Source organism: Capricornis sumatraensis, chromosome 7 (assembly GCF_032405125.1).
Source record: "Capricornis sumatraensis isolate serow.1 chromosome 7, serow.2, whole genome shotgun sequence".
Taxonomy (NCBI): domain Eukaryota; kingdom Metazoa; phylum Chordata; class Mammalia; order Artiodactyla; family Bovidae; genus Capricornis; species Capricornis sumatraensis.
In genome coordinates this window covers 115,414,601-115,486,152 of record NC_091075.1, presented here as the reverse complement: position 1 = coordinate 115,486,152, position 71,552 = coordinate 115,414,601, and the positions used below count along the sequence as shown (strand labels likewise).

The 71,552-nt window shown below is 50.4% G+C and overlaps 1 protein-coding gene across 1 annotated transcript; it reads right to left on the bottom strand.

The window, feature by feature from the left end:
- Positions 1–12,358: 12,358 nt before the first annotated feature.
- Positions 12,359–62,477, bottom strand: KIAA0232 (KIAA0232 ortholog). The gene is made up of 8 exons (XM_068975081.1): positions 62,228–62,477; positions 46,977–47,114; positions 34,932–34,998; positions 33,636–33,717; positions 28,258–31,573; positions 21,724–21,832; positions 17,298–17,395; positions 12,359–14,872 (listed from the first exon to the last, which is right to left on the bottom strand). Exons 1-8 carry the CDS (start codon positions 62,456–62,458, stop codon positions 14,693–14,695), a joined length of 4,221 nt encoding a protein of 1,406 aa, XP_068831182.1. The 5' UTR covers positions 62,459–62,477; the 3' UTR covers positions 12,359–14,692.
- Positions 62,478–71,552: the final 9,075 nt, after the last annotated feature.

The following is a 71,552-nucleotide window of genomic DNA, read 5'->3' as shown; positions in this document are numbered from 1 at the left end:
TTGCACCCAGGCCCTCTGGCTCCGGGTAATGTCAGCCGGGGTGCTTGTTTGGGGGTGACTGATGGGACCCCTGTGCTGAGGTCCTGCCCCCTCCATGCCCTCCCCACCCTTCCTTCCCCACTGTTCCTCCACCTGAGACCCCACTTTTTCCAGCCCCTGAGAAGAAGGCGATGATAGGAGAGGACGTGAGCCTTCAGATCAGGCAGGTCTAGGCTGGAGTTGCAGCTCTTCATGTTTTTACTGTGTGACTTTGGGCAAGTTTCTTAACCTCTCTGAGCCTCAGTTTCCTCTTTCAGAGGAAGGGGTACCTCACATACCTCAGGTCGGGGAGTGGTTTGGATGTCAAGCAGGGGAGGTGTTTGATACGTGTTGTCTCTCTTCCTGATGCATCCCACCCGCCCTGACCTACTGACTTCAACCTCATCCCTCCCTCCACCATCCTGAGACAACCCGAGGTCTCATGTACCTTAGAGGAACCTTCTTTGATGCGCCCCACGTTCCTCTTCTCCTCAGACCTCAGCCCCTATTTCCTCCTAATCCATCCACTCACCAATAAACAGCTACACACAAACACACACATATACAGACACACACATGTGCACATGCACACACAAACACACACACACACATGCACACAGTTGGCCCCAGCCTCATCCTATCTATAGAAATCGGCTTCCTAAATGTCCCAGCACGGAGTCCAGCTTCCATCCTTCCTCTGTCCTACACCTGGAGTGGCAGGTGTTCCTAGATCTCACGAAAACACTCCTGGAGGCTCCTTGTCTTTCCCTCTCCAGAGCAGCCCATCCACTTCTTTAGGGAGGGAGCTGGTCTATTAAAAACCTAGAAAGCGCATTAAAAAGCAGAGACATCACTTTTCTCACAAAGGTCCATCTAGTCAAAGCTATGGTTTTTCCAGTAGTCATGTATGGATGTGAGAGTTGGACCATAAAGAAGGCTGAGCGCCAAAGAATTGATGCTTTTGAACTGTGGTGTTGGAGAAGACTCTTGAGAGTCCCTTGGACTGCAAGGAGATCCAACCAGTCCATTCTAAAGGAGATCAGTCCTGGATATTCTTTGGAAGGACTGATGCTGAAGCTGAAACTCCAATACTTTGGTCACTTAATGTGAAGAGTTGACTCATTGGAAAAGACGCTAATGCTGGGAAAGATTGAAGGCAGGAGGAGAAGGGGACGACAGAGGATGAGATGGTTGGATGGCATCACTGACACAACGGACATGAACCTAAGCAAACTCCGGGAGATGGTGAAGGACTGGGGAGACTGGCGTGCTGCAGTCCTTGGGGTTGCAAAGAGTTGGACAGGATAGGACAGAACAACAAGACCTCAGCGTCCCCACCCTGGGTCTCTGCCCTGAGGGGCCCCAAGCCTGCTGACCCCCCTCCCTGGCAGGCATCACCCATCAGGAGACCTGTCCCTCCCACTGCCAGTCCACCCTCAAGCCCCAGACCTTATAGGCACCCTCTCTACACCAGGCCTTGTGCGAAGCTCCAATGTCCAACTGACACCCAGGTGAATGCATAAACCAAGTCCATCTTATGGACTCAAAAGTCTCCAAGAAAGACCTTGAGACTCTGCTAATCACGGTGATCCTCTGAGCACTGGCCACCCACTCCCTGTGGAGGGAGAGCTCGTGGCTGGGAGAGTTGGCTGCTAGGTTTTTGTTCTTGCTTGAATCTGGGCAAGGGGGCTTCCCAGGGACGGGCCTGGAAAGGTGAGGGTGAGAGCGGGTGGGCTCGAGAGGAGCAAGGTGGAGCCTGGCTCAGTGTCCCAGGAGGCCAGCCGGGGCGACCCAGTAGACATACGGGCAGACGCACCTCCAGAGGGCGGCTGCTTCGAGTCCAGCCTCCAGCACCCACCAGAGTGTCCCCCTTGGCCACCAGCCTGACTTTCCAGCCCCTCCCTTCCCAACCTGGCTCCAGCCTGATCTCTCAGCCCCCCGCTTCCCCTCTCCCAACCAGACTGGCATTTTCCAGACAGGTCACAATCCTGGCTGCACAAACCCCACCTTTGCTTGTCCTGTTCCTTCTGCCTGGATCCCCTGCCTGCCTTCATCAGCTGTCATGACCCAGGTGCCCCTCGGCCATGTGCCAACCCCACCCCAAATTGCCCATGCCTGGCGGAGCTGGTCTCTCCCTCCTGAGAGGCTGGGGAGCCCCTTGCTCATGCCCTGTGGCCCACCACAGTGGAGACATGGCAGGTGAACCAGATTCTCCGAAGGAGCGTGGCCCCCGAATTAAGGGCCTCCCGACCCCAAGCAGCTAGTCCTGGGAAGTGCTGGACAGTAAACACCTGCCAACCAGTCCAGCCCTCCTCCCATCTCTGGGGGTAGGGAGTGGGTTTGGGGTGGAGAGGACCACTCCTAAAATCTAAAATGGGCCAAGAGATTTGCCAAGAACCACAGGTGGTGAAGGGTGCTGTCTGGAGCCGCCAGGGTACCAGGTTGAGCGCCCCGTAGACCTCTCAGAACCGGTCAGTGGTCTCTAGACCTGTCTGTCCATCTGCCTCCCCGTTAGGCTGTGAGTCCAACCCCGGCACACAGGCAGAACTCAGGATGGTTGGAGGGCGGCTCTTCCAGAGGCTGGGGGCCCACCTCCAGGCTTCCCAATCCCAGGGGCCCCAGTCCTCCAGGGAGATCCAGGCTTCACCCACCAAGCACAGCCACCGCCCCTGCCTCAGGGAGCTGAGCTGAGCTGGGTCTGGGCTTCAGGGGCAGGAAAGGGCAATATGGTCACCTGGCCTCCCCAGGGTCCGCCAGGCCCCTTCCCTGCGGGCCCCCTTGCCCCCCAGGTCCACCCCTCCCCCCAGCCCGCGTGTGGCTCAGCGGCTCCCGCCCCAGGAGACAAACCTCTTCCGAGGCTCATTTCCAGCTGCACCAAACCAGCCCGACCGAGCTTCCAGCAAGAGCAGTCCACACGCTACCGTCCACGCTGCCTCCCACCCTCTCGTGGCCCGTGACAGTCAGGACTGCGCTTCCTCACCGCTGCGCCCCCAGCATGCGGCAGGGCTTGGAGACACCTGTCCGGCACTGGTTTGTCTGGACTTTGCCCCTCTGTGAGCCTCAGTTTCCTCATCTGTAAAATGGGGGTGACCATTGGCACTCCCCCTGGCTCTTGGGAGCCCTTGCATAGCTGTGTCTCTAGGGAGAGGCCGGGGCTGAGTGGAGAAAGGGCAGGTGCAGCCCCACCCAGAGGAGGTGAGTGGGTAGGTTTCGGGGGGCCCTGACCTGGGCCCCATCAAGGCTCCCAGCAGACGTCTACATTGAAATTATAGGAAGGGCCCAAGAAGCCTCCCTGAGCCTCTCCAGAGTCTTATTCGGCAAGACAATGTAGGGCTAGAAAGAGGCCCATCCCGGGTGTGGTGCTCATTGTTCCCCGTGACGATGGTGTTGGTGTGTCTAACATGCCCGAACTTAGTCTCCTCATCTGAGAAATGGGCACATCAAGAGGTGTGGGGCTAGGACTTCCCTGGTGGTCCGTAGCTAAGAATCACTTCGCCATGCAGGGGTTGTGGATTTGATTCTTGGTCAGGGAACCAAGATTCCACGTGTCACCCAGCAACTAAGCTGGCATGCTATAATGAAAACCTAGCACAATCCAAAAAAAAAAAAAAAGCACGATTTACCCGCGGTGCAGAGCATGCGGCCCAAAGCGCTAACACAGGCGCGTGGATGAGACGGGCTAGATGCTCACAAGGATGCTTCTAGAGGCACGGCGATAAGCGCTTGCATTGTTATGCATTTGAGATAGGAAATGGAAATAAGTGGAAAAGGCTGGACTTCCGTTTGCAGAAGCTATTAATATAAAGCGTCTTCATGGAGACCCTGAGTGGCCCTCGATGGGTCCAGGGCCTAGGTAGTCTGGGCCTCTGCTTACGGCTTAGGGCTGGTGGTGTGATTTTTGCCTACCTTCTATGGGTTAAGAAAGTTGGTCTCAGTCAGTAAAGAACCTGCCTGAAGTGCAGGAGACCCGGGTTTGATCCCTGGGTTGGGAAGATCCCCTGGAGAAGGAATTCGCAGCCCACTCCAGTATTGTTGCCTGGAAAATCTCATGGACAGAGGAGCCTGGTGGGCTGCAGTCCATGGGGTCGCAGAGTTGGGCACGACTGAGTGACTAACACTTACTTAAAGTTTATCTCCCGTATGCCAGGTCATGTGCTCAAAGTTAAGGACCCAGGAATGATTCAGGAACAATCCTTTCTCAGTTTACAGAGGAGACAAGTGTGTAAAAGGAAACTGCATTTTTTCAAGCTGTTACTCTGCCTCTGTGTGAGAGTACCCATTGTGGAAAGTCTGCCAAGTGCAGACATGTCCACGGAAGAGAACACAGGGGCCTGCAGTCCTGCCTTCCCGGGCAGAACCGCTGGAAAGCGCATTGCTCAAACCTCCTTGTGTCCTCCTGTGGGGTGGGGTGGGGTGCTCTGGGAGCCGGGGGCCGGAGCTGCAGAGGGGCCTACAAATTCACCAGGGTTCCTGAACAGAACCAGCAGAGCTCCCTTCTCTGAGGGAGGCAGAGATGGAGGGCCAGAGGTCATGGCTCCTCCTCCTTCGGGTCCAGGCAGACTCCAGAATTAGGCTCCCCCACTGCCCCAAAGAGCTTCCCCGGTGGCTCAGATGGTAAAGAATCTGCCTGCAATGCAGAAGCCACAGGAGACGCAGGTTTGATCCCTGGGTCTGGAAGATCCCAGGAGGAGGAAATGGCAACTCACTCCAGTGTTCTTGCCTGGAGAATCCCATGGACAGAGGAGCCTGGCAGGTCCATGGGGTCGCAGAGTCGGACACGACTGAAGCGACTTAGCACGTGTGCTGACTGAAAACCTCTCTTTGCACTTCTAAGTTATTATTGTTTACCTCTTGAGAGTGTTTTCACTGTGAAAGTTTCACACACACACAGAGTAGAGTGAACGGTGCAGAGGTCCCTGCGAGCCCATCTCAACACAGGTCCGTACGCTGTTCCTCCTGTTCCCTCCCCCCACTCTTGTTATTTTTATTTTTCCTGGATTCATTTAGTGTGTCTCTCAGATATATCAGAGCCCATGAAAATACTTCAGCCTGTTCTACGCACATCTGTAGTGGTAAGTGGGTTTGTTTTTTGGGTTTTTTTTTTTTTTTTTGAGGCATAATCACAATACCATCAGATACCTAATAAAATTAACAATTCCTCAATGTTTTATAATCCCCCAATCATCTCTAAAAATGTCTTTTTATAGTTTGTCCAAATCGAGTTCCAAAGGTGACACACTGCTCTTGGCAAACAAGCCCCTATACATGCACATTCATTTGTGTTTATTTATTACTTGGCTGTCCGAGTTTTAGTCGAAGCATGCAGGATCCAGTTCCCCGACCAGGGGTGGAACCTGGGCCCCCTGCGTTGGCAGCGAGTAGCCGCTGGACCGCCAGGGAAGTCTTTGGTAGAAGAGTCCTTTGTCTCTTTTACTCTGAAGGGCTCTCCCTTGGTTTTTCCTGAGCCATGTATTTGTTGATGACCTTGCATTATCTGTCTTGCAGAATTTTCTGAAGTATGGATTAGTGGATTATGTACATGTGGCGGTGTTCAACAAGCTCCTCCTCTAGCCCCAGGATTCCCTTTCAACTTGGTTTTCATCTCAAGCAGCGGTTCTCAATTTTGCCCCCAGGGGAACATTTTGCAGTGTCCTCCAAAGAGGGTCCCTTAGGAGGCACTGAGCTGGAGACGGGAGCAGGCCCAGGGGAGGGGTCACTTCTAGGGGTCACTCCCAGCATCCCCGAGTGGGCACTGGATACACGTCCATCAGGAGTGGATGGCTCATCCCCTGTCTTGGTGATGACGTCACCTGGGACCAGTCAGTCCCGGTGCTGAGCACGTGAGCTGATGAATCTGCAGCCATTGGTCATCGTGGTCTTGATCAGCCATGAGGGTTGCAGAACAGTGAGGCCTGTTGCTTTGTGTGTGTGTGTGTGTGTAAGGTAAAAGGAGAAGGGATGAGATGGTTGGATGGCATCGCTGACTCAATGGACACGAATTTAAGCAAACTCAGGGAGATGGTAAAGGACAGAGAAGCCTTGCGTGCTGCTGTCCCTGGGGTTGCAAAGAGTCGGACATAACTGAGTGACTCAACAACAACCATTATGACTTTAACACTTTCTCATGTACAGTTTTCAAAGGGCTTTCCCATCCAGGATGGAAAAACCAGGCTCTGCTGGAGGGAGGTCTGATAATCCTCTAATAGCTTTCTGCAGACAAGGAGACAGCTCAGAGGAAGGAAGCGACACAGGACCCTACGGCTTAGTAAGAGCACCAGGCTAAGCCTGAGCGGGACCACCCAGAGGGCCACCCAGAGGGCCACCCAGAGGGCCACTCTCAGACATGTACTCAGCTCACCCAGCAGCAGGGTATGGAGGAAGCGGTCTGTGATCTTTTTTTCTATTTTTTTGCCAAGCCTCATGGCATACAGGATCTCCTGTGTGATTTTCTTTTTTTTTTTTAAAAAAAGCTACAAAAGTTCTAAGAGATTCTCTAAAATCCCTCTCCAACCTCAGAGACCACCGCTCACCCAGGACACAACGGTGCCCGAATCACCCCCCTTCGGGCTCCCTGCCGCCTCCAGGCTGAGTCCAGACCCTCTCAAGGGACGCTCAAGGCCCTCTCCCCACTGTCTCTCACCTCACTGCCCCCACCCCAGCCAAACCCACTGGGACAGGGAACTTGGGTTCTTGTTCTGACCCTGTGGGCCCTAAGGAGGGGATTAGCCCCTGTTCAGCACCCACAGGTGCAGGCATGTTATTCTTTTTAATTCTGGGATGTGGATTTCACCTTTCCACTTTTTTCAGATGAGAAAACTGAGGCTTAGAGAGAGTGTCTCTTCAAAGGCCACACGGTGGAGGCCGGGGCTCCGGGGGAGATGGGCGGGCTGGCCCCACCCTGGGCTCCCCCGACGGCCCCAGAAGGCTGTCCTGCCCAGGGCTGGGAGGGAGGCAGAGGCTCCCCCGCAACATACTCATATCGGACCTCCCAGGGAGGCGCCTCTGTTTCCTGTGATCCGCAGAGGCCCTGGAGGGCAGATCACCACCAAGCAGGAAACCCCGTTGTTAACGGCCAGTCTGCAGAGTCCCGGGGTGGAAACGGAGCCCCGAATGTTTCTTCCAGATCAAATGGGACTGTGGGAAGGCCCTTTGAGGGTGTCAAGCTGAGGACTACCTCCTTCCTCCCCAGCCTGCCCTGCTCAGGGACACCATGTGGCCTTGCTAAGGCCATCGGACCATTCAGGGCAGAACTGGGTCCTGATGCTTCACCCAACACCCCCGACCCGCCAACTTCCAAGGCCGCTGAGTGGGGTGGAGTTTGGGGGCTGCCAGGCAGGGAAATTGAGGGGCAAGATGAAGAAGAACCAGGCTTCTAATGGCATGGCTGCCTGGGCTTGGCGTCTTCCCCACTTTCTTTCAAACTGCTGAAAAATTCTAGATGTTTAGAGCTCAGGCAGGCTGGAAAGACCCTCAGAAGTTTATCTTGGAGAGATGGAAGAGGAAACTCTGGTCTCCTTATCATTTCACAGGTAGGGCCGAGGGAGGCTGACTGGCTTAGGAAAATGAAATTTATTTCCAGCATCAGGTTCAGGGTCTGGCACATCGTATGCTCTAAACTGGAGAAGGAAACAGCAACCCACTCTAGTATTCTTGCCTGGAGAATCCCTTGGACATAGGAGCCTGGAGGGCTACAGTCCACTGGGGTCTCAAGAGTCGGACACGACTTAGCAACTAAACCACCACCACCACCACGCTCTAAACATGTTTGTCAAATGAATGAATGCAAGTTTCCAAACCAAGACCCAGAGATGTTCCTTTCTTCCTAATTGGTAGCTTAATGCCTACATGAAAAGACAGTGGCCCTCAGAAGGCCCCAGATTGTCCCTCCTTCCATGTGATGACTCAGCAAGGTCCAGGTGTGGACTCCAGGGTCCTTTGCTCACCAGGCTCATCCAGTTAACAAAAGGCCCTCCGAGCATGATGCCACCAGGCCTGGGAAAAGCGTTTTCGAGTGAGGACCAGAGTTCAGCATAAGGACAAGACTCAGAGGCTCAGATCTCCCCACTTCCTCCCCAGTTCGGGAAGGGGAGGTCTACGTGAGGGATGAGCCTGGAGAAGTGAGGTGCCCAGAAGGATCCTTGAGATGCTACAAATACCTGCATCCTGGGAGAGAGGCCAGACTCACCCAGCACCCTGGTAGGGCCTTACTGGGGCAGGGGAAGGTAGCCAGCTGGAGGGAGTGCCCGGCGATCTTAGGCTCCCAAGGCTGGGCATGGAGATAGGAACAGATGTGTGTGTGTGTGTGTAGGGGGGGTGACTGGTGCAGTGCAGAGAACCACAGTCTGCCACAATGAGGGCGTCTCTCCAGGGTCCCCAATCCCTGAGCCAGCCACCCTGGGGCCTGGACGGCCGCTGGGGGGAAGCCAAGGGCCCAGGTGAGCGTTGGCTGAGCAGGGCTGCCTGCGATCGCTGGGGAGCAGCTTTCGGGGTGTGGGAGCACGCCTCGGTCACATCTGACGTGTGTGACAGGCAGGAGCTGGGTCCTGAGCGGGGCCGTGGGAGGGGCCCCAGGCCTGGGAGGAGAAGAGCTGGGAGGCAGGCCCGGAGGAGCGGATGTACTTCACCCTCAGTTAGCCTGGGGGGCTCAGCACACAGCCAAGCATCCTCTTGGGCAGAGGGAGGGCCTGCCCTGCAGTTGGGCACCTGGCTTGGACCTGTGCTGCCGGCCCGGTCTCACAGCCTGCGGCCCCCAGGCCTCCCTGAGCGCACGGCTCTGCAGTCAGTTCAGCTCCCCCTCTGGGGGGATGGGGTGGGAGGGGGGCGGTGCAAAGGATGCTCAGGGTAGGGAGGGGACCCCACCCGGGGGTCACCTCACAGGTCTGCTCACTCGGGCGAGTGGGTGATGCTCCATCCCTGGACTTCCTGGGCCTTCCCAAGGCTGGAGGGGGCGGCTCAGAACAGGAGCCCCACCCCCAGGAAGAGAGGAGCGGAGGGGAGGAGCTCAGGTGGGCTTGGGGCCTGTCCCCCCGACCCCGCCCCAACATCGGGGGGTGGTGGGAAGGACGCAGGGTTACCTGCCCATCAGCGGGGTGGCCCAGCCTGGCCCTGGGAGCCTGGGGAGGGGGGTGTCCTCAATCCGTGCTCACGGAGAGGGTACCCAGCCCAGGGTCACAGGCTAGCCAGGCACCTTCTTGGGTGGGCAAGCAGAAGGGAGGTCCACAGGCCCTCATGTAGTCCTCTCTGGGACGAGGCTGGGGGTGGTCCAGGGCAGCCAGGACCTGTTAAGGTGGCAGCCCAGAGGGTAGGGCCTCCTTGGTTCCCCCTGAAACAGACCTCTCCCGCTTGGGGGGGTCCCCACATGACCCCTGGGCTGTGGCAGGAAGTGGCCAGCTCCGGGTCTGAGCGGAAGAGGGCTGGGTGCCTGGAACCCTCCTGCCCGCCTGGTGGCCCTGAACCAAAGGGCACACTCGGTCCTGCTGCTACCCACGGATCCCCTACCACCAGGAGGAACACGGGGATCTCGTGACAGGTGAGAGGAGGGCTAAGGCACTGCCTAAAGGCCGCATGACCACGCTGAGCACCCAGCCCCCCCCTCGCCCCCATGCCCCGTGCTCTGCAGGGCCTGACCCTGAGGCAGGGCTGGGCAGCCAGTAGGTGGAGGGAGGGGAGGAGGGGTACCCGGCCGTCCCAGGCTGGGCATGCCAGCTTCCACTGACAGCCAGGGCGGTGAGGCATGGACGCTCACCCAGGAGTGCGCAGGCAGCAAGGGCGGGAGGGGTGGGGGGCTGGGCTGGGACTTGGCCCCCGACGGCCTCACTGCACAGCTCACGAGGACCAGCAAGAGACTGCTTGCTGGAAGCGGCTGGCCCCACACGCTTTGTACAGCGGGGTTTTGGCGAGACACAGGCTTTCTTTGGGATGGGTTCTGTGGTCAGCGTCCACTTGGAATGCTGGCTCCACCATCTGCCAGGTGTGAAGAGAGGGAAAAGAAAATGTTAAGCCGCTCGGTTGCATCAGACTCTTTGTGACACCATGGGCTGTGGCCCACCAGGCTCCTCCATCCGTAGAATTCTCCAGGCCAAGAATGCTGGAAGCCATTCCCTCCTCTGGCGAGCTTCCCGACCCAGGGATTGAATCCGGAGTCTCCTGCAATGCAGGCAGATTCTTTAATCATCTGAGCCGTGTCACAAGCTGTGAGACCTTAGCAAGTGATCGCTGTCTGTTTTCTCATCTGTAAAATGGGGCCACTGTACCTACCTCACAGGGTTAAACCCTGCTTAGCCAAGTGCCTGGCACGTGGCATGCCCCCAGCACTGGCTGGTAGTGTTCCTGGCATGGACAGGGTGATCCCTGAGCCCCACCACATGGCCAGGTGCTGCCGCTAGTTCAGTAAACCAAGGCAACAGCCCCTGAAAAAGCTGTTAACTCCCCACAGGCGATGAAGGCCAGCTGCAGTCTCTAAAAGCAGCACCTCACGTCCTGGTCTCTGTGTTTCTTACAGCTCAGCCAGGGAAGCCGGGCCCCGCCTGCTGGCCCCCTAGCCCACTGTGCAGATGAGCTGGCCTCCAGGCCCCAGCCTCAGCCACTCAGCCCACGTGCCCAGGCTGCTGGGTGGCACCTGCAGTGGTACCGACTGAACCCCAGCTCTGCAGGCACACACCCACACAGGGGCCGCCACACCTTTGCCGTCCACTTGGCTGTGACGCCTCAATTCCTGGGAACAGAAAGTCTCCAGGTGACTAGTTACTGTGCCCGGGGCGCCTCCTCCCCAACCCTGCTTCGGCAGGTGGGTACCCTTGTGAGGCTCACGGTACTTTGTGAAAAGGTGGAGCTGATGGCTGGTGTGGCCGTAAGGCACACACCTGTGCCGGGAGATGACCGATGAGAGAAGCCCTGGACACAGCAGAGGGCGCGCTCCCGGGATACCGCCCGTCTCCCATGATACACGGCCCCTGCCGCACTGACCATCCAGCTGGTGCTGGGGCCACACGGAAGAAGAGGTATGGTCCAGCCGGCGAAGGTGATGAGGGCACTCAGGTTTCTAACCTGAGTCATTTGTGTCTCCTGCTTTGGCAGGCAGATCCTTGACCACTGCACTACTTGGGAAGCGTGTGAAAACATGCCTGCACATCCCAGAAGCCAGGACAGGCCGAACACAACTCGAACCCTCTGTGCCGACAGAAGGCGAGTGCTCAGTGTCTGGGTGGTGAGAGAAAAGGACGTCTGGGCTCACACGTGTCCACAGGACTGCGCGTCTGTGTGGATGTCCGTCCAGCGGCAGGCGTCCTAAGGGCTGGAACTGGCCTTCCAGAGCCACTGCCCAAGAAGGCCCATGGTTAAAGGTCATCAACAGAGAAATGCGACTTAGGGTACTGAACAAACATGAGAGGAACTTTCTCCATGTTGGCAGAACTTATTAAATCCATGTACTAGAATGATAAGCTGTAAAAGTGATGCAGGTCGTTACTGACAATGAGAAGATCTCTTGAAGAAAAACCTATTTCTGAAGCTACAGAAGAGCAAGCGTAGTGCCACCCTGTACTGTAAACGTCTCTCTATACATACATCCACATACACACTCAGCTGTCTAGGAAGGTGCTTCACACCAAGCTTAGAAGCCACCCTCTCAGGGTGATGGAGGTATGGATGCGTTTTCTTTTATACTTTTAAAATAATATATTGCTTTCTTGAAATGTACAGTCATTATGTTAATATAAATACACATTCCCCGCCCCCCCCCCCCCCAACCCACAAAGAAAAAGACTAAGCTTTTTCTACCACCACAGGACAAAAAGGTGTTTTTCTTTGCAAGATTCAGGCAGTAGTTCCTACGGGTGGGAATGGGGAGGCGGGGGTAGGCTCTTTTCTCAGCAGGATTCAGGCAGTAGTTCCCAGGGGTGGGAATGGGGGGTGGAGGGCGGGGTAGGTTCTTTTCTCAGCAAGGCCCCAGCCACTTTCTTCTCCAGCAAAGCAGACGCCAGCACTTTCAACAGTGCCCATCTTCAGTTCAGTTGCTCAGTCGTGTCCGACTCTTTGCGACCCCATGAATCGCAGCACGCCAGGCCTCCCTGTCCATCACCAACTCCAGGAAGAGCTAAATAACCTTCATCTGGAATTTAACACATTATTGACTCAGGGTGATCTCTGCGGAAATTAACACCTGTGGGCGTTACGTAAGGGGATTTGTTACATAAGGGAATATGGACTTGGTTTCTGGTCAGTAAGTTGCTAAGAGGAGGCTGGTGTTCTTTTATAAAAGAATCTTTGCTGCGATAAACAAAGACAACCCATGGCTTTTTAACTTTTTTATTTGGTGTTAACTCCACAAGAAAACAAAACAAAACAAAAAATCGGTTACTCTGGTGTACGTGAAATCAGAACGATACAACCACGGGAAAAGAATCTCAGCCCAGGAATGGGAAACTGGTGCTTCAGTGCTAAGATGTGCAACGCGCTTCATACCACAGTGCGTTTCAGCGTTTTGCCAACTTTTTAAAGAGATGCTTTTTCTTTGTGATCACTCACTTACAAAACTGAAAACCACAACTTTCAACTCTGTCGCTGAGAGCCTCCGGGCTTCAGCCACTTAGCTACGAAAACAAATAAATACGTAATCTGTTCACTCCCTCGCCCACTTGTAATCCCTTCCCGTTCCCGTGGGAGGTGCGTCGCCTTCCCACCAGCGTGAGGAAGTCTGCACGTGACCACCTGGAGCCTTTTCATGATAAAAAAAAAAAAAAGCAGCTGTCCGAAATCACCGAGCTAAAGGTTGTGTCTGAAATCTATTTATTTGGTCTCGGCTACATGAGCAACGATTTCTAGAATGATCGTCACTGTAGTGATTTTTTTTTAGGAATTTTACAACTTCCAATTCTTTTTTTGCCTTTGCTGTTAAAAATTATATTTCAGTGCAGATGCTAATCAATTTTTAGGAAGCTCTGGAAGAAAGAAAAATACATAAACCCTTATAAAGTCTATAAATAAATAACAGCAACATAAAAACCTTACACACGCACACACACACACACAAACCCACTTTAAAGTGTCAAAGATGTGCTGTATAAAAACAAACCCTGACGTGTGGTGAGACCAAACCCCACGGCCCATCAGGTTTCCCACAGTGAGGACAGAGAGTGCCGGGGGAGGGGGTGACTCCACGGCCCTGGAGGGAGTTTCCTGTGTCATCATGAAGGCAAGGCAATGAAACCCAATGCTTGAAGCGAACCACGTATTCTCGGCCAGCTCAGCTCCCAGCTAGTACATGTTACGGGTCTAGTGCCCGCCAGAATCAGTGGTGGAGCTGTCTCATCCAGTTAAGACTTCCCGACGTTACAGACACGCTCAACTGATCTCACACGTCGGTTTAAAAAAGAAAAGTAATTTTATACATTTAGGTTTTGCAAATATTGCTCCTTCTAACTTCAGCCTGTTTGTTGCCCAGCGGCGTGAAAAGCTTGAGGAAGTGACCGTTGTGAAACGGATCGGCCTGGACGAGACGGACCGAGCCCTGGCTTCTGGATGCCACTGGCGAGTGGGCCCCGTGGAGCCGTCACAGCGGTACGGGAGAAACCAGGACTCTGCCCCCGGCCCGCCACACACACAACTTGCCTAGAACATTCTCTCAAACACAAAAGGAGATCTAAGCTACGCTAAGTCAGAGCCAGGAGCGCAGCCAGCTGCTGCAGCCAAGGTCTCTTTGGGGTCGTGAGGTGGCCTACGTTTCAGGTCAGATGTTTACAATCTCAAGTTCTGGGGCGGGGGTGGGAACGGGGGGTGGGGGGCGGCTTGGATTCCATGTCGGTCACTGCAAGAATCTCACCCGCAACTCAGGTCCTCACCGAGTATTGCCAAGACTCACCGCAAACAACCCTGACTGGTGTCTGCGGGGGTCAAAGAGGCTGCGCCGAGAACGGGCTGGGGTGTCCCGGCCCGCCCTCCACCGCACCTGGCCTCACATGCCACCCCACACCTCCAAGTGCTTGGCTGCCTCAGCTAGCGAGGAGGCCCGACCATGGCACTGTCCATGGTACATACTCTAGGGGAAGATCCTAAGATAGGAAACACAGTATTTTTGTTAAGTCTCTAAAAGCACACCCTTGCAGTTCCTACGTTAAATGTACATGAGATTTTTTTTACTGAATGGCGACCGGGGATGAGTCACCCGGGCTGCCCTCTGGCCTCCGGAGACAGGCACTGACTCGCTGCGGGGGTATGCGTTCACACCCCAGTTCGGAGAGGACAGAGCCTGCGTGTCCCCGAAGCTAGAGTCTCTGAGGAGTGAACGTGGGCGCTGACGCTGCGGTGCTAGCAAGGGCGGGGGCGGTGACGGACTGCGGCTGGAAGTGGGGAGGGCTGCGGCAGCGAGAGGACGCGGAAGGCAGTGATGCATCAAGACGAGCACATGCACACCGGTTCTAGTCTAGTTCAGAGAGCCAAGAATTTTAACAGCTTGGAAGAAGAAGAAGAAAAAGAAAGAAAGAAAGAAAGAAAATCTTCAACAGGACAGCTGTCCTCAACTCTAAAATAAGCAAGAGAGAATTACTGATCTGAACCAGTTAATTGAAGAAGAAACCTAAGTTGTTGTTTTAGATTAACAGGCCTCACAAAAGGGTACTTTCCCCCTCACATAGCAATTAAAAAAAAATAACTGGTACTGCTCTGCGGGGGGGCGGGGTTAGAGATGAGTTCGGGAGAAGAGCGCCTCCTCGCCGGGGTCCGCCCACTCGCCTCCACCTTCCAAGCCCGAGTCCTCCGCGGCGGAGCCGGCGCTGGAGCACGGCGTGCGGTGGAAGCCGTTGGGCTGGGCTCCGGCGTCCGGCTCTGCTGTGCACCTCGCTTCATAAACAGAAGACACCTGAGGGGAGAGGGACAAGGAACGAGTTTTCGAAAGGTCACAGAAGGGCCGGGGGAGGCGCTTTTTCTCACATACAGAGGTTACGGAACACACTACTGGTGGATATTTCCCGGTGGAGAGTTACCAGACTCTGAAGTTTTCCTGTTGGAAAGCAAAACGAACAAGCTCTCCCTTCCCGACCTATAAAGGACCCTGATTCTCCACGTTCCCGCCTTCTGGAGTCTCTGAGCGCCGCCTTGCCCTCCTGGGGCTTCCGTTCCAGGGGCGGACAGCAAGCAGACCGATCCGCCCACACCTCTGCCAGCTTCCTGCTGCGCTGACCAGCTGGGGTGGGCAGGGGAGCGCTGACGGGGGTCCAGACAGGAGTGGCGGGGACAGCGGTTCTTTTGAGGAGATGCTGAGAAGAGAGCTGGGCCACAGAGAAAGCAGAGCTGGCAGGGACCCTGGGGGCAGTGCTTCTGAACCGGGGGCCCACTGGCATGAGGGGCGTTTTAGAGAAACTCCTGGTTGTGTGGGACTGCCCCCCACCCAGCAGACAGGCAGCTTCCTGGCCCTCGGGACACTAGCTGCAAGTGGTGGTCCCTCCCCAGTCACAGTACCCAGCAATGCTTCCCTGTACCCGTCATGGTTAATTAGCCACGCCACCCTCCCCTGACAGTGGCTGGGTAATTCTTCCCGTTCCCCCAGTGATGAGCAATGCCCCTCATTCATAGTAACTAACAAGCCGCCCCCCCCCCCCCCGCTCCAGTGGCTAGCAAAAAGCCCCTCCCTCGTGGTGACCAGCACCCCCTACTTACTACAGTAACTAGCCATGCCCCGCCAGCCATAGTGGCTTAGCAACACCCCCCCCTGCTCCCACCCCCACCTCCAGATGGTAGTACTGTCCCTGGTTCAAAGCCCCCCCTCCGCCCCCCCCCCCAGGAAGGAGCACAGAAAGACTGCCACACCAACGGGGGAGCGGAGGGTGTGGGAGCAGAGGCGCGCGAGGGCAGACACACAGGCCTGGCAGGGAGAGCGCAACCACTCCGTGCACAAGGGCGGAAGGACGTCGCGGGCGGGGAGGGGGTGGGGGGGTAGCGGCGTCGAACTCGGGGGCTGAGGGCGCGGCTCGATCGACACGCAGGCTCTGGCTGTGCGACTTCAGAGGCGTGTTTGGAAAATCCGTGCTCATGTGTGCTCGGCCGTGTTGGACTCTCTGTGACCCCATGGACTGAAGCCCCCCCACCCCCGCCCCGCTCCTCTGTCCAAGGGATTCTCCAGGCAAGGATACTGGAGTGGGTTGCCCTGCCCTCCTGCGGGGGGAAATCTTCCTGACCCAGGATCAAACCTGCGTCTCCTGCCTGGCAGGCGGGTTCTTTACCCCCTGAGCCAGTGGGGAAGCCCCTCGGAATCTTTCTGGGCCTTCAGTTCTCTGCAGATTGGCAGAACAGCACCCGCCTCCTGGGCGACTGAGGTAACAGAGTGGGGGTGCTGTGCCTTGTGGTGTGAGAGAGACGGGGGTGGAGGGGCAGGTGGAAGCAGGAAGCCCGCGCGAAGCGCAGGCAGCGGGCGGCAAAGGGGGGCGGGGGAGTGTGAACGGTGGAGGTGGAGGCGGGAGAGCCCGGAGGACTGGCGTCGGCTGAGAGGAGGGTGGGCGGCGTGCGGAGGTGAGGAGGAGGGACCAGCAGCCAGGCGGTCTGGGGACTGAAGCTGGGGCGGCGGTCGAGGGCAGAACGGTCACGGAGCTGGATGCAGAGAACGCTGGGGACGCCCCAGACGCCTGTCTTGATGCGTTAAGTCCAGCAGGTCCACGGACACAAAGACCACGGGGGCGCTCGGGGCAGGGGCGCTCGGGGTGGGGGCGGGGGAAGGACGATTTCCACAAGACTTCCACTGACACTGACAAATCACGCCGAGAAGCCAGAGGGGCTCCTTTGGACTCATTCAGCTGCCTGCCTAACCAGGCGAGATCCGGGCCCTCCCTGAGCTGGCGCCCCAAAGAGCTCGGGCAGGGCAGAAGGCAGGGGCGGTAGACACACGGTGCCTTCAGCTGCGGCAGGACCACAGCGGAGCTCTATGGGGGCGAGGGGCGGGGAGGTGGGCAGGGCACACTGTGGGGGGCGGGGAGGGAGGGCAGGTGTCAGTGGAGGGGCTCCTTTCTGCTGTGCATTTTGAAAGATGGAAAGGGTGTCCACCCGAGCATCTTAAGGGGGAACCACGGGGTCAGACGTGTGTGGGGCACACACGCTCTGGCAGGAGTGAGGGACAGACTGCAAGGAGAAGGAGGCCGGGGGGGAGGCCTTGGCAGTGAGTGGGAGGCAAGGCAGACCAAAGGGTCGCAGCCGCAGAGCTCGGTGCCGGGAGAGGCAGCCGCGAGACTCCCGGGTTGTGCGTGGCGCTGGCGGCTACTGCGAGTTAGTAGTAAGGAGGAGGACAGTCCACTTACCCTATTAAAATCTAACAGACGCTCTTCATTACTGGGCATTTCTTTAACATCTGGATACTCTTCTATACCATTCTCTCCCTTGGCATTTGTATAACATTCTTAAATCATTTTGAATGGAGAAGGGAAAAGAGGGAAAGGGGGGGAGATTGCATTAAGACACAGTCATGAAACATACCATTCTTGTTTCATTTTTTTTGCTGAGCAGTCAGATCACGAAAAGCGGACATGGTCAGCATCAGCTAGCCAGGTGTGCGCCAGGAAAACGTTAGGCCAGTTAAAAAAAAATGCTTCTAATGAATTGTTCATGGAGTAAAAAAAAAAAAAAAAAAAAAAGAGGCCAACATAACCTCACAGTCTTGTTAATCCCACCACGAGACACTCTCTCAATAACATACTCACACCTCTCAAGTGACAGGCCCTGGTAACACAGGATTAAAAAGGCCCCCAAGGCCCCGGGGGTGGACGTGGTGTGGAGGGAGACGGATGACGCGCCATGAACACGCTGCTGGACAAGGGGACAAACGCATCTCAGACGAGACGAGGGGTGACGGGAGAACACAGAGCAGGCAACATCCTGTCTGTCCTTCCTCAGCTCAGCACAGCCTAAGCCATCTGACAGGGAGGGGCAGGAGGAGGGGGCTCGCGGGCTGACTGGGGGGCTCGGGACTGCACGCTGGGACTCGAAGGCATCAAGTGCCAGTCACCTGGTCCTGTGGTTCTCAACCCTGCTTTCCCCTGCAGATCACCTGGGGAGCCTTAAGACCAGCCTGGAAGCCCCAGGCCCCGCCTGAGACTGCGCACTTGGTCTGGGGCAGGCTCTGGTCTCAGCTGTTTCCGGCGGGGCTCCCCGGAGATCCTGATGCATGGTCAGGGCTGAGGCCCACCTTAACTCAGATCAGCCCCCAGGCACCTTCGCTGTGTGGGAAGGGTGCAGAGGAGGAGACCTGACCTCCTGTGAGTCAGCATCTGGCCGGCCGGCTGGCAGTCACTGCGCGGTGCGAGATGAGACATACCCGATGAGACGGGGACCCGCAGGGCCCATGGCGGCAGGGCCAGCTCGAGGACCGCGCCCTCCCGCCACCCCCGGGGGAGGGCCTGTGCACCCTGTTTGGCCTCCCCACGAAAGGCTGCACTCTCCGCAACCTTCAGTTCTGACAGCCTGGGGCCCTCAACCTCCCTGGTGCACGTTCATGAGAAACCCCAGGCTCTGTGATGAGACAGGCTGTCAGCTGACTCGGGGAGATTCTACTTAACTGTGCTGTAACTAGGGGCTAATTACTGAAAGAGCCCCAGTGCTCTCATCTCTAGAGAAATTTCTATGCAAGTTAAGACAGGTGCGCGGCCTCAAGTGCAAGGCTGGTATACACAGTAAACGTCTTCTCGAGTGCTGCTACCCAAAGCCTGGCTTTGGGCCCACCTGCCTTGGGACAGCTGGTTAAGATGCTCCACCGAGGCAGAAACCCAGCACCCAGCCCAGGCCGTCAGCTTTTCTCAGCTCACCTGCCAAGCTCTACCATCCTGACGCCCCACGGCACTCGGCTGCCCCTTGGATGAGGTGGGAAGGTGACTGTGTCCTTGGCTGGAACGTGCCAGGAGGTGGAGTGGGTCCCCCCCCAACCCACCGCCATCCCATTCTCTTCCTGCTTTAGGGTTCTATGCGGACATAAGGGGTCAGTGGATGCCCCAGGTGTCAGGAAAGGGCAATGCTGACTGTTGTCAGGGTTCTTCATGGTCTCCACGGCCCTGGTGACCACAGGCCAGGCCAGTTCTGGGCATTTCAGTCTTTACAACTATTCTCTAAGAGAGCCATCTCTTTCAGCCTCTTTTTACAAATACAGACTGTGGAGGCACAGAAAGGCTTGTCATCACCTGAGGTCTAGCAGCTGGAGAAGGGAACCACTGGGTTCCAGCCCAGCTCTGTCTGCTGAACCCTTAACCATCACCTGCACTGAGTCCCTGCAGGGCCCTCTCTCTAAGACCAAAAGAACACGCACACTTTTCGAACTGAGTGTGTGAGCCCTGTAGGTGGAGGAAGCTCGGGACAGCCCAGGGGAGGCACACAGTCCACTCGGCTCTCGTGGCCAGGCGCCCTGTGCATAGCAAGTGCACTCCTGCTCCCCGTGGTGGGCGCCCCTGTGAGCACCTCTGTCCACAAATGGTCTCGGCTGTCACACGCCACCTGCCCCGGCCCCTGTGTGGACTGCGCCTGCAGGTAGTCCCGGCTTGGGTCCTGATTCCCTGGGGTCTCTGCATTTCCAGCGCCCAGAACAGCGCCCGGCATGAGATGAGCGTGTAAGAAGGCTTTACCAAAGGAGCGTGTGTGTGGACGCACAGCAGGGCAAGGGAGGGGGTTCCCTCACTGCCCTCCGGGGTCGTGCTGCTGCCCTCCAGGGCCTCCGTCTCCCAACTCGCTCGGAAAAAGGGACACTCCTCCTCCTCCCCCACAGGGAGGCTGGGGCTGCCTGGTCAGGCCCTGACTCAGAGCTGCACGGGCTTCTTATGAGGCATGAGCGGCGTCAGAAGCTTCAGGAGCGAGGGGAGTCGGCAGGCCTGGCTGCTGAGCAGGTGAGAAGCCACTTGCTCTCCGGGCTGAGCTTCTCCTCAGACTGTGCCCGGCCCGCCCCCACCCCCTAACCCCGCCGGGCTGGAAGAACCAGGCTTCATGACATCACCACCAGGGATAGCTGGGAGTGGCAGGTCATCTGAAAGCCTGGCTACCATGCTTTGTCCACTGAACATTCCTGCACGCCACACAGCAATTACAAAGAGCTCTGTGTGCTTCGAGCCGCGTGCAGCACCTACAATGCACGGCACGGAAAACCACAGGCCAAGAGCTGGAGCGGCTGCCTCGCTAGTGACAGGAAACCAGGCTGAGGCCACCAAGACGTCCCCGTGGCCCAGGGAAGCCCACCCGGGGTGCTTAGGGGTCACCCTGTGCAGGCCCCCCCCCACTCCCGCTCCGGGCAGGGGCGTCCTGGGTGCGGGGCCCCCTGGCCCTCCTCATCTGCGTTCCCCACGGCTGCAGCTGGGACTCGCTGAGCCAGGGCAGCCACTGGACGCAGGTCAGGGTCCAGTCTGCACTCCTATCGTCCCTGTATCTCCCAGGCGCCGCGTGTGGAGGCCGCTGGAGAGCACGCTTGGACTGCAGGGCTACAGCCAGCACTCAGGCCTGGGCTGAACAGCTGGAGCCGTTCAGATGGATGCACCATCTGAGGCAAAATCAGGCTTTCTGTGGGGGCTATAAAGACTGAAGCACCTTGGAAATAATGAAAAGTGGCTAAATATTAGCTAATGGCAGAGGAGCCGGCCTTCAGTAGAGGCTGTTAAATAAAAAAGATGCTGGAAATGAAGACTCTGCTGCCCTCATGACCCTGGGGAGGCAGGGATGGGGAGCCACTTCTGTGCCCACAGGACAAAGAGAAGACGCGGACAACCCCAGGTCCCCCGGTCGGCTGAGGCCAGGCTGCGAGGGCACTGCCCCGCGGGCGGGGAGGGGAGACGGGACGCACACGCGAACACGCGAATACCAACCGGAGCCCGGCCTCCTCCCAGGGCCCTGAGTGGAAAGACCTCGAGACCAGCGCTGCAGCCGGCGGGGCCTAGGCGACCACAGCAGGCCGCACAGGCTCAGCCCCGAGCTGACTGATCGGCCGCCTCCTCGGTTCTCTCTTCCCTGAGAATGGCAGGCCCGGGCTGTTTATCGCTTCTGAGGAGGCGCCCCCGCCGGGAGGTTCATGGATGAGAAGCCCTTTCCCAGTCTGCCCCCACGTCCCTCTCCCTGGTCTGCCCAAGCGCCCTCCCACGGCTCACGGTCACAGAAAGTCATTCAGCAAACTCTGGCCTCCACCACACAGCCCCCTGGGGCTGCTCTCTGCTCTCCTTCCCCCACAGGGGCCTTTATCTTGTCATACCAGACCGTGACAAGAGGCCAGGAGCCCCAGCAGGTGCCCTCCAGTTCTTCCCCACTCCGATTCTCTTGCTAGAATTGCTTTAGGAAAAAAACGCACCCGACCTGACACCCTCCAACGTGAGCTCTTGCAAGCGGCCCTCTCCTTCCTGTTCAAACTCCACCTAACGCGGCAGAACTCATGAGCCTGCTGACCAACTCGGCTCATCCCCTGCTGGTCTCTCCAGCCTCGGCTGGGCCCGGGGGGAACTGATTCCCACCCTGACTGGCCACCGACCCTCCCACCTTTGCCCCCCTCCCTGGGGGCTTACGTGTCTCCACAGCCCATCCCGTCCTAGGCTGTTGGTGGGTGTAAGAGTGGGGTCCAGCCCGCGCTCACCTCTTGTGTCCCCAGTTGCCCATGACCAATGCCTGTCACACAAAATGCTTCTGGACCAATATTCACAGCGAAAGGAACAGACTGCTCTTTAAGGAGCTAAGAGATCTGAGCCGGTGAAGGATCCCGCCAGGTCTGCTTACCTTCACACTCCGAGGCGGGGAGAAGAGGCGAGTACAAGGCTTTCTCCCACCAGGTTTGTCTCTCTTGACTCCGGTTCATTCCATGCACATCAGTGTTCAACACAGGGAACTGCTTAGATTAAACCAAATACAGACCAAGTTTATAAACTTTCAAGATAAAAGGGAAAATTCAGACATCATTAACTAGTGACTGCAAACCCAGGATTTTTTCAATTGATTATTTTATTTTTTTACTATTTTACTGGCGTCCCTGATAGCTCAGTTGGTAAAGAATCTGCCTGCAATGCAGGAGACCCTGGTTCTGATTCCTGGGTTGGGAAGATCCCCTGGAGAAGGGAAAGGCTACCCACTCCAGTATTCTGGCCTGGAGAACTCCACGGACTGTATAGTCTCTGAAGTCGCAGAGTCAGACACGACTGAGCGACTTTCACTTTCACTGTTCTACTAGACAAGGTGAACAAAAAAAAAGCCACGTTCACAGCACATAAAGGAAGTTTTTCTTAAAAAAAGCACTGACACTGGAAATGGAATACGAAAAATACAACAAGATTACCACAAGACAAAAACAACAGGAAATAGCCTTGAGGAGAGCAAGTTTCCAGATCCTGGAACAGCAGAGCTAGTGGGGGTTGGGGGTGTGTGTGTGTGGCCCTGAGCCCCTTCTCCCCACTCAAGTGTGGGCAGGACTCTCTTCTCCTTCACACACTCAGGCAGGAGGGAGTCAAAGAAGCAATACCAACCTAATGGTCTTTACAGCAATGATCTGCTTCAGTGAGAACCAGAAGGAAGCTGAGACTAAAACCAAATAACCAAACGGACAGTAATTCAGCTTCAAAACAGGAAACGTACATGGAAACAAGAGGAAAGCGGGACTCTGGAGCACGGGAGAGACCCCACATCCTGTGCAGGCCCCAGGCCCTGGCACAGCGGAAGCTGCCCATGCCGGGGAGGGGGACCAAGTCCAAGCCCAGGCCCCACCCTTCACTGGCAGAGGTCTTGAGCTCCAGCAGGACCTGCCCACCATCCTGGGCGGGGCCAGCTGTGGCCACCACGGGTGCACCCTGGGATGCTGGGGACAGGGCAACCCCCCCCCCCCCGCTCCTTTCCTGCTCAGCCTGACACCAGGCCCTCCAGGGTGAGGCCCGCTTTGGGCATCTCCACACCTCCCATGGCCCCTCACAGCCTCAACAAGGGCCTGCTGGGTCGATGCGCATGCTCTGTGGACGCTCCACAGGCCTTTGTTTCAGAAGACGTTTCATCACAAGCTTAGACCCTGATCTGTTTCAGCAACCGATGCTTTTCAATTCTGATAGGATTTTATTTATTCTGAACAAACAACGTAAATCACCTTATCAAAACCTTTTTGGACTCAGGAATGTGTGTTTATTAAGCTAAACGGGAAATATATGTCAGCTCCTGATTTTCGTTTAACTTCTCAGAAACACTCTTCAATCAGAAACTGAAGAGGATTTCGTTCTGTCCACCCAGAGCAGCCACTCAACCGCCACCATTCTCTCTTGCGGTGTATTCCAACAATAACGATTAGAAAGCTATTAGACAAGCAGACACCAAGGTGAACTGCACCGATGAGGCCGGGCCTAATGCAAATGAAGCCAGCAATGTGCCAGGGCTGCGGTTAATTCAAGGTGATGATTCCTGCAGTGGGCATGCAGCTCACAGGACCGGAAGGCCTCGCTGGAAAGCCTCGGCCTTCTCTGCAGGGCACACCTGTCTGCATGCAGATCCTCAGCGCTAAGGACGGCTCCCTGGACAAACGTGTCTCCGTCACCCAAGGCACTACCGAGGGGCGATGGGTTCAAAGGTAACCAGCCCCTACCTGTGAAAGAAAAACACCTAGGGCGGCTGTGGAACGATCGAGTATTCATTCAGGTGGGCGCAGCTGGACTGCTTCTCCTTTAATCCCCTCCCGGATTCAGGGCGTGGGGTGAAGAGCAGGAAAAGGGACAGGACCCGTCAGGACGGGCAGGACAGGTGGGGAAGAGCAGGCTGGGGGCGCCAAGGGGCAGACAGGTGGCTGGGCAGCAAGGACAGGAGGAGATGAGACAGACACAAGCCGACCGGACAGCGAGTGCAAGGGCAGGAGCTGCGTCTCGCTGACGGGCACCCCTCCAGGAGAAGGGCTGGCACAGAGCGGGGACGCCACGGCCGCTGGCCTTGAGAGAAGCTCCCCTCCCGGCCGGAGACCCTGATGGTCCCTGAGGAGACCACCGTTAGTTGCGTCGTGCAGTTTCTGCCATTGTCTTTAAGTTTTTTTTTCTGCATCCTTCCTTCGAGTATCAATTCCAATGGCGAGGACTTATTTCTCCTGTTTTGTTTACACTGAATACGTGGTCAGTGAATATGCATTACGTTATGACATCTTTCCACTTAGCTATTTCCAGCGTTGAAGCCTGCACGCCAAAGATGACCAGGAGGCCTTGCTTGACTAATGTCTACTTAATGTATTAATTCACCTTCTGCAGTGGCTGAGCATGAAAAGGATGAAGACAGGCTGAAGGAGATGGAGAACAGAATGGGGCATGGCCCTGGGCGCTCCCGGCAGCTCTGTCTCAGCTCCGCTCCCTCCCCTCCAGGCTCACTGGCTACCTGGACCCCTCTGACTCTCGGGTCCACTGCGGCACACTGAGCACCCCCATCCTGCCACGCCCACATCCGCCCTGCCTTCCCGTGGCACAAGTGCTCTAACGTACGTGTAGCTTCACGCTGCTTACGGAATGTACCTCCAAGGATGCAGACCTCTCTCTCTCTGGTGCTTTATACCCAGCACCCAGAGCAGTGCCCAGAGTGGCTCTTAACAAACGTGCGACGGATGAAGGACAGTAAAGAGGGAAGACTCGAACACTACCCAGAAAGCCTAATCGAAAACACCTGTAGCAGGAGATGTAAGGGTCAGTACTTCTTCAGGAGATCAAAGCTGGGTAAATGCTCGCTGCTTTAAATCTGCACTGAATACCCCTGCATCTGGTGACCAGACTTGAGTCCGGGGCCCCGCCCTGGGTTCTGTTCTGTGAACAGTGCTGAATAGTGCCCTGGGTCCCAGCCAGCTCCCCTTATTCACGTCACGAAAGGAAGAGGAAGTGAAGAGACGCCCTGCACCAGAGCGCCCAGCAGGGCCACGGCTGTCCTAGTCCTCCTTGCTGGCCGGGAAGTGCGTGGTGGTAGAAGGAACTCCGGCTCTCCGTCACGCAGGGATCCGGGGCAGGTGGCCCACCCTCCGCGCCCACGTGCCCTGAGCCGTCCCGGGGAGGGGTGGGGAACATCACTGCTGGCATTTGGTAGGGGGCTGGTGGCAATGGAGGGCACCGCATCTGGCGCAGGTGGGCTGGGCCCTCACACCCTCCGCTCGTCAGAGCCCCTGACCCCCACGGCACTGCTGCCTGTCCCAAGGAACGCCTTCCCCTGCTGGACTGCAAACTCCTGGAGGCACGACGAAGCCCCTTGCTGCTGCTCTGGGCCTTCGAGGGCACGACAGGGAGTCAGCCATCGAGCAGACGACAGAGCGGACACTCCTGCCACAAGGCCACGCAGAGCTGGGCACTGAGGCACACAGCTCCTCACCTGTCCTCACCTTTCCCTCACACCTCAGCTGCCACGACCACGTGCTGGCTGCCACCCTGCACAGGGGAGATGCTCACCTGTGCGACTGCTGCTGCTGCTGCCTGGCCTGCCCCGCCTCCTCCCTTCCGCCCTCATATTCAGGTCTGTGCACCAGCCTCCTCCACACTAGCAGGCTGGGTCGGTCCTCCTTGGGTTCCCACGCCTCCTGTGTTCACCCTCCACAGGCCGTCACCCCTGCCACCTCAAATTATGTGGGCCCGAACACCCTCAAAGGACTTCCTTGTAGCTCAATCAGTAAAGAATCTGCCTGCAATGCAGGAGACCAGGGTTCGATCCCTGGGTTGGGAAGCTCCTCTGGAGAAGGGAATTGCAATCCACTCCAGTGTTCTTGCCTGGTAATTCCACGGGCAGAGAAGCCCAGCGGGCTACAGTCCGTGAGGTCACAAAGAGTTGGACACGGCTGAGTGACTCACACACGTAAATACCTTCAAATGGAAGGAACCAGCTAGGAAATTATAGTACCTCCAAATGATGGAGAAAATGCAGAATATGCAGAAATAATATGCAGGAAATAAAGAAGGGTGATTCTAAATAAAGTGTCATTTCAGTCAAAAAAGAAAAAAGGTCGGACAAAAAAAAAAGTAGAACATACGTGAACACGTATGTGCTTCCACAAGCATGCAGGGTCCTCAGAGGCAACACGCTGGGACTCACACTCGCGGCTAGCAGGGGACTGGTACGCCACAGACACGCCCTCCTGGAGCGCCCGAATTGGAACCACAGCAGAGAATGCCCTGCGCGACGGAGAACAAGTCAGCTGCTCGCAGACTGGTCTTCAGGACCAGGCTGAATTCTCCCAGGACAAGGACAGCCTCTGGTTCACTCAGGGCACCTGCCGCAGGGATGCGCCCAGGACGGGTGAGTGTTTAATAAATGTTTGCTGAACTGAACTCAACTAACCTTTTGAAAAGGATCGTTAATTCATGCTCCTGGGTACCAATTCTATCAGAAATCCTACATTCTAGACCACCTGTGCTCTAAAACAGACGGGCAACTAGTGACTTTAAAAAAAAACAGAGCCCTGCCCTCTGCAAAGACTGCCCTCACTCAGGGAAGTGGGGGGAAGATGACCTGGCTGGAGATCTCTGAGATGGACAGGCAGCATGAGAGTGAAGAGGCAAGATCCTGGCCCCAGACTGGGGCCTTTCGGGCCACCCTCAACCTTTCTGCAGCTCAGATGAAGCTACGGGGTGGGAGCTGCAGGCAACGATGCTGAGAGATCAGGACTGAGAGGACTGGCGACGGCGAGGGTCCTCTGAGGACTTAGCTGGCGCCCCAGACCTGTCAGGTTTGCTGGGAAAGATCGAAGGCAGGAGGAGAAGGCAGGACAACAGAGGATGAGAGGGTTGGATGGCATCACCGACCCAACGGACATGAGTTTGAGTGAACTCCGGGAGTTGGTGATGGACAGGGAGGCCTAGCATGCTGCAGTCCATGGGGTTGCAGAGAGTCAGACACGACTGAGCGACTGAACTGAACAGACGTGTCAGACAAGCCAGAGCTCTGATAACACACAGAGACGCCGACACACCAGGAGGTGGAGGCCTGTGGTGGTGGCTGTGACGCAGACTCGCTCTCACTCTTTTTCTTCCTGCTCCATCTGGTGCCAGGCGAGACACCAAGTACATGAGGGAACTTTTAAGGATGAAAAGTGGGGTGACCAGCAAACAGATGAAGGCTGACAGCGTTATACTCTTTTGCCATCCTGAGCAGCTCAGATGTCAGGGTTTCGGCGGGATTCAATTTGTGGCTAAAGATCCCCAGGCAAGAGCCTCAGAGAGATTCTTGGGTTGCTGTGGGGACTTCCCACCACTACCTGCACTTACGGCCTCACCTAGGCACTGACCGGACACAAATGAGATGTCACCTGAATCCATGAGGAGCTCACAACTTAACAAAGAAAGGACACCGTTGACTCAGGAAAAATGGCAAATGCAACTAAGAGGAAAGGCATCAAGCACATGAAAATTAAAAGGAATGAGAAGTGATTTCTGGAGCAGCGAGGAATGGGGGACGTGGGAGGGAGGGGCGCCTCGTGGGTCCAGCTGGACGGAGCCACGTGAAGGCAGGCGGGCGGAGCATGCAGGACGACGGAGGCGAGGAAGGGATGACCCAGCTGCTCTCCAGCCACAGGTGGCCTGACTTATCGACACCTCCACCTGACTTTTTAAATAGCTGCCCCTGGAAAAGGGATGGGGGCGGGCAGAGCCACAGGCTTCTCCTTGGAACCTTCACTGTTACTTCTTGTACAGTTTAACCTCAGATAACTTCTCAGCAATAACAAATGGTACAATGACTCCATTAACAAAACTATTCCTATTAACCTCATTTGATAGACTGACCCATACAGTTCAGGTAACTTCAGGAATACATACTTCATAATAAGCATGGGTACACCTGCAGGGGATCTATGGAAGTTATTTGTTACATTTGTATAGAGGGTTCATTGCTACATGTACCACAAAAAACTTCAGAGAATTCTACAGAGATGTAATTTATCTTACATGTAAAATGTAACTTTTAATAAACTAATCAGTGTTGCAGAGACAGTCAGACAGGCTTCCTACTTCAAGAAACCCTTCGCCGCCATTTCTGAGGAGCAAGGGGCCTTCTGAAGAGTGAACAGCCATTTCTGGATTCATCAGTTGTGATAGCTTTGCTTTAAGCATAGCACACGCATGTTAAGACCACTCAGAAACACCTCATACTCTGATTTATTTAAAAATGTCAACTGTCTAGTTCAAATTGATAAACATCAAATCCAAGGATGCTAAGTTTTAAGACATTCCAGGTAAACTCCCAATAATTTAACCCTATCTTTTCTTTGCCTGAAATGGCTGCTCTTACAGTCTGATCAAATCCTTTCACCAAGTACCAATCCCCACTGACACATACCTCTTCCAGCTGTCCTGAAGAAACTGGATTATCTTCATAAGCAGGGAGCTGGCAGCCTGCTCTGCAGCTGCAGGGATGGTTAGTCTCTTCCTCACACTGTGCCATTATCTTACAGTTTGCTTCTGGGCTTTCCAGGCCGGTCTCCAGAGGCCCGCTCATGCTGCACTCCAGACACGGGCTCCGCTCTCCTGCCGGCAGGACCCCGGCCGACTCCTCCTGGGAATCCAGGGACGTCTGGGCACTCTTCTCCATCCCAGACTTCTTTAGCCTGGGGAGGAACTTCCCAGACTCAAGCTCGGACTTCCCATAGTAATGGCCTTCTGTCTCTGCGTCCTCTTCCAGCGGTGTGAGATCTGCCTGTGCATCTTCGAATGCGTCGACTTGAGAAGGAATGGGAACATTTGCTTCGTCTCTCTCGGATTCAAATTCTGACTCGCTTCCTCCTCCGGGGGAGAGTTCAGATGCAGAGATGGGGCGAAAGTGAGTCCTGGGGGAGATCCGGATAGCCCGGTACTGCGTCCTGTCGACGTCGCATATCCTGGGGTGGAAAACTTCGCTGTCGGAATCGGAGCAGAGGATTGATTTCGGTTTGAAGCTTGGACTGAAAGACGCAATCCCTTCGGGTTCAAAGGAACACTCTACGTGGAGAACCTGTGAAAATGGATTGCTTAAGTCAAAGGAAGAGAAGGGATACTCGAGTCCAGGGTCTTCAACTTGAAAGTTGCCACAAGCTCCTAGTAAGTCTTCATGGAAGATGAAGGAAAATCCCTTATTCAATCCGTTTTCCCCGCTCTTCGGCTGGTCGCTCTGTTCGAAGGACACAAAGGGCTTCCATAACTGCCTGTGGCCAGGAGCGAAGCTGTTTCCGGGGGTCATAAAGACATCTGTCCCCGCTATGGTCACCACATCGGAAGCGGCACACTGCAGCAAGCTCCCTTTGGCGTGACTGGGCGGTACGACTGCCCACCCCCCATCGCTGTTAAAGGTTTTGAGCTCCCCATAAACTCCTCCCAGGATGAATGAGTTCTCTTTGTCTTGGGCCACGTCCCAAGGTTTCGAGGGGGTGGTGTAGTCCCCGCCATCCACCTTGGACAGCTCGCCGGACGCAAAGGCTCTCTTCTCCAGGGTCTCTTTCTGGCCCTCCCACAGATGGTATTCTGATCTCTGCACGGCCTTGCTCGGCTCCTGGAGGGGCTCCATTGGAGCCTCAGCATCCAAACAGCAGCAGTAGTTATTTACATCTGTCGGAAACAACTCATCATCAACGCTTTCTATTTCTAGCAGAGCTGCAGAATTTCTATCTGCCATCTTTGTCCAAATGTCTTTCATAACCCCTGAGCTGTAGCCATCTCCACGCGGACTGCCTTCACCACACACTTGCGTAGTTTCGAAGGCTTTGTTCTCTGTTTTTTGTTCTAGCTGAATACCACAGATAGATTCTAGTTTAGATTTTTTTTGGAAAACTAACGTTGGGATTTCTCCTAAAGTCCTACTGTTTTGCTGGCAAGTTTCATCCTGCAAAAAATCTAGGAGTTCTTCATCTACATAATTGGATGAGACTCTAGGAACTACATAATTAATATCCTCTGCGTTAAACTGTGTGGATTCTTCAAACTGGATATTTAACGTCTCATTGTCTGAACGTGTTTCTTCTGAATGGGACCACGGACTGCAAGTTCTTGTTGAAAGATTAGAACAGTGTTCATTTTCTTCAAAGGCACTATTTTTGGTCCATATTAGTAATCTAGACTGTGTTTTCCCAAGCATGTTAGCACTAGAATCTGTATTTTCATTTCCCAAGTTGAGTGTTTCAAAAGAAAATGGTAAAACAGAATTACTGCATTGCACTTCAAACACTGAAAAACAGGAGTTTATACCAGATCCTTCATTAATATCTGAAAAGAGCTCTTGATTGCCGGCCAGCAAATGCGGATTGAGCACTGTGCTGTCTAAGGTCGGGGAGAGTCGAACTGGGGAGTCTCCCGCAAAACTCTCCCCGTCGGCATCGCCAGAGCTGGACGAACAGCACTCCCAGAACTGGGCCAGGCTGCCAAGGTCTTGCAGGAGAAAGCCCTCAGCGCCCACAGAGCTGGTACAGTCTGCCCATATTGCACGTTCCCCTTGCAACTCCATTCCATCTAACACTATGCAACATTCTGCCTCAAAATCTGTCTTCTCTTTGCTTTTTTGTCGAATCATATTTAAAATCCGACTTTCTCCTTGCGTGGTTTCTGAGGCACCAGGATCCAACATGGATTGGTCAATATCCACTTCGTAGAAGTGTGTTAATTCTGACAGATGAATATCATCCAAGTATTTGTCGTCCTCTGGCAGAGGACAGAATGAGGTCCCAGCGAGGTCGATATCCTCATTTATGACTGCAGGCATTTCTACAAAATGGCCATCGATGAAAGTACCTGCTGCGAGGTATGTTTTATGAATATTATTGTTGCTGATGCAGAGGCCGTGCACTGACTCGGACAGCTCCTCCACAGCCGCTGAGGTCGCGTCGCCGGCGTCTTGCCTGTTGCGGTACGTGGTCTCCAGCTTGCTTTTTCTGCTCAGAGGGACGAAGTACTCGGCGATGGGCTCGGTGTACCACAGCGGCTCCTCCTTGTACTCCCTGTCCGTCCTGCTCTCCAGGAACAGGTCTCTGCCCTCGGCGCCCCCCGCCTCCTTCCTGCCCAGCTCCTTCAGCGGCCGCTTGCCCCGCTTGCACAGCTGTCGGAAGGAGCCGCCACCGCCGCCGCCGCTGCTGCTGCTGCTCCCGGCGGCGTGTGGGCTTCTCTCTGCCTTCTCGCCGCGCTTCAGCGAGAGCCGGCTCTGCCCGCTGCGCGCACCTTTCTTGTTCCGGATCTCCCGCACCTTGTGCCTCAACTTCACGCACTTCGCGGACGCCTTGGGCTCCCCCTGGTTCCCGCTGGAGCTCGAGCCGGCTTCGCTGGAGCCAGAGGACCAGGAGCGCGGGCGCGGCTTCCCGTCTGGCCGGTGCCGGCTCTGCTTCTTGGACGGCGGCGGCGGCGCGGGCCGCTCTTCGCCGGGCCCGTTCCTGAACCTGTTCTCCTTCTCGCTGTGGCTGCGGCCGCTCTGCGTTCTCTCGTGCAGGCTGGCGGGCGGCGCGTCGCCGCTTCTCTCCCGGATGACCTCGCCTTCGCTGTTGCAGTCCTTGGGGGAGGGCGTGTCTGTGCTGGCTGGAGGGGCTGTGGACGAGGAGGACGAGCTCGAGTAGGAGCCGACTGCGGACTTGTTCCACACGGTCATGATTTCCTGCAGGCAAACTGGCTTCTCGGACAGCGGTGGAAACGCTTCATAGTACCTGAAAAAAACAAGCAAGAGATTTCAAAAGTGGGCGCTCAAGACGTCATCCAGTATAGTAACACAGCATCACCCACCTGAGAAATGGGGCATTTCATTTCAACAGAGTCAGTGTTTTTACACGCCATCCATGAGTTAGCAACTTAAAAAACTGACAATACAGTAAAACCTTTAAACTTAGGTCCGTGGATCAAGCACCTTCAAAGTTCAACACCGAGATAAGCACTCCAGGAATACTTGGAGAATATGTTAAGCTGAGGACTGTAAACTTTGGATTTTCGTAAAGTCACAAAGTACAAATGGGATGCTGTGGAAAGAATGCTAATATTCTGATAAGGAATGTCTGGACGTGAATCTTGGCTCACTTCCTTTGCTTGTGAGGTCAGGCTACTCGTGCAGGGCCACGGGCCGCTTCCTCACCTGGAAAATGGGGGTACCGTGGCTTCTCTCGCAAGGCTGGCGCACGCGCTAGAAACATGCAGGTGAAGAGCTGGAGAGCAGAGTAGTTGCGAGCAGGCGCTCTGAAGCCACACTCCCTGAGCCTGAGTCCTCACCCTGCTATCTGCCAGCTCCGTGACCTTAGGCACAGGTCCTAAACCTGCGGCCTAGAAAACGGGCTGACCACAGTACCTACCTCACAGAGCTGTGAAGAGGGGAGGAATTAACATGCACAACGAATCGCTGTCACTGTGTCTCCTTCTCAGAAGCCACTGCGACGCCCAGCTGGCTAAGCAGGCCGTCAGAAGTGGCAGCGATCGTGGGATTCAAGGGTTCGGGAAAGGGGATGGATGCTGGCGAGGCCCGGAACAATCAGACGAGGTGGACCACACCTGAGCCTGATGCTCCAGGCACGCTGCGGTCTGGTTCGCCAGCTGTGCGGCGTGGGAACCGGGGTGAGGATACGAAGACACCCGCCCCACGCCTCGGGAGAGTGGCTCCTGCAACACGGGTGGGAAACCAGGAGGCTGGCGTCGGAGGGCTTGGAAGCAGGGCTTCGGTTTGCTAGGAAACTGGTAGCCCCAGAAGGTTTCAGAGCGAGACGGACTAGACTGGCCAAGGAAGACTCGGGAGAGCCAGACTGGCTGCCAGAGCGAGGACTGCCACTGCGGAGGCCAGTCAAGGTCACACACGGAGTGATGCAGGGCCGGGTTCTCAAGGGCCTGCGCTGGACTCTCCTCCTCAGCCTACACCACGCTGTCTGACGGAAGCCTACTGTGGGCTCTGTAAATCATTCTTAACGTTCTCGGAATCCCGTTAGAAGCGTAAGAAGAAACAAGTGAAATTAAGTTCCACAGTGTATTTTACTTAGCCGAATATATCCACATGATCATTTTACATTTACTCAATAGTAAAAATGCTAACGTAATGCTTTACATTCTTTTTTATATGAAATCTTTGGACTCTGGGGGTCAGGACGCACCCACGCCGGACAGCACACGCCACACCAGACAGCACACGCCACCACGCCAGACAGCGCACGCCGCCACGCTGGACAGCGCACGCCACCACACCGGACAGCACACACCACACAACCAATGACATCCTGCTTTCCGCTTAAGATTTACAAGTTTGGAAGATTCCAATGACACATATGATAAGGAAGTCTGCTTACAATGCGGCCAATTTAAATATAAACCATTTATGAAGAAAGCGGAAAAGCATCTTCAGCAAACAAGTCTGACACGGGTTCATGGCTTGCCCACATTCCCTCAGTAATCAGCAGTGGGAAGCTGGCTTCCTTATGTGTAAAACAAAGACAATCGTAATTCCCACAGCTGGCTTAAAGGACTGGCATTGAATTTCAAAGGTCATGTATGAACGGACCATAAATAATAAACTTGTTCATTTTATCAGTTTCACAAATATTGATTCAATGTGTGTGAAAAAAAGATAAGACCATCTTATTCACCTTTGAGTTCTCTGTGTCAGGCACACAGTAAGCGCTCAATAGATTCCTGAGTTACAAAATAGCAAACTAAACCGCAGATGGCAAACTAAACCTGTAAACCATGCAGCAGGGCAGTCATTACTGCGACTTGATCACGGAACACAGTCTGACGTACATTTCCACTTGATCCTTCGCTGTGGGCGATAATTCTGCCTCTGGAGAGGGAGACCCCTCTAACTTCTTGTGAATCTTCTCTTCTGTTAAGGAAACAAGAATTCAGAACGATTTGTCTTGTATCAAGTCGGTAAATGCTTGTGTTTTTAAAAGTTTCTCAGGTAAATTTAATCAGAAATTACACAGGCTTCTGTGGCTTAAGAAGAACTCTACACCAGTTTATCTTCTTAATAGAAATCTATTTCTTCAGGGACTTCCCTAGCGGTCCAGGGGTTAAGACTCCATGCTTCCAATGCAAAGGGTGTGGGTTCAATCCCTGGCCAAGGAACTAAGATCCCAAATGCTCCGTGGCATGGCCAAAAAGAAAGAAACCTCTTTCTTCAGTGAGCCAGGGCAAACTCTGCTCAGCCACATTCACACTGGGCTGAGATCTCTGACCTCATCACAGACAGAGCACGCTAGAGGCACTTAGTTACGAGACTGAAATCCCCTGGGTGCTTATTAATTACACCGAAAGGACAGAACATCTGTTTGGATTCCAAAAATACTTTCTCACATGATTCCGCACTCACGGACTTTATATCGCCTCTTCCTGATTAAAACTGATATGTAAAGGAAGTTCCTACAATTAGCTCTGTTACTTAGCATGTAGGGGAGCAAGGGCTGTGTTTCAACTCTTAGCTCACGATCCTACTCTCAGATTAGAAACAAACTGTGCCTTTAAAAAGGCTCAAGACTTGGGGGCACGCAGCAAGATGACCATGAAGGGGACAAGCAAAAGAAAGACCCTTAACAGGTAATTCTCATTCTATGGGCCTGCAGAAACGCTGGGGAAAGAAGCTGTGAGAGTTCACAGATGACAACGACTCGATGGGCCTGTCGAGTCTGCCTTCCCAAAACAGTCAAGCCTCACGGCAGAAGTTCCTGTGGCAACCCTGAAATGGCAGGTCACACACCTCTGCAGGCCTCGCTGCCACATGGGTGAGTGTTAGTGTGGGATGATGGGAAGCAGGGGGAGGATGGAAAGACAAGAGATGACTGCTCCAGATCCAGAGCTTCATCTCCTCTCCAGGAGTGCTCCGGCAGATGAAGCCACTCCTCTGAGAGCAGGGACCTCTCTGCAGAGGATGGCCATGGGCTGACCAGCAGCCTTCCACAGCCAAAGACGGGGCAGGACACCGGCCCGGCGACACGCTGGGCACGAAGACTGTGGTTCCGTGCTCTTTCTTTCCGATTGGTTCTGAAACCTGTGCCCTGCGTGGTGGACGTGGACAGCCCACAGGGACAGCACTCTCACCTTGCTGGCTCTGCAGGTCCTTCAGCCTGGAGCAGAGCTCCTCCACTAAAGTCTCAATGCCAGAGCTCTGTGGGGACAGAAACGCACACGGTGAGTGCCAGGTATGGAAGAGTCAAGCTGTTTGTACGCTGTTGTCTTAACAGGAAAGCTTTACAAATCTTTCATGTTTCAAAAGAAATACATTTTCTATATTTAAATGAACATAAGAGTAGATTCAATCCAGTAGACATAGTTTACTAATAAAGCATATTTACCAGCACTTGCTGATAGAATGTAAAAACACTTATGAGACTCCTAGAGTGGCTCTGTCTTCCTGGGGGTACAGCAGCTTGCTCATGGGGGAGCCTCAGGACCTAAATGCCTGTCTTACAGCTAAGAGTCTGTCACTATCAAAAAAACATTATTCAACATCTGTAACATCTGTGTGAGCAAAGGGCTTGTACCAGGCTCAATACAAATTAAAATCACAAAAACTGCCTTCTGGTCCTCTTAGCGGTTCACGGTCTAAAGAAAACAGGTGATTTCTTTTTCTTTTTTTCTCTTTTAAAGTGAACACTCATAACTGGAACAGAAAGAGCAGATGGAAAACATATGTCATCACTGTGAAGAGATGTGAAAGCTGCACTGCACGGGTCATGGATAGGGTAGTGGCCTCTGGACAGAATCAGGGCAAAATTTAAGGAGAGGGCGTGAAAGAGTCGGAAATTGGTGGGAGGGTCGGGGGAGAATAAGAGCCTCACTCGACGGAAAAATGGATGATGCAAACAGGCATGAGCAAACCTTTCACTGCGCAGACTTTCAAACTTTTAAAATTCTCTCTCTCAAGGGAGGAAAAGGCAACGACCTTTCACAAGGTACCGGAAAACTGAACGCATTTCCCAGGAGCTCCGCATTTACTAAGCAGCTGAAAAGTCCTACTTAAACTGGAACCGAGTCCCTCTAGGTGGGCATGACCTGAGCGGACGCACAGGACTCCACTGCCCTTCGCCCCCGCCGGGCCTAGAGGAGCTAAAAATAGAACGTTACCCCATTTGCTTCCCTCAAAATGACTCAGCACGAGCATTAGAGATATCCTAAAAGAGAAACCGCACAGTCACACAGTCTGAGCAGCGAGAAGGATCACAATGAGAACGGCTAATTGTACACACTGATTAAGTTACACGCTATCCACATCACAGCACAGCTTTTGACAGGAGACAGGACAGAAGGAGAAAAGGAAAACGGGCCAGGACAGAGCTGACCTTTCCTGAAGAAGCCCTAGAAACCACGGCAGGGACTAAGTCATAATATACACAGCCCCAGCTACACAATTCCACCGGGGGACTCGCTTACCATAGTGTTCAAGGTGGGGTGAGTATGGCCGCTTTATTCCATTTCCTCCGGTCCATGAACCTAACACCAGTGTCAGCTGACCGCCGGCGGCACGCTGCTCTTCAGTACAGCAAGCCTGTGTCGCCGTTTCTAAACCCAGCGCCAGCCTCCAGTGCCGAACACCGAGCCCGAGGGATCGCTTATTCCACTCCAGTCAGGGCTCTGAGCCGGCGGGCATGTACTGTCCTCCACGGGCCAGTCGTGACAACAGTCACCGGACGCTGCTCGCTTTTTTGCTTTGTCTTGGAAAGTCCTTCCAAGCAACTGTAAAATTCAGTTGCTCTGGACAGTAATGCAGCTTAGGAGTATTTCCATTTGCTCTCATGTGCAAATGGGAGAGAAGCAACATGCGTGCTCCACAAGGGATAGGCACTCCCATCAGGCCTGTCTTCCTTCCTTGATTCCTGCAGCATCCTAACTACGCTTTCACACACAGACACACACACACACATGCACACGCACACACACACACAATCATAAGACCACTGGATTATCACATGAGCACACTGAGAGACATAAAGGGTGTCAAAAGCTGTACTGGACCCTGTCATCTCCCAGCAGGAGATTCTGAAGCGTGGATTTGGTGCTGCTAATGAGAAATCTTATCCTTCTTCCCAATTATATTAACTAGATAATTTTAATTATCATATTTTAATAGCATAGCATATCCACAAGGGCATTCAAGAACACCTAGAGCCTACAGCATTTTAAGGAAGAAGAAGTATATTATATTCATGCTTTAGGGATAACTCAAAGGGAGAAAAACGCTGTAGATGAAAAAAAAACAAAACACTAACATTCTACCATTTAACTCAAGAACCACTTTTCCGGCTGCAAGATGGATAATACCCATTTACCTCCCAATATCAAACCAACATGAAAAATTTCTCTGCAGACCATAGGATCACTCTAAAATGCAAGTTACAGTATCCAAATCTTTACACTGGGAAACCACACACAGAGCCTGGTGCTTTCCAGGAGAGGTCCGGGAGGCCATCTTCCGTAACGACCGTTCACTCGTTTATTCCTCCCTCACTCAGAACAGCCTGCGAGATGAGCCCCTCATCCCTGTGGAGCTTACACTCCACTAACTCCCACGTCTCAGGAAACAGCCCGGAGCAATGGACCTGGGCCTGGGTCCCCGAGTGCAGGCCCGCTCCTTGTCTCTGAACACCCCCATCTCAAGGTTCCCGAGAGGAAACCAAGGTGGGCGTGCCTGTCACGTCAAGCCACACAAACACTGGTGCCATCTCTAGACAGTGGATCTGACTTTCATTTCTCAGAGTCTCATTTTTGGATTCATCGCTTTTTCCAGCACCTTGGGGTTTTTGCTCTGAGTTTGAGGTTGGGCGATTAAGAAAGAGAAACACACCTGATCCAGAGAACGCAAGGTCCTATGGGTCCTGCCTGGACCGCACAGTGCGGCCCCTGCTGCCTTCACTCCCCCCAGGCTAGAGGGTGGACCCGGGGCACTTCCGGGATGACGGAGCCCCCGGCCAGACCCTCAGAGACGTACCGTCCCCCTGCTTCTGGGAAAGCTTTTCCATTGGTTTCGATCATCTCTCACCCCACAGCACGGTGCTTCTTCCTCCTCTCCTCCCATCCTTCTTAGCTAAGGATTTTAATCTTTAGCATCAAGAAACAAAGGTGGCCTTGACTTGTCCTGCCTGGTTATCCCTCCTCTCCACAAAGGTTTCTGTGGCTAAGCTAATCATCTCAAAGGCTAACCTTTTACAGAGAACCTTTTTAGACTGGACAGCCCCTAAGTGCTGGACGGACAGCCCCACACCGACCGTGTTCACTGACAGGCGTGACACGCAGGACACTCAACTGCCTGTCCCACGCAGGACCAGGGGCTGGCGGGTGGAGTCAGACAGATGCGGGTCTGAAGTTTACCCCAGGGTTAGCCACATGACTGCCCGTCAGTTATGCTCCTACTGAAGCCTTACTTTCCACATCTGGAAAGTGGTGAGAACACTGCTTCCAAATAGCTGGGATTTCGACTTCATACGTGTTAGTTGCTCAGTTGTGTCTGACTCTGCGATGGACTGTAACCCACCAGGCTCCTCTGTCAGCAGAATTTTCCAGACAAGAATGCTGGATTGGGTAGCCATTCCCTTCTCAAGGAGAACGTCCCAACCTCGGCATTGAACCTGGGTCTCCGGCACTGCAGGCGGACCCTTTCTGAGCCACCAGGGAAGCTGACTTCCTGTGCTGGCCCCCTAACTCCTCTTTTCTATTTACCGCTGTTTCATTTTTGGGTCTACGTCCTGGGAGACTTCCTCAGCTATACCTTCCCACCCTTCTTCCAGCCTTTCGTTTCCATCATCACGTTCAGGATTTTCAGGAGACCATCTTGCCAGTTGACTGTTTCTCCTCTGCAGCAACCTTCTCCTCAGTGAGGAACTCCCCAGGCTTCAGAGCTGCGGCAGCCAGGGAGAAGAGAGCCACGCGGATCCACCCGTCAGGCTCCAGGTTTCCATGTGGGATCGCATACTTTCCCGCAGAGGAGCTGGCTGCTGCACTCCTGCCTGGCTCCTACCTCTCCAGAAGTGCCGACAGGATGGGGGAAGCCGCTCGCTGTGTGCACTGGGGACTGGGTCTCGGGCACTCACCCCACGGGTCTGCGTGGACTCCTCGGCAAGACACTGGCAGGGGCGATACCTGTCCTCTGGGGGTGCTGACTCCCGGCTCCATCTGCCATCAGCAGAGCCTCAGCCTCGTGCAGAGGGGGTCTCGGCTCTGAGCCGGCCCTGCGGAGGCACCGGACAAGCCAGGAGGGCAAGCCCGGATGGTCCGGTCCCCGCTCCGTGGGCAGCCAACGGGCTGACCCCTCACACAGGGCCGGCACGGGGCCACCCAGCGGGGCCCAGCCTGGCCCACAGCACCGTTCAGGAAGAAACAGACGGGAGAGCAAGGAGAGCGCCGAGAGAGTACACCAGGGCTCACAGACTCAGGCCCTCCGGTGGCCGGGGAGTCATACAAGCACGTGGTGAGTGTCACATAGACGGTGCCACAGGAAGCAGCGGGACACGTGGTCACGACGGTGAGAACACACCCAGGGGTAAGGAACTTTAGAAGAAAACCCGAACACAAAAGGCTGCCTCTGCCTTCCCGTGAGGGCTCTGAGTCCCATCTCTGAACACAGGGGCGTCGACACACACCCGCCCACGGCCTCGTCCCTGGCTCTCACTGCTGTGTGCTCTCTAGTCCGCATTACAGAGGAGGAGACAAGAGCCTGCCACGGGCCAAGGAGGCGTGTAAGAGAAGACGATCTTTCCGGTGAGGTCCACAGCTTTCATCAGATACTCAGCCTGTGATGCCAAAATATGGTGAAAAAACAGCCGACTTGAGTTCAGCAGGCTGACGATGGCGTACATCCTTGCGGAAAAGCGCTGCCCAGGATGGGGACTCAGAACCAGTGCCTGCTGTGGTCTTTACCACGGCCAGAACTGGGAAACCCCTGACAGGGCCACGACCTGGGCAACAAACAGCTTTAAGTGTTACAGCGGACAGTGAGCAGTGAAAAGAAGTAAGGTCATACGATCAACATAGATAAAATCTTTCAAAACGTTAACTAAGAACAAATTATAAAATACAAACAGGGTGATACCGTTCATTTCAAGTTTACAAGCAGAACAGTCCCGTGTTTGGGTGCCATCTCACAGAACATTCAGTAGAAGGATACGGACGTGCACAGGAGATGAACAACAGGTTCTGAGTGGCGGTACCCACAGAGAGAGACAGAGAGGGCGTGCTCAGGGAGGGGAGGTGGGGGCTCAAGCCCTGCTCACAGCTCCGTGTTTCCCCGGCCACGTCCACAGGAGCTCAACACTGCTCCGGGCTCCACACCGTAGCCCCCCCTACGCCTCTTTTCATGCCCTCACTCTCAGATGGTTTGAGAGCGCTTAAGAGTTCAGGAATTTCCTATAAACACCCTCACCTTTTCCTAAAGAGAGAAGAAGACCCGGCATCCCCAGGACGGCACTCCCCACTGTCTCCCTCTGCCCCGGCTCAGCCCCTGGAGACATGCGAGACCACAGACTCAGTCCCCGGCCAGACCAGCATCAGGTGGGCTGTTACGTGATCTCCTGGCCCAGACCACCAGCCCCTGCACCCCAGACACGCGTACCCAACTGCGTTTTCAAGATCTCTGCCGGCTCGCTCCCAGGCACCTCACATTCAAGGCTTAATTCATACCCGTCCGCTCAGAGCTAGTGTTCCTTCCCGAACTCCCTTTCCTTGGTAAGGGAAGCGTCCACTCCTGCAGTCGCTCAGGGCTCTCTTCCTTGGTTCTGCCCTCCTTGCAGGGGTTGCACCCCCCAGGGCTGGGGCCGCACAGCAGGAGGTGGTGGCGGGGGGGGGGCGGGGGGGGCGAAGCTTCATCTGCCCTTCCCATGGCTCACAGGACGGCCTGAACCATTCCCCCTGCCCCGCATCCCATCAGGGGGAAAAACTGTCTTCCGCTAGACTGTTCCCTGGTGCCAAAAAGGCTGGGGGCCACGGCTCCACCCCAAACCCGAGCTTGTCAGCTCTGCTTCTGAATATATTTAGAATCCAACCAGGCCTTACCGTCGGGGGCCTTCTGGACGCCTATAGTAGCCTCTCGCCTGCTTTCTGGGTCCACCTCTGCCCGGCAGCCTCCCCGGCCTCACCCGGCCCCTGCACTCTTCACGTAGCAGCCAGCAGCATGCTATCAGCAGGCAGGCATTACTCCTCTGCTCCAAGCTCTCCAACATTCGAGGCTTCTCCGAGGAAAGGCCGGAGCCCTCATAAGGGCCTATAGGCTTCCTTGAAGGCCCAGCTCCATCTCTGCCCAAGGAGATAAGGCCTGGGCTTCCGTGGGTAGGGCTGGCTTTGAAACACAGAGACTGGGACTATCTCAGCTTTAAAACCCGCTGGCTTCTTGGGGGTCTGGCCTGTAGAGGGAGCATGGCGTCACCTCTCGCGGGGCACACAGAGTGCCCAGACAGGCCTTGCACATGTCGAAGGCTCGGTAAGTATCAGCTATCATTGGATGCTCGGTGATCTAGAATGAATTAGGTTCAAACGCTGGCAGGCAAAGGAACAATGTACCTGGTCAAAATTCACACTGACAGTAAACCACCATGAACAATCTTACGTGTTTTTAATACACATCTCTGTAGAGCATATAAATAATACATATGTGAAATACTGAGATGTACTGCGAACTTTTACTGGCAAAAAGAATGTCACTGGTGAACTTAGCTCATTGAGAAAACATGAGCAACTGCAATGAGACTCCACTGCACCAAAGACACGGATTCTTTACAAGGCTCTTCTCTTTAAATAACCAGATCGAGGCAGGGACCCGGGGTAAGCAGCATGCTGTTACTTTCAAAATTAAGTTAACTGAAATAACTTACAATAAGTGATCATTGCATCCGAATTTTATTTCTTCCCCAAACAGGGCCCTTGTTGAGTTTCTAATATCCTAGTTCAGTTCAGTTCAGTCGCTCAGTCATGTCCGACTCTTTGCGACCCCATGAATCGCAGCACGCCAGGCCTCCCTGTCAATCACCAGCTCCCGGAGTTCACTCAGACTCACGTCCATCGAGTCAGTGGTGCCATCCAGCCATCTCATCCTCTGTCGTCCCCTTCTCCTCCAGCCCCCAATCCCTCCCAGCATCAAAGTCTTTTCCAATAAGTCAACTCTGCACATGAGGTGGCCAAAGTACTGGAGCTTCAGCTTTAGCATCATCCCTTCCAAAGAAATCCCAGGGCTGATCTCCTTCAGAATGGACTGGTTGGATCTCCTTGCAGTCCAAGAGACTCTCAAGAGTCTTCTCCAACACCACAGTTCAAAAGCATCAATTCTACGGCACTCAACCTTCTTCACAGTCCAACTCCCACATCCATACATGACCACAGGAAAAACCATAGCCTTGACTAGACAGACCTTAGTCGGCAAAGTAATGTCTCTGCTTTTCAATATACTACCTAGGTTGGTCATAACTTTCCTTCCAAGGAGTAAGCGTCTTTTAATTTCATGGCTGCAGTCACCATCTGCAGTGCTTTTGGAGCCCAAAAAAATAAAGTCTGACACTGTTTCCACTGTTTCTCCATCTATTTCCCATGGAGTGATAAGACCAGATGCCATGATCTTCGTTTACTGAATGTTGAGCTTTAAGCCAACTTTTTCACTCTCCTCTTTCACTTTCATCAAGAGGCTTTTTAGCTCCTCTTCACTTTCTGCCATAAGGGTGGTGTCATCTGCATATCTGAGGTTATTGATATTTCTCCTGGCAATCTTGATTCCAGCTTGTGTTTCTTCCAGTCCAGCGTTTCTCATGATGTACTCTGCATAGAAGTTAAATAAGCAGGGTGACAATATACAGCCTTGACGTACTCTTTTTCCTATTTGGAACCAGTCTGTTGTTCCATGTCCAGTTCCAAGTGTTGCTTCCTGACCTGCATACAGATTTCTCAAGAGGCAGGTCAGGTGGTCTGGTATTCCCATCTCTCTCAGAATTTTCCACAGTTGATTGTGATCCACACAGTCAAAGGCTTTGGCATAGTCAATAAAGCAGAAATAGATGTTTTTCTGGAACTCTCTTGCTTTTTCCATGATCCAGCAGATGTTGGCAATTTGATCTCTGGTTCCTCTGCCTTTTCTAAAACCAGCTTGAACATCAGGAAGTTCACGGTTCACGTATTGCTGAAGCCTGGCTTGCAGAATTTTGAGCATTACTTTACTAGCATGTGAGATGAGAGCAATTGTGTGGTAGTTTGAGCATTCTTTGGCATTGCCTTTCTTAGGGACTGGAATGAAAACTGACCTTTTCCAGTCCTGTGGCCACTGCTGAGTTTTCCAAATTTGCTGGCATATTGAGTACAGCGCTTTCACAGCATCATCTTCCAGGATTTGAAATAGCTCTACTAGAATTCCATCACCTCCACTAGCTTTGTTTGTAGTGATGCTTTCTAAGGCCCACTTGACTTCCCATTCCAGGATGTCTGGCTCCAGATGAGTGATCACACCATCGTGATTATCCAGGTCGTGAAGATCCTTTTTGTACAGTTCTTCTGTGTATTCTTGCCACCTCTTCTTAATATCTTCTGCTTTTGTTAGGTCCATACCATTTCTGTCCTTTATCGAGCCCATCTTTGCATGAAATGTTCCCTTGGTATCTCCTAATGATTCACCAAATGGGAGATGAAATACTAGCTTTGATTCAGTTTTAAGTAGCTCAATAAAAATGAAACAGAAATATAATTATTAAAGACAAAACCAAACAATACGAAAAGCTCTAACTCTGCAGAGAGAAAACAAAACCAAGCAAACCTGAGGATTCAAGAAACAATCACTGGCACAGTTCAACTTTCTGTTTTATGTTCTTGAAAGGGGGAAAGGGGGTCCACGTCCACTTAACCACAGCAGGCACGTGCCCTTGTCCACAGCAGCTCAGGCTGACAACCCGTGTGAGAGATGCCCACTGGGGGACGTCCAGTGGCCATCACCGCGTCACAGCACCATTCCTCTCTACGGCCCAGGGACCAGCTGCACTCGAAGCGAATGCAAAATGTTATAGACAACAATGAGTACCCAGAATTCCATGCTCTCTGCATGTGTGAATGAAGAGCGTAGCAAAGGCAGTTTCAGGATGGACCTGACAAACAACAAGGTCCATTACAGAGCAGGGTCCCCTGGAGGAGCAAGCAACGGCTCACGCATCTTCACGGTGCGGCCAAACCGCAACCAGTGTACATAGTTCTGACATGACTGAACCTGCATACGGCTTTAGACTCTTCTCAGATGCCTACACAGCGGAGCAGGTCCAGGGGCCTGCTCTAGTGTGGGTACACCCTGATGCCAGGATTAAATGAGGACAAGCATCACATCACAGGGATGCAAAGTGCAGTCAGAGAAGGCCACCGTTCTGCGTAAACCACGATGCAGTTGAGAGTCTGAAGATGGTGCGTGCTTTTACAGGAACAGCCAGCGCTGCAGCTGCAGTGGTCACATTTGCACACAGGCAAGAAACAAGAACTCATCTCACATGTAACACGTGACGTCACCGCTACCTATCTACCTACCTAACAGAGCGAGAGCATCACCTATGTCCCTGTCTCACGATTACGTCACTAACACTGCAATCGATCAGACAGTAAACTTTTCAGTGGCTCTGGCTCTCATCAGCTTGCAGTGACCACACAGAGTTGCACGGAGAAGGGCGTGAAGCTGGTATTAGACCCGCGTGGGAGCGAGCAAAGCGCAGAACCGCAAGTATCACCGTCCTCGGTACTTGGGGAAGGAACAACACACCCGCTACAACAGACACTGTGGCCGAAATAGGAGACGTCTGTGCGGAAACTCCCCACACAGGGCCTTCTCTGCTCTCTTCTTTCCAATGAGGCAGATTCTAGAAAGAAAAACCAGGGGACTTGCAAACGGCCTACACCAAGCTCCTGGTGAATGCCTGGCATGTCCACTTCCTCAGCCAACTTTCATTTGAAAAAAAAAAAAAAAAAACACCTTGTTAGGAAAAAGCAATGCAACAGTTTTTAATACAAGGAGAAGGAAAGAAGACATATATGCTTCATTGATTTTGAAAACAAAAACCCCACCTTCGACAGCCAGGCTAAAGCAACAGTGCTAAAGCACTGTTTTCTCTGCCTGACCTCGAGCTCCCGTGGGCACCCCCAACCCCCCACCGGCTCCTCGCTGCAGGAGGACAGGGTTCTGTCCTGCACATCAGCTGTGTCTACTCCCCCTTCTCCCACTGACCTCAGCTCCTATCTTTTGCTCCACTTCGCCATGAGTTAAAGGCTAGAGTCATTTCTCAGCAACTTTGGTCCAAAGCAGAAATAAGATCCTTTCCCAGATTGAAACTCCCTACTCAGATTTTCCTCCCAGCCATGACTCAGCAGTAGCATCTTTGGATTTTGCCCAGAGAACTTACCTGAACTAACCTCTCACTTTTAAAAGCCATCTGCATTTTGAATTCCTTTTAAAACTCTGAATTCCTTTCCCAATCTACTACCCCCTTCAGGGTCACACAGGAAACACTTTTTGGTTAACTGTCCAACCACCGCTTTTCTCTGAGGGCTTACTATCACTCAGCCCCTGCTCCAGGCGGCTCTGTCCCCCTGAGGCAGATTTTCAAACCAAAGGTGGACAACTGGCCCGAGTCCAGCCAGTCGGATTCTCCCTCTAACTGAACGGGCTTGGGTACCAGACTTCAGGTAGAGGAGGAATGACCCCGAAACAGGGAGCGGAGCAGATGAGATTCTGTAGGCCATTAGACACAGTAACTCTGCCTGTCAGTCACTGGGCTCCCAGCTCAGGCGGCGGCATTTTCAGTGAGAGACCCTCGTCTCCTTCACGAGGATGTCCACTTTGTCTTAAACGAGGTTCATTACGTTTTTTCGCTCTGTAACAAAAAGGTTCCTAAGACAGCCACCTGAGCGGCAATTTCCTACCTCCTAGGCCACAGTCTATGAGGCCACAGCTTCAAGAAACCTGAAGTTAACCAAGTCGAAGCGGGGAGGGAGAGGAAAGAGGAGGACAGGGTGAACGCAGAACTCTTCCTTCAGAGATTGGGGTTCACTCAGCTCGAGAGACAGTCAGTACCTTCCCGTCTACTGGCGCCAGAAGATGCAAAGCAGGGGAATGCAAGAGTCCCAACCCAGCTGAGAAGGGAAGACGGGAACGCACAGACAAGGCTCCCACAGACCGCTCCGAGTGGCACGAGAACACACAGCTGGGGAGTGCTGAACAAGCTTGGAAAGACACGTATGGTAGGCGGCAGTCAGACAGAATATGCGGATTATCAAGTGCAGCGAAGCTGGCTACCCCAACATCAGACCACGAGATAATTTAGGGAGGAAGTTTCTGAAGCCCAGAAGCCTCTCTATAATAGACACGCTGTAGGAATCTTCTGACTTTAACTCTGTATTATAAAGGCACCTAGAGCGCCTAGGTCAAATAGCGTGGTAAAAGCAGAACAATTTTCTAAGTAGTTATGATCTTAGAGATTACATCTTATAATGAGCAATAAAGTAAGAATTCGTAGCACGAATTCAAATAGGCGATTATACTCTAAAATCATTCTATTTCAGGTTGCTGAAGGACAGGAGAAATATTTCACATGAAATGTTAAAAGAGCAATAACACCATCCTACAGTAAAACAACCAAAAAGGTATGAATCAAGCAAATATAGTGATCTTAAATGTTAGAGTCGTTATCACACTTTTAGCAACGTATCCAAAGGAAATAATAGAGACATGGAAACAGCACACATGAAAATATTCTAGACAGTGTAACAAAACATTAAGAGCAAGCTAACCATCCAGTAACAAAGAGCATACCAGATGGCTACTGGAATATTACTGGATAATGTAACTTAGCCGCTAAAAGGTAATGCAATAACAAAGTGAAATATATGTTGAGTGGGGAAAAGATATAAAATGAGGTATTCCCTAATCACAATAGTACTTAAAAAAAAAAACACATCATAGAAAACTCAATACATACAGAAAGATGCTACAAAGGAAAACATGATAATATTTACGTAACAGTGGTAAGATAATGAGTACTTTATTTTTCTAAGTTTTTTTTTTTTTTTTGGTCAAGATGTATTATTTATAAACTTTTAAGAAACACCTCCCCCCTTTTTCTCCCGAGTATTAGAAACCAAACGTAAACTCACTTCATCAGAAGCAGATCGAAGACACTGGACAGCAGCCTGTTTTTTCATTTCTTCGAGAGTTAGATCTGAGCACTTTTTCTTACTCTTTCCCCATTTCTTATAAGCTCCTTTTTCCCAGCCCAGGAAGATGTCATTCTCCTGAAATAAAATTAAGACCAGTTTCAGGGATCAACATAAAGTTTCAAACACTTCTTATTTCCCACATACTTACACACACATTTCCTCTACAAATATCTTCATTCACAAGTTGGTACACATTAATAAATTATAATAATATTATTTTATGATTATATTATATTAATAAATTATATTATCCAGCCATAGAACGCTGTCAATCAGAACAGTAATCAACCAGACTACTCAGGATAATCCATCATTTTAATACCTATTACTGAGATTACTCAGAGAATGCAATGGCACCCCACTCCAGTACTCTTGCCTGGAAAATCCCATGGATGGAGGAGCCTGGTAGGCTGCAGTCCATGGGGTCGCTAAGAGTTGGACACGACTGATCGACTTCCCTTTCACTTTCATGCATTGGAGAAGGAAATGGCAACCCACTCCAGTATTCTTGCCTGGAGAATCCCAGGGACGGGGGAGCCTGGTGGGCTTCCGTCTATGGGGTCGCATAGAGTCAGACACGACTGAAGCGACTTAGCAGCAGCACTGAGATTACTATTAGATTATTATTTAGGATTTATGATCTCAATAAATCTCACCCATTTATGTTTGTAGGAAATGCTAATAACTCAGCCATTCATATAAAAAATCATACACACAAATGTCCTCTTTTCCGTACTTCCCACCTGTCAATAGCAAGTGTTCATATTACTAGCTTGTTTTTTTTGGCCATGCCAGGTGACATGCGGGATCTCCAAACCCATGGCCCCCTGCAGTGGAAGGGCAAAGTCCTAACCCCTGGACAGCCAGGGAAGTCCCTTACTAATAGATTTTAACATTTAACAGTTGGATGGTTCATTCCTATTTCTATATCTTGCAGTCCAGAAAGCAACAGATATACAATATTCTATGTTAGTATTCTTAGCTTATTTTCCCCTTGATTATATATGCCTGTTATAAAAACTAAGGAAAATTTGAAAAATAGGAAGAAAGCAAATCTTCCATGATTCTACCACCAGCGAAAATTAGAACAATTTTCACACACTTAAAAAAAAGAAAAAAACATGAGTGAATTCACACTATCTGTATAATTTTGCACTTAACTTATATTGTAAACATTACCTGCATGTTACTACAAATTCTTTGGCTACATAATATTTCAATAGGTTTACTTCACTTCTCTAAACTGGGACTTGAATATTTTTAATTGCTCGGCTACTTCACTCTGCCTTTCATTTGGTAAGTTACTATTAAAACCAATGGACATACAACAAGAGTTAGGGGAAAAAAAAAAAAAGATTAGAAAGAAAGCCTAAGGCAAATTAAGAAAACTACTCCAAAGAATATCTGGCCTAGAGTAAGCCCTCAGGAAATGGATATGAATTAATGAATGAGCTGGAATAAGGAAAGAAAAGCCCAATAATAATTAATTCACAAGATCTTTAAGGATCAAATTCATATACCATCAACTGTCTATCTAGTCTTTACTTTGATCAAATATATAAAAATTACTTTTCTAACACCAGGTAAAGAGTGGGAGGACCCTCCTCTCCATACTCATCGTAATTAACATACTTTTAACGTAATTTCTTGGGCACGACTGATGATCTCATGAACCCAAAAACCATTTTCTGCCTGAGAGGTGTTGATTCCATTTGCCAAGGGAAAATGTGCCTGATGGCCAAGTGAGAGCTCTCAGTCTGTTCCCGCTTATCTAACGTTTGGCTACATGACAGCTGAAGCCTGACACTGACATTTCTTATCAGTGATATCTTCTGGAGATAGAGCTTGTTCTTTTACAGGATGGGAATGGACCCATGACCAAGTAGAGCCAAAGCTTCTGAAGGCGGAGGGCCGTCGTAAACTGGCTCTGCTGCTCACGGTGTATAAAACAAAGGCAGAAAAGGTCTGTGTAATTACTCAGAACAGGGCTCCTTTCTGTTTCAGTTGCTGAGACTGGCTTTCCCGTTACCGAGCATTATGAACACGTTTCTCTACTGAAGCCATATTTAAGCTCAGCAGGATTAATAACACATTTAAAGGTCCAAATAAAAGTATTCATAGACAGGCAGAGGAACTTTCAAAATTCACAAGGACACACAGTCCTCCTGGAGGGCAGTTTGACAATACACATCCAATATCTTAAACACATATATGTACTTCTGATCAGTAACTCTACTTCTGGAAATTTAGCCTAAAAAAAAAAAAATCACCAAAATGTGCACAGATCTTGCTATAGTGATGTTCATCATATAGTTCTCAACAGCAAACATGGACAAACAAGTTAAATGTCAAGAGAGGAGGACTTCGTGAAAAAGTTATAACTGACCAGGCGGTAAGACACAGCCGTTAAGGAGATTATGAGCACACCTACTGACATGAGAAGCTATTCCCAACGTACAGAAGAGAAGTAGTTCATACAACAGTAGGATTTCATTTCTGGTTCAAGGACACACACACACCTGTTAATGTGCATTCAAATGTCTGAAAGAAATGTACAGAGAGACCACCAAGGAGCCTGACTCTTGGTGAGCAGGAAGAGGAGTCCACAATTTCTCTTGTAATTAGGGCAGACTCCCTGAACAGTCAAAAGTTGTTGTTGTTGTTGTTTTAATGGAAAATTTGTAAGTCAAGACTAGAGAAATGAAAAGAGTTCCTATACCTTCACCTAGAACAAGTGTCTGGTACTTGCTTTGTCTGTCACATACCACAGACAATTTACTTTTAAAATATACAATTTTAAATATACAATTCAGGGGGTTTTGGTATAATTCACAGGGTAAGGTGAAATCATCATTATTTTAACACATTTTCCATCACCCCAATTGGAAGCCCTGCGCCCCCCAGCAGTCACGTCCCATTTCCTTTCTCCCCCAGCTCACTGGTAACTACTATCCTGCTGTCTCTATGGCTTTTCCTGTGCTGGGTACTTCGTATAAATGAAATTACACAATCGACTTCTTTTCCCGCCTGCTTTCTCTTGCTCAGTGTAATACTTGGAAGGCTCATGCATGTTGTGGCGTATTACCAGTCCTTCATCGTCTTTTATGACTCATGTTTCAGTGCATGGATGTACCATATTTCGTTTACCCATTCATCCACTGAGGGACATTGAATTCTTCTCGCCTTTTGGCTACTGTGAATAATATAGCTATGAACACTCAAATGCAAGTTTTCCTATGGACATGTATTTCCAGTCTTGCTGGGGATATACCTAGGAGTGGAACTGCTGGGTCACACGGTTAACTCTAGGGTTCAACCTTCTGAAGAGACACCAGGCTTGTCCATTCACTTTCTTGATGATGTCCTTTTACGTATGAAAGCTTTTCACTGTGATCAAGGCAATTTACTGATGTCCTCTTTGGCTGTTTGTGCTTTGGTACCTTCTCTAGAGAATCATTGCCTAACCCAAGTCATGAAGATTTATGTCTTCTCCGAAGTTTTACAGTTTCACTTCTTACGTTTAAGCCTGTACCCCATTTTGAGTTAGTATTTATATGTGGTATGAGACCGGAGTCCAACTTCATTCTTTACACATGGTGGCCCTGTTGTCCCAGCACCTTTTACTGAAGGCATTTCTTTCCCCACTGAAGGCTCTAGTTGGAAATTACAAAGGTTTATTTTTGAACTCTCAGTTCCGTTATGTACAGCCAGTCACATGTAGGCCAGGAACAAACCGGCTTGCTTATAGGGGCCGTGCAGTAGGTTTTAAAATTGGAAGTGTGAGTCCTCCAACTTTGTTCTTTTTAAAATTCTTTTAGCTATTCTGGGTCCCTTGCATTTTGCATGAATTTCAGGATCCAGCTTGCCAATTTCTCCAACAAAGGCAGCTGGGATTCTGACAGGGGTTGCCTTGAACCTGCAGATCAGTTTAGGGGGCACTGAGACTTTACTGATACTAAGTTTTCTGACTATGAACATGGAATGCTTTTCTATTTATCAGGTTTTCTTTGATTTCTGTCAATGATGTTTGTAACTTTTACTGTGCAAGTCTTGACTTCTTTTGTTAAACATTCCTAGTAATTTAATTTTTTTTGATTCTACTGTAAATGGAATTTTTCTAATTTCCTTCCTTAGGATTTTCTATTATAACACTATATCATGTCATTAGAAAGAGTTTTTGTTTTTCCTTTCCAACCTGATGACTTTTTTCCCCTTACCTAACTGTCCTGTTAATGCTGATTTGTAAGATTTTATGTATCTCACCTTTGAAAATGTCTTTTCACATAAACAGATACTGCCGAATACGGGTATTAATCAACAGGCATGGGTTTAATGGTAACTATTTGTTGCTTAGAAGGCATTTATAAAATTCTGCTCGCTTCCTCTCTTGATATGTGCCTTTTCAACGTTATCACATTGCAGATCAATCACTCCCAAGTGAAAGTGAAGTGGGAGCTTTGCATTGAACCGTTACACAGATTCCAAGATAAGACATTTTCCTCTGCACCGTGTTAAGGCGTGAAAGATGCTGCTGGAACTGCACAACATACCCAGTGCAGATTTGTTTGGCAATGGAAGTGTTGCTTGTTTTAACTTCTGACATGATGCAACCTGACATTAACTGCGACTCAAGCAACGTTAGCTGTTAGAGTGAGTCTACCTTATTACAAATTTTCATTTAAGTGCTATTTTGCCTTGTGACTTTAGGCTGAATTCATGAAGAAATAGCACCAAGTCTACAGGCAAAGCTATACACACACTAGCATATGTGATACCTGTTATGTATTCTGCTCTTTCCATTTACTATATTTGAGAGCTCCCCTTTTCTATTTTCGGGCTTCATGTACTGTGTGAATGTATTATGACCTATTAACCTTTAGAATTAAACTAGCAATCAGGTTTTAAAAGAACACAGTATAAAAAAATCTCTATACTTCTATTGTTATAGTTTCTATGCTGCAAACTCATTAAAAGTCCACTTAGACATGACCATATAACATTAGGCGTGTGCAGAATATGCACTAGGTAAACTCAGTAAGGCCTGGCATGCTGCAGTCCATGAGGTCGCCAAAGAACCGCACACGACTGAGCGACTGATTAACAATGAATTCACTAAATCAAGTTATGATTTTTCAAAGTCATAACCTCGAAGATAAAACGCAATTATCAAGTCCCCAAAGAAGCTATGGCTGAGAACCTATTATTGGGTACTTCTCCGGACACTATATCGAGGGAACTTAAGGCTAGAGTTTTGATTGACTTTGTCTGGCTGTCATCTACCACAAAGGCAATTGAGAGCTGGAGGAAGAAAAAGAACACAACATTCTGAAATACAGCTGGGATCAGTGACGTCTGCTGTCGCCGCCCACTCCTTCCCCTTAGCAGTCCTGGAACACGGGAACCACCAGCGCCTGAATGGGACTAAGGCTTCTCCCAGCTCTGGGCCCTGATTGGCTGAATAGCAATCAGCACGTTTCATGCATCCTGCCATAGAATTGGCTGAGAGAAGGGCATGTGACCAATCAGAAGTGAGCAGTTCAAATAAAGCACCTCCCTTGCCCCAAGGTATCTGCTGGGAATGCAGGAACCACACCCTCTGGAGCGTGTGGTTCAGTTCAGTCGCTTAGTCCTGTCCGACTCTTTGCGACCCCCTGGACTGCAGCACGCCAGGCCTCCCTGTCCATCACCAACTCCCGGAGTTTACTCAAACTCATGTCCATTGAGTCGGTGATGCCATTCAACCATCTCATCCTCTGTCGTCCCCTTCTCCTCCTTCCTTCAATCTTTCCCAGCATCAGGGTCTTTTCAAATGAGTCAGCTCTTCCCATCAGGTGGCCAAAGTATTGGTTTCAGCTTCAACATCAGTCCTTCCAATGAATATTCAGGACTGATTTCCTTTAGGATGGACTGGTTGGATCGCCTTGCTGTCCATGGGATTCTCAAGAGTCTTCACCACCACAGCTCAAAAGCATCAGTTATTCGGTGCTCAGCTTTCTTTATGGTCCAATTTACACATCTATAGTGACCACTGGAAAAACCATAGCAGGTGGACAGGACGTTGGCCAAACGTGATGCTCACCTTCTTATGCCCTCCAGCCCCAGGGAGTAGCTCAGAACCAAGCTTATGGGGAGGCAGGGCCGGGGAGAGGGAGCCAAGCAGACACCCTGAGGATACCCAGGGAAGCTCTGCTGAACCAGGCGGGGGCGGTCCTGATTCCAGACTTCTAGATATATGACATTCCTTCCCAATTAAGCCAACGTATGCCAGATTTTTGACTGCGTGTGAATGAAAGATGCAGTTAGAATCTGAAGAGAGGCCTCAGTAATAAATTCACTTCTAACAGCTCAAAGGAACTGTAAATTGCCTCTAAGTGAGTAGCACAAATTAAATGAGCATAATGTCACCTTAAGTACATCCATTTTTCCTACGAGGTCATCAGCCAACATGCTCCTCATTGGCCTTCCTGCTTTCAGTTGCCCAACCCCGCTCACCCACCACAACGCTGCCAGCTGGCACTGCTGACTAAACACAGCAGCGGGTCTTCCTGTCTCTGGGACTAAAATATCAATCCCCCAGTGGAGCACAATGACAGGTTCTTGCGAACTGGCTTCCTGCTCACCCTTCCCAGGCCAATCTCCTCCCTCCTCTCACTGCACCCCCCTGGCTCCCAGCATCAGGCCCTCCTGCCTCTATGATCACTCGTTTGTCTCCTTTCAAGGCTGTTCTGCCCCAGACTCTGCAGCCAGAGCACGGTAGGGACCCCTAGCCTGGCAGCTGTCTCCCAGGGCCCATCCTCAGTCATCTTCACCATCCTGCCGCCATCAATGCCCAGCATGTCATGGGCACTCACGTGGTGAGTAAAAGCCTATACATGTGCACTAAATGCAGTATTTCTACTCAGACCACTTTCTCTATTGCATGAAAAGATTTTACTGAAAAAACCCCACCCTTTTCACTACGGTATCTGAGGGAGTTTTCGGACATGAACTTGTGCAGCCACCATTATTACTAACTCCTACTCCTCATGTATCAAGTTAATTTAATGTCTGTTAAGTGAATGGTTGTTGAAATACAGTATATGCAGCAAGAAGCCTGAGGAACGTAGGATGGGTCAGTGGCTATCATTACGGATTATGGGAAAGGAAAACACTGCAAATACTAGCCTTTCCAAGCCATGAAATGCTAAGCTAACAGGGATATACCGCAAAGTACTTAACAAGTGGGCTAAAAGAACAAACAAGTTCTGCTGAATACAGAAATGAACCATTTCAACAAGCAATTAGTACTAGGATTCTTCTTTCTTAACCTGTAGGCAAAAACAGAAAATGCAAAAATCCAGCTACATTTGTAGAATGATGGACTCTGAGGCAGAAGATACAATTAAGGGATTTAAAAGAAACTGAAACGGGGGCTCTCCTGGTAGTCCAGTGGTCTTCTGTACTTCCAATGCAGATGGCTGGAGCTTTATTCCTGGTCAGCGAACTAAGATCCCACATGGCACATGGAGCGGCCAAAAAAGAGACAAGAAACTGACAAAGCGACAGAAATCGAGACAGTGAGGTACTGCTTTAAAGACAGACATACAGATCAATGACTAGAACAGACAGCCAAGTAACACACCCTTACGGTCATCCTCAAAACGTTTTCACAAGGGTGTCAAGGCCATTCAATGAGGAAAGGGCAGTCTTGTCAACAAATGATGCTGGGAAAACTAGGTATCCACATGCAAAAGAAGGAACTTTGACTCTTAACACACAACATACATAAAAGTCCATTCAAAATGGATCAAAGACCTATACGTAAAAGCTAAAACTTAGAAATGTTGGGCAAAGATTTCTTGGATATGACACCAAAGACATAGGGAACAAAAGAAAAAACAAACAAACTTGGCTCATGAGGTTTTTTAAATTTAGTGCAATGAAAGACACTATGAACAGAGTGAAAAGGCAAACCCCACAGAAGAAGGGGGAAATAGCCACAAATCACATATCCGGTAAGGGGTTAGTATCCAAAACCGGTAGAGAATATCTAAAACTCAACCACCACCAAGAGAGATTCAAAAATGGGAAAAAGACTCGGGAGTCTCCAAAGAAGATACCCGTAAACGGCCAATAAACACGTGAAGAGATGCTCAACGTCATCACTCATCAGGGAAAGTGTAAGTGAAACTGCAAGACGCCGATTAGGATGACTACTGTGAGAAACGAACAAACCGACAGGACAGAACAAGCGTTGGCGAGGATGTGGAGAAATGGAACCCTATTCACTACTGGTGGGAGTGCACCAGAGTGCAGCTCACGTAAAAGCAGAATAACCACAGGTCCAGCAGTTCCACTTCCGGACAACACCTCTCAAAGCTGAAAGCAGCATCTTGATGAGACATTTGCCTACCTGTGTTCATACAATAGTACTGCTCATAGCAGCTTACACGTGCGAGAAACCCGAGTGTCCACTGTTGAATGGATGGCTAAGCAAAATGCGGCATATCCGTATGATAGACTACTACTCGGCTTTAAAAAGGAAGGAAATTCTGACACCTGCTGCAATACGGATGAACCCTGAAGACATGCTGCACAGTGAAATAAGTCACAAGAAAACAAGCAAATATCGTACAATTCCACTGATAAGAGGTCCTTAAGAGGGGCTTCCCTGGTGGCTCAGAGGTTAAAGCGCCTGCCTGGAATGCGGCAGACCCAGGTTCGATCTCTGGGTTGGGAAGATCCCCTGGAGAAGGAAATGGTGACCCACTCCAGTACTCTTGCCTGGAGAATCCCATGGAGGGAGGAGCCTGATAGGCTACAGTCCTTGGGGTTGCAAAGAGCTGGACACGACTGAGCAACTTTACTTACTTACTTAAGAGCAGTCAAAAATCATAAAGACAGAAAGCACTGGGTTGGCCAAAAAGTTCACTCGGGTTTACATTAACATTTTTTTGGGAAAATCCGTCAACAAACCTTTTGGCCAACCGATAGGATGGTGGTTGCCTGGGGCTGGGGGGAGGGGGAATTTTATAAAGCTTCCATTTTATGAGATGAAAAGGGTTCGGAGACGGATGATGGCTGCACAACATTATGAATGTGCACAGTACCACGGAAATGTGTACACTTCAAGATGGGAGAGATGGCAGCGGTGAGGAGGGAAGAAACTTCAGTAACTTCTCTGAAGGACAGGCCCCAGTGTGCAGCTACAGCCTCTGCACTCACCTCCACCATGCTCCCCCACCACCCACACACAAGTCACACGCCTGAGAAAGCAGCGCACGTCTGTTCATTTCTTTAATAAATATCTGAGCCTCTCCTACATCCCATGAATTGTCTTAAGGGCTACGAATACAGCAGAAGACACGGCAGGCAAGGTCCCTAACTCCGTGAACTGAATATCCCGGCGGAGGAGACTTACAGATAGACAGAAAACACGGCAAACAATCCCACAATTCTGGGCAGCAACAAGTGTCATGGGCCTCCCTGGTGGCTCAGACGGCAAAGCGTCTGCCTGTAATGCGGGAGACCTGGGTTCAATCCCTGGGTCAGGAAGATCCCCTGGAGAAGGAAATGGCAACCCATTCCAGTACTCTTGCCTGGAAAATTCCATGGATGGAAGAGCCTGGTGGGCTACAGTCCATGGGGTCGCAAAGAGTCGGACACAACTGAGCAAGTTCACTGGTTAAACAAAGTGTTATGAAGGAAAATAAGGGAGAAAAGACTGAGAAGGGAAGGTTTCTTTTTAAATATGGTGGTCAAAGAAAGACTGAGGCTAAGACAAGCCAAATAAACGCGAAACTAAACAGGTAAACAAACAAAGACTCTCTTTTAAAAAGTAAAGCAATTCAAGGCGTGGCAGGAAGCGGCTGGCGGCACTGCGCCTGGCCTGCGGTCCGCTCTCTACACACAGAACACGAACGCCAATAAGATGAAGGCACTTGCAAGCAGGACATCGACGACCGAAGGAGCAGGGCATAACTGAGTCAGGAAAAGAATCGCCATTTCGTGACCGTCAAGAGTGACAACAGATCCAGGTGGCAGCCATCCCTGGTGGTGAGCTCATAAAGTCTCCCTTGGACAGGCGATCTGGAAACCACACAGCGAGGTGCTCAGCTTCGTTGTGCAGAAACCTGGCGGCCACCAGCGGAGCCAAAGTCAGCGTCCACCAGAGCGAGACAGGCTGGTGTCGCATGCTGTCCGCCGGGACGCACCAAGAAGGAAGCTCCCCGCCTGAGCAACGCCACTGGCCCGAGGCATGAGCGGACTCTAAACGGGAGGAAGCAGACGCACCCATAATAGGGGACACTCTTCAAGATAACTGGCCTGTACGCTTCAGACGCCAGCATCATGAGACACAAAGGAAAGACGAGCAACCAGTCCAGATTAAAAGAAATTACACAGAGACGCGACCCCGAAAGTCAACGCGTGACCCTACTCAAGGAAAAAAAACACAATGGAGGACCTCGCTGAACATCAACAGTATACTAGGTCATAATGTGTTGGAGTTAATTTCCTCGATTTTATAACTGTCCTGTGGCAATCAACAAATAATATGCTGGTTCATGTAGGAGAGATGGGCATCAAAAGGAGAGGGGAGAAATAAGCAAAAGTGGGGAAATGTTAGCAGTAAGGGGCTGACTGAAATTCTTTGCCCTATTCTTCTAATTCTTCTGATGTTTCAAATTATTTCAAAAAATAAGTTAAAAAATTTCAAGATGATTATATGATTTCTGCCATTAAACATCTTATAAATTACTGGGAGAGACACATTCAACTAACCATAACGCAGAGCAGAAATACGCTCAGGTTTGGAAGACGACAACATCGTTTTCGTCAGGAGCTGTCAGAAGTGCATTCACAGAGAAAGGTGACCTGGGCCTTGAAGGATGGATTAGAAAAGTGCTTTATATTTACAGCTAAAAGTAGTTTATAGTGAATACCTGGTTCATCTAAGCATACGTTTATCCGAATATGGTAATCTTAACCAAAAAGGAAAAAAAACGGAAGAAAACTTTGTGGAAGTAAAATTGCTGTGACCCAACTACAGTGTCTACATATGAGAAGGCGGTTGCTGTCCACGACTACACAGGCATCAGCTGATGCCACAGCGGTACTCCCAGCCCCGCCCAGATCACAGGCTCACACTTAACTGTGGCTGCCTGTCAGCCTCGACCTACGTGAGGGCCTGATCGGCTGCACTTCCTACCCCGTGGTCCAGGGATGCTGGGACAAGTACAGACCTGTTTCTTAGACCTCAGGAGCTCTCTATTTCTTTTAACCAAAACTGGGAAAAACCAAGAATTGATTATGACAAATAAGGCCAGTAGTTGAAGCCATGACCTTAAAACTAGTCATTTTCAAGGTCAGGCTAATTCAAGGACTGAGGGATGAGAAAAGATGTGAGGAAACAAACATCCCCAAAGTGGAGTCATCTGACATCCAATGGATGCGGGTGTGTGTGTGGGGGCGGGGGCAGTGAGGCCACCCTGGGTGTGACTCAGGGACCAGGGAGGTGGCACGCCTCCTCGCCTACAGCAGGCTCCTGAGCACACCTGGCCGCAGTCTGAGGCACAGGAGGTCAGCTCAGCGCCTTCCGTGGCTCCCTGCCCTAACTCTGAGCATATCCTCCTCCTCCTTGAGACTCGGAAAAGTTACCGAGGGGCTGGCTGACCCTTGGGTCCCCTCCTATGAAAGGGCATTTCCAATGTGACCTTCCCCACCAGCATGAGACTTATTGGCACTGTGCTAGCCTGGGATGAGCAGAAAAGGGTTTCAGGATCCTTTTGGTTCCCAGTGGATTCTCCTTGTGATTCTAGGCATGCTCCGTTTCCACTGGACTTTATCTGTCCTGTGTCCTAAACATGAACCAGAACAGGGAGGCGCAAACACGGAGCGCGCTGACAGCAGCCAGGACCCCTGTCCCCAGCTCCCTACAGCGAAGAACGAACTAAGGGGTTCACAAACAAGTCTGATCACGTAAGTGTTCAACTGGAATCTCAGCAGCAGTCCTACGCGTTTTCCCCTTTCAATGTCCTATAGCATCTAACACTTAAATACTTCTGACTTGTTTCATATGAGCATATATTTACAACTGAAGTATATGATTTCTGAGTTAACAGAAACACCTTTCTCATTTCTGGAAATAATAATTCTTGTACTTTGGTTGTTGCTCATTGTTCAGTCGCTCAGTCAGTTCTGACTCTTTGTGACTCTACGGACAGCAGCACGCCAGGCTTCCCTGTTCTTCACTGTCTCCAGGAGTTTGCCCAAACTCATGTCCATTGAGTCGATAATGTCATCCAACCATATCATTCTCTGTCAGCCCCTTCTCCTGCCTTCAATCTTTCCCAGCATCAGGGTCTTTTCCAGTAAGCTGATTCTTCATATCAAGTGGCCAAAGTACTGGAGCTTCAGCATCAGCATCAGTCCTACCAATGAATATTCAGGGTTAATTTCCTTTAGAATTGACTGGTTTGATCTCCTTGCCATACAAGGGACTCTCGAGAGTCTTCTCCAACACCATTGTTAGAAAGCATCAATTCTTTGGTGCTCAGCCTTTTTGATGGTCCAACTCTCACCTACATGCCTACTGAAAAAACCATAGCTTTGACTAGACGGACCTTTGTCAGCAAAGCAATGTTTCTGCTTTTTAATGTGCTGCCTAGGTTTGTCATAGCTTTTTCTCCCAAGGAGCAAGTGGCTTTTAATTTCATGGCTGCAGTCACCATCTGCAGTGATTCTGGAGCCCAAGAATATAAAGTCTCTCACTGTTTCCACTGTTTCCCCATCTATTTGTCATGAAGTGATAGGACCAGATGCCATGATTTTAGTTTTCTGAATATTGAGTTTTAAGCCAGCTTCTTCACTCTCCTCTTTCACTTTCATCAAGAGGCTCTCTAGTTCCTCTTCACTTTCTGCCATAAGGGTGGTGTCATCTGGGGTTATTGATATTTCTCCCAGCAATCTTGATTCCAGCTTGTGCTTCATCCAGCCCAGCGTTTTGCATGATGTACTCTTCATACAAGCTAAATAAGTAGGGTGACAATATATAGCCACGATGTACTCCTTTCCCAATTATGAACCAGTCTGTCCAGTCTGTCGTTCTATGTCTGGTTCTGCCTGTTGCTTCTTGACCTACATACAAGTCTCTCAGGAGGCAAGTAAGGTGGTCTGGTATTCCCATCTCTTTAAGAATTTTCCACAGTTTGTTGTGATCCATACAGTCAAAGGCTTTAGTGAAGTCAATGAAGCAGAAGTAGATGTTTCTCTGGAATTATCTAGTTTTTTTCTATGATCCAACAGATGTTGGCAATTTAATCTTGGTTCCTCTGCCTTTTTTAAACCAAGTTTGTACATCCGGAAGTTCTTGGTTCACATACTGTTGAAGCCTAGCTTGAAGGATTTTGAGCATTACCTTGTTAGCATGTGAAATATGTACAATTATGCAGTGCTTTTTGGGACTGGGATGAAAACTGATCTTTTCCAGTCCTGTGGCCACTGCTGAGTTTTCCAAATTTGCTGGCATATTGAGTGCAGCACTTTCACAGCATCATCTTTTAGGATTTAAAATTGCTCAGCTGGAATTTCATCATCTCCACTAGCTTTGTTCATAGTCATGCTTCCTAAGGCCCACTTGACTTCACATTCCAGGATGTCTGGCTCTAGGTGAGTGATCACACTATCACAGTTACCCAGGTCATTAAGACCATTTTGGTACAGTTCTTCTGTGTATTCTTGCCACATCGTAATACCTTCTGCTTTTGTTAGAATCATACCGTTTCTGTCCTTTATTGTGCTCACCTTTGCATGAAATGTTCCCTTAGTATTTCTAACTTTCTTGAACAGATCTCTAGTCTATTTGGTAGATTTAGCATTTTGCTTGCCCCTAAAAAAGTATATTTATATTTACTGGAAAGATGACGGACAATAATAGAGCTTTGGCAAGAAAATTATACAAACTATTGACCACCAAAATAACACATTTTCTGATGATTAGGTTTTTACACGTCAAATCCTTCAAAACCTTACTTGACCCAATTGTCACCAGATAGGCCAGTAACCAATCTGGAAGCAAGGAAAATGTAGGAAGAACGAGAAAACACCAGCAGTGAAGAACACTTTGCACAACTAACGCGTGGCAAGTGTCAGGCTTGCTGTGAAACACCCTGTATTTATAAGACTCCTCTGGGATTCGGAACATCAAAGCCAGTTTCTTCTGTCAATGAAATTCTGCTCCTGCTTTCAGTGTTCCTAACAATGGTTTAAAACAACAACTAAAAACTGCCCACAAAACAGTCAACTCTCTTTTTCGGCTTGTCTGCACCTCGCCACATGTGGGATCTTAGTTCCCCAACCAGGGATTGAACCTGTGGCCCCTGCAATGGAAGCGCAGAGTCCTAGCCACCGGAGCACCAGGGAAGTCCCAGTCACTCCCTTTCAGGTGAAATCTGTGCCCTGCAGTCACTCAGAAACCACCCGCCCGGTGCTGAGAGCTCTGCTTCCCTTTCAGCAAGCCTCGCGCTCAACAGCTTCTCCTGGTGAGTGAGACCAAAGTTGAGATCTTTGTCAAGAACACAGATTTGTTTGCTTTATTCACCTAGGCACCTAAGTCAAGTAATATGTATAATGGCTCATTTAAGGTGCTTTTATTATTGTTCAGTCGCAAAGTTGGGTCCAACTCGGCGACTCCATGGACTGCAGCATGCCAGGCTCCTTTGTCCTCCACTATCTCCCAGAGTTTGCTCAAATTTATATCCACTGAGTATTCAAGGTTATATGCTTTATCAAAATTTTAAGTCTCCTGATTCAAAACACACACTTGGATTAATAAGCAGCTTATCGTCACTGTTGGAGATGAAATATTAAAGTTTGAAACGTTAAGGAGTGTTAATAGACACAATGATTAAAACTTGTAATCATGTCTCATTTTCCTAAACCAACATTCTGGAGCAGTGCTACTCCAAGGCAATAGGTCACCTAACTACTACCGTCCGTGACAAGATCCAGAGTCTGCCAGAACATGGAGAAAGTCTCAGAGACAGTGACCGCACCAGACGGTGTGCTCGGTGACGTGGCTCGTCAGCTTAAAAGTTTCTGGACCACAGCCGTCTACCTGCTCCGGAGTACGAAAGCACTCTCGGGAGGAAAAATGCACACACGCAGACACAATCATGAGCTTTCACAGAACATTTACAGAATGCAAATACCTGTTCCTGCAGGTCGTAGTCACAGCTGTCATGCAGCAGAAGACTGAGGACGTATCGAGTATAAATCATGGCATCAATGCCACATTTCTCCAGCTCTTGTCCCAGCCAGGTCTGCACGGGACCCAGAGCATGAAGCAGAGACATTTCAGAGACAGAGACGGGGCCTGGGTAAGAGCTGGAGGAGCTTTCAGATGGTAAACCGTCCACAGCAACTGTACAGACAGGGCGCATGAACTTAGGTGGCTGACATCCTTAAAATGCGAAGCATTTTCTGCAGTGACGTTGTGTTGGTGTCTGGAGGGGATTTTCACTCCAGTAAAAAGGAGAGATGCTGGACATCTAGGGTAAGCATTTATTTCTGCTGGCAGTCAGCCGTCTACAACTGAATTTCCCTCTGCAGGCATGACCAATGAATCAACATCCTGATATTAACATACATGTAGATACGATTTTCTACTTTAATTTCACATCGAGGCCAAATGTAAGTCTCCAGCAGAACCTACAAAAACAAGAGAGAAAAAAAGGGAGCATTATGTATAGATATAAATTATTGATCTTTTGAAAAAAAATCCAAATGAACCATTCCTCTTTGAGTCTCTGATCACTTGCGATACATGCCACTCTTTTAATAGCTTTTCCCACTAGATTAACACTTTCAACATGTCAAACTAATATAATAATGGCTTTATTTAGTCATAATATTCTTTATGCTAGAGTTTTGATTGATTTATGCCACTAGAAAATGAAAACTAACAGTAATAGGTAAATCTCATTGGATCAGCTTTTATATGAATCTTGGTAGATAATCAGAGGGCTACCAAAAGTGACTTTTAAAAAAATGTATGAACAGTTATTTCTAGTAAGACCATCAAGCCAGAAAGACAGACATTCCTTACCAAAAATTTAAGACTCAGCTTCCTGCATTTCATCTAGAATTACACATTAGATGTTACATACAAGTTTAAATCCACCACAGGACGATGTTACCAGATTAATGCATCACTAGGTTACTATATTCCGGGCTTCCCAGGTGGCACGGTGGTAAAGAGTCCACCTGCCAACACAGGAGACACAAGAGATGTGGGTTTGATCTCTAGGTCGGGAAGATCCTCTAGAGTAGGAAATGATAACCCACGCCAGTATTCTTCCCTGGAAATTCCATGGACAGAGGAGCCTCGCAGGCTACAGTCCATGGGGTCAGAAAGAGCTGGACACGACTGACCATGCACACAGTCATATGGCTTCTGCCGCTTTCTAAAATCTTCCTTACCATACCATCTTTTCTGAATTATAAAAACTAGATAAATCAAAGCAAAGATTTTCTATGTTTTACTTGCTAAACTTTTCCAGCTGACCCTCAAAACATCTTCCCAAATTCTTTTAACATCTTTGGATCTCAAGATGCCAGGCGGATCATCCATTAAACAGTCCATTCAATTTGGGACACCACCTGAAGCAGGTGCACAAGTCGGTGCTCATCCGACGAAGGTCCCCCAGGACGATGTGGGGACGCAAAGCAGTGGCTCTAGGAGGTAGGCGAGAGAAGGTAAGGCAGCTGAAGATCACAGAGAAAATGCACCAGCGAGGGGAAAGCTGCCCAGAAGACATCACCAGACACTAGCACAGGGCTGCTTCTGCACCTCCAGCAGAGTGTCAATCGGGGCACGCAGGCGAGGACCCAGCCAGTGCCCAGGGAAGGATCATCGTGCAGGAAAGGCGGAGCCAGGCCCAGGGCTTAGGGACGCTGCTTGCTGCCGCCAGTCGGGGCTGGAAAACCTCACAGTTCCGGCCACATCAGGCAGAGGGCTCAGCGGATCTCAACTCTGTAAGGGGGAGTCACTAGCCTCACAGTAAACACTGCTCTGGACTTGCCTAGTACATCTTAAAATTCAAGGCCCCACAGGCCACACTGCTTCCAACTTTTTCACTAAGGCCCCCGAAAAAAGTTCAAGAAATTTACACCACCCAAGAAGATAAAATTTACCACATCTGGCACCTAATCAAAATTAGCAGACATGTGGGAATTCCCTGGCGGTCCAGGGGTTAGGGCTGTGCACTCTCACTGCTGAGGGTCTAGGTTCAATCCCTGGTCAGGGAACTAAGATCCAACAAGCTGCACAGTGTGGCCAAAGACTAAACAATTAGGAGGCGTGCGGAGAGATGGAGCAGAGGGAGGGGGAACGAGGAGGAAACGAGCTGAAACCAACCCAGAATCCACGCAGAAGTTAGGAGGAGAAAAAGACTAAACAATTAGGAGGCGTGCAAAGAGATGGAGCACAGAGGGGGTGGAGATGAGGAGGAAACGAGCTGAAACCAACCCAAAACTGACACAGAAGTTAGGAGAAAAAGGCTAAAACACAATTATGACTACATTCCATAAGTTCAAAAAGATAATAAAAATCAAATATCTAAAGATGAAAACTGCAATGTCTGAGATTAAAAATATAGGATACAACTATGGGCATACCCAGACCACCTGACCTGCCTCTTGAGAAACCTGTATGCAGGTCAGGAAGCAACACTTAGAACTGGACATGGAACAACAGATTGGTTCCAAAGAGGAAAAGGAGTACGTCAAGGCTGTATATTGTCACCCTGCTTATTTAACTTCTATGCAGAGTACGTCATGAGAAACGCTGGGCTGGAAGAAGCACAAGCTGGAATCAAGATTGCCAGGAGAAATATCAATAACCTCATATATGCAGATGACACCACCCTTATGGCAGAAAGTGAAGGGGAACTAAAGAGCCTCTTGATGAAAGTGAAAGAGGAGAGTGAAAAAGTTGGCTTAAAGCTCAACATTCAGAAAACGAAGATCATGGCATCCGGTCCCATCACTTTATGGGAAATAGATGGGGAAACAGTGTCAGACTTTATTTTTTTGGGCTCCAAAATCACAGCAGATGGTGATTGCAGCCATGAAACTAAAAGACGCTTACTCCTTGGAAGGAAAGTTATGACCAACCTAGATAGCACATTCAAAAGCAGAGACATTACTTTGCCAACAAAGGTCCGTCTAGTCGAAGCTATGGTCTTTCCAGTGGTCATGTATGGATGTGAGAGTTGGACTGTGAAGAAAGCTGAGCGCCGAAGAATTGATGCTTTTGAACTGTGGTGTTGGAGAAGACTCTTGAGAGTCCCTTGGACTGCAAGTGAATCCAACCAGTCCATCCTAAAGGAGATCAGTCCTGGGTGTTCACTGGAAGGACTGATGATGAAGCTGAAACTCCAAGACTTTGGCCACCTCATGTGAAGAGTTGACTCACTGGAAAAGACTCTGATGCTGGGAGGGGTTGGGGGCAGGAGGAGAAAGGGACGACCGAGGATGAGATGGCTGGATGGCATCACGGACTCGATGGACGTGAGTCTGAGTGAACTCCGGGAGTTGGTGATGGACAGGGAGGCCTGGCGTGCTGTGCTTCACCGGGTTGCAAAGAGCTGGACATGACTGAGCGACTGAACTGAACGGCAGATTAGAGAAGAAAAGATTACTGAATCTTAAACCACACACATACACAAAAACTACATAAAACAAAATATGGAGAGGAAAAGAATTTTTTAAAACTAACAGTTTTAATGAGCTGTGTGATAACTTTAAGAAAACTACATATTGGAAGACAGAATTGTTACATATTACAATTACTTAGTGCAAGGGAGAGGAGGATAGAAAGAAATATTTTGAAGAAATAATGGCCAAAATGTTTCCAAAATTGATCAAAACCAAAACATACAGATCCACAAAGTTCAATGAACTCTAGGCACAAGAAACACATAATGAACTATTCAAACCAGTGATAAAAATCTTAGTTGTGGAGGGTGCAGAGCCCGTTTGGGAGAACAGAACAAAGATAAGAATGACATCAGATTGTTGGAAACAATGCAAGTGAGAAGATAACCAGGCAGAAACTTCTCAAGTACTGAAACAAGAACAACAACAACAAACCTGTCAACTGAGAATTCTCACCAAAAGCACATTTCAAAGTGAGGGTGAAAAATAAAACTTCTTCAGACATGAAAAAGAAGCAAGCAAGCATTACCAGCAATCTTGCCCTAAGACAAATGTTAAAGGAAGTCTCTTAGGCAGAAGGAAAATGAACAGAACAAAATGTGAATGCACCCAAAGGAACAAAGAGCACCAGAAACAGGAACCTAAAATTTTCTTGCTATTTAAATATCTTTAAAGGATATTTAAAGATTGGTGGCTCAGAGGTTAAAGCATCTGCCTGGAATGCTGGAGACCCAGGTTCGATCCCTGGGTCGGGAAGATCCCCTGGAGAAGGAAATGGCAACCCACTCCAGTACTCTTGCCTGGAGAATCCCATGGAGGGAGGAGCCTGGTAGGCTATAGTCCATGGGGTCGCAAAGAGTCGGACACGACTGAGCAGCTTCACTCACTCAAGATATTATTAGTGCCAGAATTTATTTTGAGGGGCTCCAAAATCACTGCAGATGGTGACTGCAGCCATGAAATTAAAAGATGCTTAATCCTTGGAAGGAAAGTTATGACCAACCTAGATAGCATATTCAAAAGCAGAGACATTACTTTGCCGACTAAGGTCAGTCTAGTCAAGGCTATGGTTTTTCCCGTGGTCATGTATGGATGTGAGAGTTGGACTGTGAAGAAGGCTGAGCGCCGAAGAATTGATGCTTTTGAACTGTGGTGCTGGAGAAGACTCTTGAGAGTCCCTTGGACTGCAAGGAGATCCAACCAGTCCATTCTGAAGGAGATCAGCCCTGAGTGTTCTTTGGAAGGAATGATGCTAAAGCTGAAGCTCCAGTACTTTGGCCACCTCATGAGAAGAGTTGACTCACTGGAAAAACCCTGATGCTGGGAGGGCTTGGGAGCAGGAGAAAGGGACGACAGAGGATGAGATGGCTGGATGGCATCACTGACTCAATGGACGTGAATCTGAGTGAACTCCGGGAGCTGGTGATGGACAGGGAGGCCTGGTGTGCTGCGAATCATGGGGTCGCAAAGAGTCAGACACGACTGAGCAACTGAACTGATGAACACCGATGCAAAAAATTCTAAACAAAAGTTTAGGAAATTTAATCCAACAATATACATCCAGAGTACAGTGGAATCAGAAAAACATCATTAATGAAGGGTATGTTCATTGTCTTGGCCAAAGAACTCCTAAAAATCTGTTTCACTGTGAACAACGTAGTGGAAGGCTTTTCTCCATCATTTAAATGCATAAAGACTTTAAAAATTCACACAACAGACTCAGTTCACTGTAAAGACTGATTAAAACCAACAAACAAAAAAACTGTTTTAGTGTACTATGTTTATTTTAAAACATGGTTGTGGGAATCTCTCTGTTGTCATTAAGAGATTTAGCCAAGGGAAAGGATCCAAGAAATAGGTGAGAGACAAAATAAAGCAAAACACATTGAATGCCCATAATCTCATCAAAGCCAGTTAACACCTTGCATCATTACCCCTAAGAGATTCTTGCTGTAACGTGTTCCGTAGTCGACTTCATATAAATTTTGAATCGCCCATCTCCTTACAGTCATTAGGGGTACAGTTTGTTTTTACTGTCTACGCAGAATGGACTCAGAGGACTGGAGGAAAGAGAGGAAAGGCCGCCATGTCGGGGAGGAGGGGCATCGGGCTATGTGGTCAGCTGGGCAGCACCAGGGAGAGGACCCTAACAACAAGGGTCAGAGACAGAAGCACTCCAGTAACACAACAACAGGTCTAAATATTCCTGAAGCTCCTTGCTGTGAACCTCAACTGTTAACAGGTGACCCAGGTTTAAATAGTGGGCTGTTAACTAAGCTTCCCTTCTCCTAAGCTGCAAGCCTTTGGCAGAGGAGCAAACATTTGACCCAATGGAAGCCTTTATATTCTAGTTCTGAACTGAAAGTTACCTGTTTAACCACTTGGCCAAAACAATGCTGGGATCTAACAAGCATATTGGAGAAGGTGATGGCACACCACTCCAGTACTCTTGCCTGGAAAATCCCATGGGCGGAGGAGCCTGGTAGGCTGCAGTCCATGGAGTCGCAAAGAGTCGGACACGACTGAGCGGCTTCACTTTCACTTTTCACTTTCATGCACTGGAGAAGGAAATGGCAACCCACTCCAGTGTTCTTGCCTGGAGAATCCCAGGGATGGGGGAGCCTGGTGGGCTGCCGTCTGGGGTTGCACAGAGTCAGACAAGACTGAAGCGACTTAGCAGCAGCAGCAACAAGCATATGCAAACCCCACTTATCATTCACCTGGCAAGTTCAAGAACACAGCTGGCAAACACCAAAATGGCAAACTCTGTCTATTTGCCTTCACACTCATTTCAGAACATGAAGTTGAGTTAGCATGAAGGTAAACTGTATTTAGTTAAAATTCTCTAAGAAAAAGAAAAAGCACAACCGTATGTATTCAAAGGCTGTTTTGTCCCATTTTTCCAACTTCTTCTTCTACAAAGGTTTACACTGAGAAAAAAAGAACCTTCAAATTATCTTGGGCGTCCTTCTCCCACACAAAATTAACCCAAACCATCCTAAAGAGTGGGCTGCATAAATGATAATTTTAAAGGTCCAACAATAATACTCTCATTTTAGAATTTCTTTTGTCTTTTTTACTTTAAATTTTAAGTGGTTTGAAACCAAAAAAATACATATATGGCTAATCAAATGCCCATGGAAGGATGCACCTTCTTTAATTCATGAAGACAAGACAAACGAGTGGAACGCACACCAACCTAGGTTTGGTGCCCGTAACTTATCTGTAAAAGAGAATAGTAAATCCTTGCTCTCCCGACCTCTCGACTTCTCGCAAGGTTGCTGCAAATGAGCAAGTGAGAAATGCCTCCAACTATTTGTGGCCTCTGCATTTCACGAAATGTCCTACCAGTGGAAGGAGGTATTATTATAAACTCCCCTTGTCAACTGTCCGCTTACTCTTACAGGATTCTTCACGAATAAGATTATCTGAAGAACAGCAATTATGTAAAATACGTTAAGCTTTTAGTACAAAAAATACTCAATTACCTCACTATCCTTAAAAAAAAAAAACTATGAAATCACCTTCGTTTACAATAACCTAGTTCTAGTCATAGCAGCCTTTGCTTTTGTGAGGAACAGTCTGATCTCTAGCACAAGTTCCAATGGGACTGCGAAGAGCTTAAGTGGTGGAGTGCAGAGGATGGACGCAGAAGCGCCACAGACCCGTCTGCCCCGTTTCCCGTGTTCTGGCCCGTGCGCATCCGCAGAAGTACCATGGACCCATCTGCCCCGTTTCCCATGTTCTAAGCCGCGCGCATTTGCAGAAGCGCCATGGACCCCTCAGCCCCGTTTCCCGTGTTCCGAGTTGTGCACATCCGCAGGAGCACCAACGACTCGTCTGCCCCGTTTTCCGTGCTCTGGCCTGCGCACGTCCGCAGGAGCACCTAAGACCCCTTGGCCCCGTTTCCCGTGTTCCGCGCTGTGCGCACCCGCAGAAGCGCCATGGACCCCTTGGATCTGTTTCCCGTGTTCTGGACCGAGCGCATCCGCAGGAGCACCGAGGACCCCTCGGCCCGGTTCCCGTGGTCTGGACCGTGCACAGATGCACTATTAGGCCACACTGTCCCCAACAATACAGGCGCAGGCGCTCAGCACACACCACTTTCCTTGTGCGGCCCACTGTACCGTTTCCACGTGTTTCAAGGGCTCTAGAATTAAAAATAGTCCTGGGAGTGAACGAACATCACCCCTCAAAGACTTTGGGGTTGAAGAGAGCCTCCAGGCCAAGTTACTACTGTGAGCCCAGTGGAGTGGGGGGGCGGGGAATCGTCCGTCAAGCCTTGCTCACTCCCAAAACCCCGCCGCCCCCCACACAAGAAACCCCACGTCACCCTCCGTCTCCAGCAGTCAGTCAGGGCCCTGGGGCCTGTGACAGCTACGATCAGACCGGGAACCAGAACAACAAACTGAATCCTAAAAATGAAAGCATTTAATTCTGTAATTATCTGGTCCACATGTTTTCAGAGTGATATAATTAGTCCCAAATGATTTCTCTATCTAGGAGAAAAGAAAACACATCTTAATAAGTCATTACATAAGAACTTTTCCACCAAACTGCCAGACAAAACATGGTAATGCCACCATCTTCAAATGAGTCATTTAATGATGAAGCAGTCTTTTTTTTTTCCGGCAGGTCTGGGGGTGCTAATGGGGGGTTCTGAAGAAGTCCACTGACCTTTCAGATTTTCCTCCCCTATGTAACAATGTTGTAAGAAACACAGTGCCCTGGCCTTACACTCTTTGTGACACCACAAACAGCGATGAAAACAATCCAAATGGCAGCTCCCATCAGTGTTCTCAAACAGCTACAGGAGACACTCTCGGCAGCTCAGCTTCCTTAGTGCTCAAGTGGAAAAGACACGCGGCAGAAACTAAAACATACTAAGGTACTCCCCCCCACTTCTTTTTTGGTGACATACATATTTTTAGGTTTGCACAAAAACTCATAAAAATTATTTCAAAAAGCACATTCTCTGATACGGAACATACGTGTTACTTGTGGGCTATCTTCTCAACTCACCTGTGTCACAGCACAGCTGATCACAAAGAGCACCAGGCCGTGAACAGTCGTAAACCTGGCTTCTCTGGGCAAAGTGAAAAATCTTGCACAGCCCTGCTCAAGCAAATATTCACTTGCTGAAGCTTTCTTTCAGGGTCTTGGAGCCCTTTTCTTTATGCACAAGTTTATAATATACATTTTTACTGTAAAGGCTTTTTAAAGGATTTTTTTAAAATATGGAAGCAGAAGGGCAGACATACAGTTTCTCCACTCTAGCTCACTGTTAGTATACTGGTATGATTGTCAGTGTTTGTGTGACTATTTTCACACAGAACTTAAAAGCTTTCATTACTTCTACTTATTAAATATGAATATATACTTTCATATCCTGCATTTTTCACCTAAACATTATGTCACCCCAGTGTTGCTCCAGAGCCTTACTACGTTGTCTAATACAGTGGCCCCTAGTCACACTGGGTATTTAAATAAAAAAATCAGTTCCTCAGCCACATTTCAAGTGCTCTTACAGCCACATGTGGCTAGCAGTGGCCCTACAAATATGAAACACAGGACATTTCTCTCATCACAGTTCTACTTGACAAGGCTGGCTTTGACGCTCTCCAGCAGATGACTGTGTTGGGCTAAATGAGAACCGTCGGCTCTTTTTCCTAGAGTTCCCACGCCCCTCACGTGCCTGCAAACTGCACAGACACTCCTCCTCGTACCAGAAGATGGGGTGCCTACCTGCGTCCCAGAGGAAGTGTGTGAGGGACCTGGCAAAACGCCACCCTCAGGCCTGAGAGGCCTCACCCTTCT

Coding starts and splice junctions, on each gene's coding strand:
- KIAA0232 (XM_068975081.1), bottom strand. CDS start 62,458: ATGCGCCCTGTCTGTACAGTTGCTGTGGACGGTTTACCATCTGAAAGC. Junction 33,718..34,931: donor GGACCTGCAGAGCCAGCAAG/GTGAGAGTGCTG, acceptor TTTCCTTAACAG/AAGAGAAGATTCACAAGAAG. Junction 21,833..28,257: donor CTTCAGGACAGCTGGAAGAG/GTATGTGTCAGT, acceptor TAATCTAAGCAG/TTCCCTGTGTTGAACACTGA.